The 61,210-nt window shown below is 41.3% G+C and overlaps 1 protein-coding gene across 1 annotated transcript; it reads right to left on the minus strand.

The window, feature by feature from the left end:
• Positions 1 to 4,389: 4,389 nt before the first annotated feature.
• pdgfc (platelet derived growth factor c) lies at positions 4,390 to 52,236 on the minus strand (the record flags this gene model as incomplete). The annotated part of the gene is made up of 6 exons (XM_083890954.1): positions 4,390 to 4,897; positions 5,069 to 5,289; positions 5,372 to 5,579; positions 15,894 to 16,074; positions 21,681 to 21,873; positions 52,125 to 52,236. 6 exons carry the CDS (start codon positions 52,234 to 52,236, stop codon positions 4,784 to 4,786), a joined length of 1,029 nt encoding a protein of 342 aa, XP_083747080.1. The 3' UTR covers positions 4,390 to 4,783.
• Between the last annotated feature and the right edge of the window lie 8,974 nt (positions 52,237 to 61,210).

Below are 61,210 nucleotides of genomic sequence, written 5' to 3' on the forward strand. Positions count from 1 at the left end.
AGTAAAATTGTTGCCGTACTGGTATGCACATATATGTATTCGACTCATGGCAAGATGTTAAATGTAGTGTATTATAGAGTTCAGGGTAAATGTAACGTCCTTTCATCTTCGTGTGGTAAGGTGGAGTGGTTAAATGCTGGAAGTAATGAGGAGACGAGGGCTGAAATGGGAGACATCTGTCAAACGGTTTAACCTATAGCGTATGTAAACGCGGACGCTCTCCTCTGCTGGGCCTGCTTTTGTAAATGATTTCCTGACCTGTGATTAATACTACGTCAAAGTGGGGAAGCGGAACATTCCCATGCAACAACAGCTGGTTTCTTCCAAAACCGCTCCTGCAGGCACCCTATCATTATCGAAACATAACATGCACCCGTAAATTTGGCCTTTCCATCCGTTTGCCGTGAACCAATTAGGGGATGCTGGAGATGTCATCTGGATGCGGCTGCTGTATTCCCCCCCCCCCCACCCCCCATCCGTCAGTGCTTGAAGACCAAGCACAGTTGTGAACGACCTCAAGTTGCAATCAATTCCCCAGGCTGCATTTTCAAAATTTATAGTCAGTCGCCAGTTACAGAGGATGGATGGTTGTAAATGTGGGGACTCTGGAAAGGCTGCGGTGAATCTGTCCTCGTGTAGACGTGTGACTTTTTAAAAACAAAAGCAAGACATGAAACCTTCATTTTGATGTTTGTGTTTCTTGAGATGCTTTATTCCTGAAATGCCTTAGCTTTAGAGAATGAACCCAAAAAAAAAAAAATTTATTATGGAATCAAAATGTCAGTTTTACTTCTGAAGGTAAGTTAGAGAGTAAGAGTGCAGACTATGACGATGTCAGCAGTGATGGGTGAAACCCGATGACTGCTGTTGATGTAGCCATCAGCTTGTGGTTGTGAGCTGTTTTACCTCTTGGGAATAAACTAGTGTGACACGTGTGTGTGCTCATTATTATTTAAAGAAAGAGAAAAAGAAGGTATCAAGTGAGAAAACATCCAAGCTTGAAGTTCCTCCGTTCATTTGTCATCTCCTTGCCAGAGATCAGTAGATATTTCGTTAATTATGCATTATGCTCTGTGATGTAATTGTACTACATTTCTGGTGATTATGTATATATATATATATATTTATATATATATATATATATATATATATATACATCCACACCCCCCTCATCATCTTCAGTTTTGACCTCTGCAGATATGCAAAGGTCACACCAGTAGTTTGTTGGAGGTTGCTCCTGTGATTTCATTAATCCAGTCTCCGAAGGAAGCGATGTCGAGGCTGAGGCGTGCAGGCCTGTCTGCTGTAAAAATGACTGATACTGTTGCTTATTTAGAAAAGGTCTTCAGTCCGAGGAAGGAGTTTCATCCTCCTCCAGCAGCTGCAGCAGCAGTAGAGGGCTTAAGATCCTGTGTTGTAAAATATTGTTTTCAATATTTTTTTTACAAATATTTTTACTTTTTTAGATTTACATATATATTTTTAGAAAAATTAGCACTTTTATTCAGGTGATTGTGATCATTCGCACAAGAGATTCACTTAAATGCCACTTCAAGTTGGAAGAATGACTTTGTCATGAAACTATGAAAATGATGGTACATGATGTACTGCTTTGTGACTTGCAAAAATATTGAAGATACATTTTGGTTAAGATTAATTTCATAATTTGCTATTAAGTGATAATGTTTAATTGCTGTCTACATTGGAGTAGTGGTAACCATGATGACAAGTGGAGCAAAGACTTTTGACATTTTTGTCAGAATGAAAATTTTCCTTTTGAGAAAATGTACCATTTAAGTATAATCTGAATGCATGATAAACACTGATTTTCTTTCAAGAACTAGGTAATAAGAGGTTGTTACTCTCACAACATCTCAGCTGGTTGCTAAGAGTTTGTTTTTTCCCTCAGACAAAATGAATTAAAATATACTTTTATTGTGTTCCAGTATAGAGACATTTTAATTGCTCAATGATGCCGCGGTCTAACCCGACCGAGGCTGCTTTTGGTCTCACAGCAGCAGTGGGTCATGTGGGTGAAGGGTGGAGGCGTCAAGTGCCGGACCGGTCACATCCTCACACACACTCTCGCGTACGCTAATGCACGAAAAAAAACCCAGACCGACTGCCTATGCCTATGTCTCACATCTTGTGCCAGTGCGTTGAGGTTTCCTCTGCACGGTAACACAGCACCGGCTAAGGAAGGCAGTCTGTTTATTCTAAAAAAACCACACTGGGAGCCGGTGTGTTTATACAGTAGCATCTGGCGTCACCACAGATGGCTGCCAGGCCGCACATTAGATCAGAATAATTGGCCAGGACATGCAGCGTGAGATGGACAAATGAAAACCTCCTCCTGGGTGACCTGATGGCTGAGGAGGTAGGAGTGAACAACACTGCACATTGTCTGATAAGGAGCTTGTGGTACAGAAAAAAAAGAGAAGTGCTTACTATTAGGTTTTTAAAATAACGCCGGCACTTTACTGTACATACAGTACGAAGTCCTGAATACACAGCAAGGGATCGACTCTAAAAGACTGTCTTCTGTGCCACTCATGTAACATTAATAGTATGCTGCGTCCTTCATGTGAAAACCCTGAACATAAATATTAATTAATATGCTGCATTTAAAGTGTTCTATCCTATTCATGCAGAGATTATATTTGAACACGCCCCCTTAATTAAATTCACAACCCGTTTTCTGAAGGCTCAATGTTCTGGACGTCGTTTATGCTGTACAATTTGTGTTATAATGATGTTCCACTTGAGTTGATGAGTTTTAAAGTAGTTTAGGTCAGGTCAATGTGTTCAATTGTGGTCAACACTCCAGCTTTACTCTCAAAGGAATATGCTTTTTCCCTAAAGAGAGGCGGTTGATATTTATTTCCACGATTGTGTCCCAATCTTAGAGCTGATTGGCTTCTGCGACCTTGTGTCATGCAAATTATTAAAAGGTTCCATAATATGCAAAATCAACTTTTTAATCATGTAAATCCTTATATTTGGGACTCTGGAGGTCCTATCAGTCGGCAACGTGTGAAAAAAGATGACTCACTCATGTTTTTGTGGTCCTGCTCAGTCTAAGTACAGGAGATAAAACACGCAATGTTGACTTCCACACTTACTGGGACGTCACAATGAGCTAAATTCTTGGAATTGTTGGCTCGTGGAGCTCCGATTTGTCCCTAAAAAATGCAAGAGTACAGACGAGGACAACCATATCCGACAACCGGTAGTCTGCGAAAAGTTATTTTCTTGGCTCCACAGTGCAGCACAGAGTTCTACACAAACTTCCAGCCTCTTCCAGTAGCCTCTGTGGCTGATGTCATTTCCTGTCCCTTAAGTCTCGTTTTGCTTTTTTTAAGGTGGACCTAAAGAGATACTACTAAACAGAGCGTTCTGAACAGGGCTGTTTTGGCAGAGTGATTGAACTGCTGTGGTGCGTCATCCTTATTGTATTTGGACCAAAGCATGTCACAGACATGTTCATTAGGACACCAGGGAACGAGGTTAACTTGGAGAAATAGGGTATAATATGGGACCTTTAAGCGAATGGTGCAACTTTTGCGTGATGTGTGTCGATGAATCTTGAACCATGAATCTTATTGTGCAAAAAAATGTGCTTAAGTTTTTGCTTTTCAGAGCTACATAAACACTATGTGAAATATTTGAAGTTTTGAAAATAAAAACACTTTAGTTGCTGATGTTGCACTGATGTGAACTTCTTATTGGGTTTATTTGCTTTAGAGCCCTGGTATTGTTTTATTGACACGGTCTTCTTTGCTCACTGGTCATAATTACAATACTCTGACTGAAAATGGAAACATTTATTTTTGGTGGTCGGTACAATGAAATGCACAAACAGCGGTTGCAAAAGTAGAGATAAATAACTTACAGAAAATGGCATTAGACAAAGGCATAGTGAAAATGAAAAATATCCATGACACAATGAAAATGTAAAAAGGACTTACAATGAAAATGCAAAATACTACTACACAGTAAAACATGTTGCAAAAAAAAAAAAAATCCCTTTTCAATAGACAAATAAATATTGAATACAACTGACACTAAGTATTCCTGAAGCTATTGCTGAAATGTTTTGAAGGGAGAGCTGTCATGAACAACACCCAGCCAGTTCTGCATGTGCAACTTTTATCTCTCTCTCTCTCTCTCTCTCTCTCCTTGAGCATCTTGGGTTGAAAAGGCGCACAAGTACAGAAAGGAAATGCAAATATTTACACATAAGGCACATATTAGACATCATTTTCTGTAAAACAAGAGAAAGAGCGAAGGGAAACGAGCACCTTTCTCTGCCTGGATGGTGATAATAACGAAGCAGAGGGAATTAGGCAGCTGGAGCTGGTACTTGAACAAAGAAGCTCCCATTTTTTCCATGACACTGTCTGCCCACAGAGACAGAACTTTTAAACAAAAGACCTCAAAAAGAAGAAGAGGCAAAAAATACCTCTGCGCTCTTATCTCTGAGGGGCTGAAGAAAATAGTCTTCAGGGCACAGATGTAAAAGTCCAGATCTGCTCCAGCAACATTTTTTTGTCTCTCTAAAACGCTCTCCATTTGGTATTCCACAGCAGTCAAATCGATTCAGAAGTTTTATTAGGTTCCAGTCTTTTCTGCCCCATCCAATTAGCAAAAGGACAATAGGATAAAAAGGGGAAATCTGCGTAGCTCCCAGCGGAGGAGGACGGGACACAGAATGTCGCAACAGTGGCAGAAGTATGTAAACATCCTGTGTGATTCCAGTGGCAGCTGTTACACATGTCTGAGGTCAGTCCCAGTCATCGTTACACACACAGGCACACTCCTCGTGGTGCTCCAAGGGCACATCAGTCATCGACTTCTGCAGGCCTCTCCCACCGCTTCGATGTTTCAACAACAGGACCTGCCAAAAACAAGGAGGCCGGAATTAACAGCTGGACATCGCAGTACAATTCCACCAAACATCTCAAGAGCTCCTTGATGGAACATCTTCACATTTGGGACACATTTTCTGATCATTTGATAGAAGGGGGGTAGGGGGGGGGGGTTTCAATGTTTTGATATTTTCACATACCTCGTGGTATTTCTTTGTGACTCTGGTGGGAACACACTGACAGTCGTAGCAGCGATGAGAGCAGCAGGCACAGTTTCCCCCACAGCGCTTCACCAGGAGGCAGCTGGGCCAGAAAATGGCATCCGTCCTCTTCAGCTCCTCGCGCAAGGACACAGAGAAGTTCCGCGGAGTGCAGCTGTACAGTCGAACCTCCTCCCTCAACAGGTTGAGATCGGCCCCTCCTTAAGGAGCACAAGAAAAGTCATTAATCACCTCATGTTTGAAAATCACTCAGTCTTTGGCCCCCTTTTAAAAATGTCATACCTCTGGCTTTTTTAGTATGAATGAAAGATTTCCCCAGCACGTGCCATGAAGGTTTGTACAACTCATCCATATCCAGCTGCCATCGCTCCGGCTCCAAGTACTTCATGACCTCCTCCACGGTGCCCAGAGTTGCCACGGTCTCTGACAGATCCTCAATATCCTGCTGGGATGGAGTGACGAGTGCGGGAACATCAGGACCTGATGCACTCTTCAGGAAAACATGAAACACAAAGATCATTCTTCGACACACTCAAATCAAATTATAACACCAGCACTTGTAGCCTTAAAGGTGCATTATGTAATAAATCTAAGGCAACTGGCCATCAAATCCTCCTAATATGTCACAGAGACTCGGGAATAATATTCATATAACAAACTGAACTCACCAACAACAACAGTACAGACAAAATATTTGCATTAAAAAAAATATTTTGCAGACTGCAAATCATGTTTATGTTTTGAAATCATGTTTTGTCATGTGGCGCCACCTACCGCCGTCTACCAATCATTGCAGTCAGTAGAGTCTCAGCTGCCGAGCAACCACGGGTTGCCAGTTACGTCTGAAAACGAAACCTAAAAGACCTCAGTATTTTGAATTTGAATGTAATAACTGTTTTTGGCCACATTCTTACATATGGCACCTTTAAATATCACCATAGCTCTTGTTTACATATTTAATGTATTACATGTTACTGCAAACCTTATGCGACTTAAATGCATGAAAACAGACAAAGATTCTCGAGTAGTATTCCCTTTTCTTTGCCTGTTCGCTTTCGTTTTAGGATTTTAGGATGGGACACAACAGTACGCTCTATAAATAGCCCTGAAATTCAGCTCTAAAAAGGTTCATACTGCAGTGAAATCATAAGGCCATGTAAAGGAATATGGACTTTATACTAAAGTCACTCCAATGTGATTTCATCTTTAAAAGCTGCTTTGCCCACTTTGCATAACAGCATATGTCTCCTTTAGCTCCTGTAGGCAACAGATATTTATTTGTTTTAAGCTCCCGTGTCTCCAGGCTACAGTGAGCAGTCAAAAGTAGACGGATACCTGGGGTGTTTGGTTTCCCACAAGAGAAGAAGGCTAATCTGTTAAACCTTTCAGTCCTGCGATGCTACGTTTGTCCAACATGTCAGCTCTCTGGGTCTCTCTAATCTTTGGTGACTGACAGGTGGAAAGGAGCATTGTGACACTTCGAAAAAAAAACAAAAAAAAAACGTACAGCCTGTGGAACAGTGAAAACGTCAGCTTCTGTCAGCTGGGTTTTAAAGCAGGTTGGGAGGCAGCAGCGTTTGAAAAGAAGGGGGTTAATATGGTTCCAGGAATCCGTACTTTCACTTTGATGACTTATAGTGAAGAATTGGAGAGGAATCTAGAGAGAATTGGGGCTTAGACGAGCAAAAGTTCTCCTTTTATTAGAAGCCAACGCGCTGACATAACAAGGATTTGTGGTAAGATTCCTATTTACAAGTTACTACCTCAGATTTATTACACATGGTGTTATAAAAACATTTGAAATGGCTGCCATGACACTTATGTAATTTTACTTTTTCACAAGAACGCAGAAAGTAAAGCCCATTGCCACACTGACTATGTTCACATGGACACCATTGTAAACAGACATTTCCATTACCCTCACTCTGAAAATGGTCATAGTTTGAAAGAAATATTCCAGTTAAACCCAGTCGTTCTGCTGTTTGACTAGCTCTCTCAGACAGGTCTGATAGTATTGCTTGCAGCATACACATAATGTTTCCCCATTTCTGTTCACAAACACCAAACTGAGGCAGAATAATAACATCAATAACAACAAACATCAAAGTAAAAGTTACCCACTACAGCTTAGAAGTTGAAAATGAAAGGAATATTCTTTTTCGCATCTCAGGTTAACATCATAATCCAAAGACCAATGCCCTCTTTTTAGGTCAATAGTATGATTAATATTGTCCACCTTAGTCAGAGACACCATTACTGAGTCTAAAGTACATGTGGTAGTCACCGAATAATACAGTAGGTGGAACACAAGAAACACCCCTAAGATTTACAGACAGCGTGAATCCATCCAAAATGCTCAGAATCCAAGTCTCATTGGCATAGACGTGAGCTGCCAGTGGTTTGACATGACTCCACCACAGGCTGCAAAAACACAGCTGATGCACAGCTGTGCTCATGCCACCGATTTGACTCATTCTAATGAGGCAGCCCTCATAACCTCTGAGCACATCTTTGGTTTATTTGGCACCTACTGTGATAAACAGACACAAATGTGAAAGAAAAAATTTAATCCAGACAGGACCAGGTCATAAAAACCACCTCCGGAGTGCACGTACGAGCGAAAAATGAAACGGTCCTTTCTCAGAGCAAGAGGCCATTAACAGCTTGTGAATGTTGACGGTGCAGCACTCCCTCAATTAGCAGGGCTCTGCAAGCTCAGCTTCTGATGGGGACGCCAAGCGATTCCTTTGGAGACACATGAAGCTGGTGTAAATAAAACTGCAAGTAGCAGATGAGAGCTTCCATTTAAGAAATGCAGAAACAAACTCGAGTTCCATAATGGACCAGTAACTTTAACCACATTTAAAATGCCGTCCGTGTCAAGCGACTGACACTTACAGACTCACTGTCAAGCATGATTCACGAGGCCTTCGGAGTTTGGTCGCTCCACAAAGGATTCATTTCTCTCGTAGATATTGACGGATTGAGGGCGACAGATTGATGAGGCCAGACGTTGAACAAAGATCACTGGAAAACTGTTTCTCATCATCGTAACTAACTCACACAGAGCCACATCAAAGCGGTAACGCAGGCGTCTGCTAGTTTCACACTGACGCTGTTGTTGTTGTTGGATGCCTGTGCGACTTTTTTTTTTTTTTTCCAGTCGCACAGGCATCCATCTGAAGACGAGGCGTGGTCGAGGGCTATTAATGATGCGTCGCGTTCTTGAAGCGGCAGAAATCCGTCGCCCCCATTTTGACCACCGACATTTAAGCCTGAAGTCGGTGATTATTTTTAAGGGTGCGCTATCAAGATATGCGCCCCCGCATATGTGGCTGCACAATGAGCTGCTTACACGCAGAACATCTAAAGTGAAAGAGCTCTTTCTGACAACTTGAAATATCCACCCTGATAATGGGAATCAACTTGGTGTTTAAAGCAACACTACTGTATATGTACCTTTTTGCTGGACATGCTGTCGCCATAGCAATCTCTCTGTGATGAAAGCAGATTGTTGATAACTTTCATATCTTAACTACAAACTCTCAGGTAAGCGCGACACTGATTCTGAAAGTTTGAGTCACTGACTGCCATTTTTGGTCTAGTGTAATAATAATAAGTGACATCTAATGGAAGATATCAGAAAATGGAGGGCTCCTCCACTCATGCTTTAATAGTTTTTCATACTTGAACAGGTGTTACCACTCTTTCACCACTATTTTATTTGATTTCATAATAAGCTTTTACTTCAAAATGCAAAAACGCGTGTCGTTTCAGGCTGCTGTGGAAACAAAGTGACGCAAACAACATGGCGGCCTCCTCAAAGAACGGCCCTTGCTTAAAGGACATCCTTTCCATTCTTCAGATGACCCAGGTCTGGGTCAACAAGAGATATAATACAGCGTGTCCTGGGTCGGCCCCAAGGGAAGGACATGCTTGAAACACCGCCACAAGGACGCGTCCAGGAGGAGACATCCTAACCAGATGCCCAAACCACCTCAGCATAGCTCCTCTCAATGTAGAGGAGCAGTGGTTCTACTATTAGCTCCTCTCAGATGGATCTCTAAGGCTGAGCCTGACTCTCCTATGGAGGGAACTCATTTCGGCTGACTGTCTTCGCGATCTTGTACAAGTACATGTACAATTCTTATTCTAAGTTGCAGAGTCAGAATGTAAGCATCACTTTTCACCCTTTTACTAGGCACCGACAAAAGCTAATTTTGAAGGTACAATAGGAGACGTGTCTCTGTTTGTTAGTCAAATTCAGTGATCATGAGCCTAATTACATCCCCTTCTGCCTTCTGCAGCAACAATTCTTTTCTAATTTTAAACTGGGTAAAGTTATTTTGCACAAGACCTGAATGCACTTGTGCTGTCTTTGTTTTTCAGACTTTGTGTTCAACCCAAGACAGATCCCAATTTGGAGTTACGAAGAAAATGTCATTACGATATAGAGAAATGGTGAAAACAGTGGGTGTGTTTATCAGGAAATACTTGCATTTTGATTCAAATGCAACAGAGATGTGTCTTGGCATCCTGTGTCTTCAAGTATGAAAACCCAAGGCTCAGTAGCATGTGCAAAGCTGCTTATTGTTTTTAAACCAGAAGCTTAAACATTGGGAAGAGCATGGATTTTTTTTTTTTTTACAGGAGAAAAGAACGTCCTGAATCCAAATGTAAACAAAAGCAACTGTGCGGCCAAAGTGTTGCAAGGTCAGATTTGGCTGAAGAGGATTCCCAACATGAAAACGTGAAATTTAAAATGTATTTTTACATATGATTACAACCTTTAGTTTTCCACATAGTTATTGTGATACGCACAGGCACAATTTAATTCCTCCAAGTGACACCAGAGGAAGCTCGTGTACCGATGTTGGGTACACGTACCACAGTTTGAGAACCATGGGGGTTAGACAATGAAGATCTATTTTATTCTTATGAAACTGTATTTCAACAGAACTGTGTTTTCTTATGGAGGTAAAATTTGACACGTTTTGTTTCTCCAACTTCTTTGAGCCCTCTTTTATAAATTTTTTACAAATAAAAAAAATATGGATCATTGGTGTTTAGAATTTTACGTAGCCCCCGAAGTGAAATGAGAAAAAAAAAAAAAATAGGAATTTTTTTTTTTAAATAGATAGAAAGTTGAGGTATCGACTTTGAAACTCGAGATTTTAAATGTTTTTTTTTTCGTAATTTTATTTTTTTTCTCATGTCACTCCGGGGGCTCCGTAGAATTGACTATAAATGAGAAAAAAAATATTTAACTGCACATCCCATTAGTCTGTGTGATGGAGGGAGACAGAGGTCTAAGCGTGTGCTGTCACAAACAAAACATCAATAAGCAGCCCAGAGTCTTTTAAATAAAAAAAAAAATCATTGCAGCATTCGCTGTTGCAATGTCCCTTTATACACAAGCAACTTGAAAGGTCTACAAATACGCAGCCGGGTTAAAGTGGAAGTATGTTTTGCAGCAGCAGTAGCTCTACCTGATTCGTCCATCTCTTATCACGACTGAACTCTCGGAGCCCCTCTCTGAGAAATAACCTCGTCTTCAAGCCGTGATTACCTTGTTTCCAACTCTCTTTGTTCCTATAAAGCACAACCACATGATCTTATTTCTGGTTCCCTAAAATGACAGGTCCAGCGAAACTATGTTGAGATGACAATTCTGAAATAGCTTCTTGGGAGAGCGCTGGAAAACAATAATATATTCTCTTTCGCATGAAGTTGCAAACCACTTCCCTGCAAAAAAGAAAGCTCTGAGTAAGCAATGGGGCCTGTTGTCTGTGAAAAAAAAAAGTGTTTTTTTTCCTCTCACTATGCACCACACGCTGCAATTGAGGTTGCTATAATAACAGACCCCAGTTTCATCATGCCAGGAGTAAGACTCCTGCATGGCTTTGCCAGTCATTAACATTTGCTTTAACTAGCGTTTCAGTCCGTACTTTCGCCGTCCAAAGAGATTGTTTTGCAGTCAAAACATAACGGCACTGATTTTTACGCCCCTGAGAGTGTGAAAAAACTGTTCTTCAATCAGTTAAAACAAACAGAGCACAGTGGCGTGATCGTCATGCCAACCAGTGCAGTTTAATCACGGACCGAGACCTCACAGAGACAATGATGCATGTCTTGTTTGCTCCTTTAAACCCAGAACGTCCGCCACTCAACACTCCTCACGCTCTGGTCAACAGGCTCCTTCTCTTCTATGTTTTAACAACCTCTCTTTGCCTCAGGCCCTTTTGCCTTTTCCCCCCAAACTCTCTTCCTGTGAATTACAGACCGGTTCTTATTTTTTATTTTTTTTCCCCCCTCTTCCACTCCATGGAAGTGGTGGGGAGGAATTATTGCTTGTTTAAATATAAACTAAAGTGCTGGCCCCTGCGTGGCACAGGGTTTCAGTAGCTGCTGGTTGACCACAGAGGAAACACAGAGCGGCTGCTGTTCTAGCGTGCTCCTCCTCTGTTAGTGGAAGGTTCAAAGGGAAGCCAGACTGAATGTTCAGAGGTCCAAAGCTTCCTCTCCCCCAACACCTCATGGTTTCCGCACCTTTCAGAGTGGGAATGAAACACAAACTCCGCTTCATGTTGTATCACGCAGTCAGGAGCAGGCATAAATACTTGAGTTCCTTGTGTCAAGCAATTACATTAAGCCTGAATTTCCCTGTAAATCTTTCGAGTAAGACTTTCCCCCCAAAAAAAAGGTTAATATATAAAATGTTGAAATCTGGATAACATTATAAAAACTCTCAGTAAGAACAGCCTCACTGGCTGCACGTTATCAGGATTTTCTAATGGTTTATTTACAAACCTTTCTAATCCCAGAGGAAATACTTTATATCAAACACAAAATCCTATATATTTTTTATTAAAGTGATAACAAATACATGTTTGATAGGACTGGATATTTTTTCCAACCAAAATGGTCAAGTATTAAGAGCTGATGCTGGCTTTTCATACTTAAATTTAAATTTTAGAGGTGTGAAAGGAGGAAAAAAGCTAGGTTTGTTTATAATGTGTCCTGCACATATATCAACGTCTAATCTTAAAATGATTACATATAATATTTGCAACTGTTTATTCCTCTATTTTTCTTTTCCTTGATTTGGTTGATTTGGATTGAATGAGGTAGTATATAGTACATGGCTGAATTTTCGGTGTACATTTTGTGTAATTCTTCTTAGATGTCACCCTGACGCGTTGCTCAATCAATATCAATACTATTTATGGTGTTTTAAGGGTGTATGGCATTGGTTCTCAAAGTGCGGCCCGGGGGCCAATGGCGGCCTGCAGAAACATTTCTGGCGGCCCGCAATGAATTACAGTTAGAGTCAGATAGTTTTAATCGAGGAGGTACTAAGCTTGTTAAATGTTTATTGGACATTACTGGATACAGACGAATAAGTGTAAACACAAATACTGGGTATTTTCCTGGTTTCTATATGGTGAATTTTAGTGTATTATTGGGTTATAAACTGGTAATAAGCAGGTAGCTACAGCCTCCAATTACTAGCTATTAACCCAGTAAATATATGGTAACAGAAATGTTTTACTTGGTATTAACCTGTAATTAGAAGGTAAGAACAAAGGCCAAAATACTGGGTAATTACCCAGTAAATTGTAAAGCGTTATTATATTAACTTATATTACTTAAACGGTAAATTGTATAACTGCAATCTGGTCATTAAAATTATTACACATGGGATTTCGTTCTGTTTTTTTTTTCTTTTTTGTCCTTTGGCGGCCCTCAGTCCAATGTTGGGTTCCTAAATTGGCCCTCAGGTATCAAAACTTTGAGAACCCCTGGTGTATGGAGTAGGAACATTGAAGTTTATACTCCTTTTCAAACGTGACGAGAAGGAAATTGTAAATGTTGAACAACAACAAAGATCGACGGATTAAAATAAGAAGAAAAATGCTTCAGATGCGGAGAAAGAAAAAAAAAGAAAGTTAAACACAAATCACTGTCAGTGACCTCAGCTGCCTATTGTGCTTGTCAGATTTCACAGCGCCGCAGGTCCATTAGGGATTAATAAGGAGCAGAACTGTTTCTGTAAAGCAAATGAACAGAACTAAAACATGACAGGTTAAAACATGGCTGTTGTCTCTTGAGTTTATCTCTGGGATTTTGTCAGTGAGGGATGAAGGGATTCCCTTGTGTGTGTGTGTGTGTGTGTCTTAATTTCCAGGTATTTTAACTTTACATCGGGAAGCCGGACTGCTCCGGGGGTAGAGTACAATTTATGAAAAAAAAAAAAAAAAAAAAGTGGAGTTGTAATGCTGCATCCACAACAAAAGCAACACAGATGTTTTGACCGATGAGATTACAGAGAGAGTCAATGCAAGCAAACATGCAAGCAGATGTGGATCCATCATGAGGATGTGAAATTTGCATTGCTAGCTTCAACAAGAAAACAACAAAATTAAAATAGCAACCTAGAAAAGGGAAGATCTATGTCTGGCAGTTCAAACCATGCTCTTCCTGTGTATTTACCATTGGGAAATACACTATTTGGACCTGAAATTATGTCATCAAATACATAATACAAAAGTGGAACCAATCCATATTATACTGGATTTTAATATGGATTGGTTCCACTTTTGCAGCTATAACACATTCCATACTTTCCTCAATATCTAAAAGTATTTCTATAGGAATTTGTTCAGAATGCCCATTCATTCTGCAGAGCATTTATGAGGTCAGTCACTGATGACAACTCAAGTTGTCAAACCGCGTTTTGATAGTCTTTGCTTTGTGCACTGGGGCACAGTGATGTTGGAAGAGAAAAGGGCCTTTCTCAAAATGTTGCCACATAATTATTGTCCAAAATGTCTTGTTATGCTGAAGCGTTAACATCGTCCATCACTGGAAATAAGGGGTCTAGCCCCAATTCAATTATTAACAAATTTGTCCATATAGCGTATGTTTCAGTGCTGTTTGACTCATCATGTAAAGGGCTCTCACTTTTTGTTGGTTACGCTCCGACAAATATTGTGTTGCAATAGTTTCCCAGAAATATGCAAACCTCATGATTACAACTGTTGTGTCTTTTTTTGTTTTTTTTCAGCAGCACACCCGTTTTATTTGATAAACACCTTCCCAAAAAATCTAAGGAGTCAATAGGGGAACAAAGATGGAAAGGAGCGATTAAATTCCCCATTACAGGCGTGGAAGCGTGAAAGGCAGAACTATCAGGAAACTGCAGAAAGGAAGACAAGTTACATTATGTTCCAACACTAAAGACAGTATATAGAGTAATCAGACAGTGGTGTGTCTCTGTGAGGTGCAGAGACGCACAAAGGGAGGGTATTATCGCTAAGCTGCTGTATGTGACAAAAAGAGAATCATGAACAGAAAAACGAATCAGACGGGAAATCAGCTCGACAATTTACCCACACAATGCACTTTTATCTCTTAATTCCTACTTTCATCTCAGAGGGGTCATGAATGAATCCCCCCGGGGGTCAGAGCACATCTATTGTCAACGCGAAGCCATTTATTTTCTCCATTTCGGTCTCAAGCAACGCCGTGAGTGACACCGAGGCACCTTTGTCCGTCAGATTTATCTGACAAGATGTAGAGAGAGAGAGGATGAGTTCAGAGGCCATTATGGTTCTCACATAGAGCTGTAATGGACGGCGTAACAGCTACATATAAGTGGAAACCACGGTTGCCCCGGACTACTACAACTAAAGCTTCAAACCACTTTGAATAAATACACTGAGTCTACAGCATACTGTATAAGGATTACGGGTGTTTTATTTAAGCGTGTGTGAGAGAGATCCTGCTTTATGCTGCTCCTGATATCAGTATAACTAAAATATAAGACCCATACAGTGCCAGATGTTTCACAGCACTCAAGCTTAATACAGTATCTCCCCAGGGACGCTTAGACCATTAGGGGACACTGATGCAGGAATGGACGATTGCAAATTAAAGCGGACCTAGACCGGAAGTTCCAATTAACGCTGTTTTTTGAGTGTGTATCTGCGTCCTTACCTTGTTTATGAAGCCCTGAAGGTTCAAAACAAACGGTTCAGCCATTGCTGAGAACGCTGTGTTTTATTGTAATCTCGGGCTCAGCGAGATCACTGAAAAAACACAGTTACAGCAGATCCCTCTGCTCCGGGCACTAGTCCGGGCACATCCGGTTGCGTACATTGAACCGCAGAAGAAGAATAACGTCCGTTGTGGAGGTGTTTCAGTGTCTTCTGACTCTGGGTCTGACTCCGGGTCAAAGTCATAAAAGGGACTGCGGCGGGGAGTCGTGAAGAAGCTATTTTTAAACACTGTCAAAACAATGTTTTGATAATGAGTAGCAGTGCATCCACCGTTCCAGAGGGGGGAGCTGCGCTTCTGAGAGCGGTTGTGCTGAATATGTCACTTCCGGGTACTGGCCAATCACAAGACAGTTAGGAAGGCTCTACTCTGGCTGGCCAATCACAACACACTCTGTTTTCTGGGGGTGAGAGTTGAGTCTGAAATATCGCGGCTGGGGAACAGCGTCAGAAAAGAGGATTTGTATCGGCTCGTTTACAGCAACTAGGAGGTTTTTGACCATAAAAACAAGTTAATGTATGTAAGTAGACCTCCATAACTAACATATTTGTGCAACAGGACCACTCTATGTGAGCTTTAAGACACCGTGTTACACAACAATTAGAATCGTGCATGGAGTGGAGAGACGTGTGCACTCTGCCTGAGTTCGGGGGCAGAAACAGAGTAGTAGGTATGGCAGCTAAGTGCACATCTGCTCTCAGAGCACATTTTTCATCAATTCCTAGGCCATTGATAGCGTTCTTACCACAGGCAAGAGGGAGAAGCGAATGCAGAATCCCGGCTCGGAGGGAAGGTACTCGTCGGAGACGAAGCGGATCCTGATCTGACTGCCCTTGGACGTCTGACTCGATGGAACCGACTGTGACCCACACCAACGACCCAGGACGGTCTTTTCGGTCAGATCCTCTATCTCTACAAAGTCGTACCTGGAGGGAGGGAGACAACGGAGAGAAAATGCAGAAATAAGTCTTGAGCATTGTTGTTCACTTGTACCGTAACACATGTCCACCAGGGGAGGCACACTACAAACCAGTTGATCACAAATTGAATTCCAAAATATTGTCCAGACTGGTTCTACCTGCAGCATGCACGTGTAATTAAAGGGTGATAAATGTTTGGATGACCTCGTAGAGTTTGCGTGTGCTGTTGCAGACGTGGATGACATTTACATCACGCAAACGAGATTGGACATCTGCAGAAAGTATGAACGGGCCTGAAGACATCCCTTGCTGATTGTGTTTTATTATCATGAAATCGAATTACCGACGTTATATATATCGCAGCTTCCAACTGAGGAAGACGGCCTCTGAGCTTTCATATGAACGACGGCTGATGCTGTTTTAATCATTCCTTCACTTGCTAAAGTCTTAATAATATGTGCTGCGGCTCCGCCTCGCCTAAACTGAAGGTTGATATGATATTCTGCTTGTTGAAAGTGAAGCTGTCCAGGGAAATAAAGGTTTATTGTCCTTAAAATAAAATAAAAAAAATAGAACAAATATAATTAAATGTCTTTGTAATGTCAGCAGGTTAGCGTTTCTCCGTGGCGACAGATGAGGTTTGTCCCCCGTCTTATTTATTGCCTGAATTAAATAAAATCACAAAGAACTGAAGAGCGCCAGCGCACTGAAGACAAATCTCGGCTCGGTTGACAGGACAGCATATGCAGCTGTTCTCGTGGTTAATGTCCGCTGCCACAGTCTTCTGACAGGCCTGTTACACTGACACTGCATGTTGTCAGTGAAATACAGTCTTAATTAATTAAACCCCGAGATTGCGGTACTACTGTGTGTGTGTGTGTGTGTGTGTGTGTGTGTGTGTGTGTGTGGGAAACCTCTGTGTAAATCATTAAAGTTACATGACCACTGTGTGCCGCACGACCTTTTGCCAACCGTGAATCAATGCGGGCTAAAACAATAATACAAATAAAAATGAAATATGAATTGATGCACGGTGGTAGTTTTCAGGACAATTTAAACAATTGCAAACAGTTTAACTTTTATTCGTCAAACTTCAGCGATATTGAGTTTTCAGCATCGTTTCAGCCACTCTTCATTCTCAGCGGGCCTTCCCTTAGTGACCACACAAATAATCCATGTAATTGGTCTGCAAAAGAGTTTCTGGATATCAACATACCGATCGATAAAAGCTATCAGTGGCTGAAAAACAAACATTGTATCTGGAAAAAAAGAAAAGGGAGACATTTATTTTTAAATGAATTCTTTGTTTTGCTCTAATCTAATTTTGAATTGATTTTTACACGCGACAGAATGATTACAAATCTAATTTGGGAGAGAAAAAAAAGAAGAAGAAATGCACCATTTTTTTCTTTTTGCATGTTGTTGAGACAAACTTTATAAACCTGTAATTACTGCACATGACAGTCTCTCTCCATTGGCTGCTCTGCCAACCCAGAACACCAGTAAACATTATGAGGTGCAGAAGCACATGGCCGCACTCCAGACTTCTTTGGTGTGCCAAGGCTAACATTGACCCACCTCAGCACTTAAGACATGCAGTTCAGGAGTTCAGCCTTTATTATTTATACCTGTGTGTGTAAGCAGCGGCTGTGTGGCATTCAATACAGCCTTGTTTCGCCGACTCTTCACAGTCTGGGATTAATCACGTTGCCATTTGCGTCAACAGGCACGCTAACCTCTCATTCAGTGCTGCCAATTTGGATATTTGGATTTCAAGGACATTGTTTACATTTTGCACGAGCTTGACAGATTCAGTTCAAGCTGGTTTCAATAAAACAACATGGAGGGACATGCGCAAGACTAAAAATGGATTTTCTCTGATGTTAAATAAACTGAATGGGAGGGGTGGTGGCGGCGGCGGCGGCGGCGGCGGTGTGGTCGATAGATTTACTGACTTTGCTGCCTTTGATTTGGAAGGTTATACAGGAAGTTTGTAATCTGCACAAACAAACCTATTGGGGGCAAAAGTAAAACTGAAACTGCTATTTTTGCAAAACCATATTGACGTTTTTCGGTGAGCCAATGTAAGATTAGACTGTTCATGAATCCATTCTTGGCTGGTTTTGGAAGATATAAAAATATCAGTTAAGCTTCTTTCGGGCTCTTAGATGGAGGTCAATGAAGAGAGAAAAAAAAAACATCAACTTTCCTTTCTCTTAAAATCAGCCTTCACACACAGCTCCACGGCTTTGACAGATGGCTCATCAATAATGCAGGGCGCCCTGATCATTACACACCGCCATGTGTTCACAATCAGTGGTTTCTCAGATTGACAACTGCACTGACACACATACTGCTGTACGTACAGTGGGTAAACACAATCGCCGTATACAGCAATCTTATATAAGGCATCGTCTTCCTGCACACTGCGAGGACATTTCATTTAATATTCACAAAGTTCCCTGTGTAGGTTTCTACTTGTACATTATTAATAGATACAATATCAGGAATGGAGATGGTGCAGATTAGCAACACAAACACTGTTTTCTAAGTCCTCCCTTCTCTCAGACAGAGAGCATGAAAGCCTGGCTGAGAACAGCCCTATCTTTAAGCCGTCGAGCACGACTCTCTGCTGCCATGCCAACAGCAGCACGACCAATCCCTCTCCAATATTCCTCTCCTCCAGTGGATTTGGTAAGAATGCTTTTCATCATGCCACAGACAAACAGAATAAAAGATGAGCATTTCGACTACAAGGCCCCGCCTCTCATCTTAGCAGAGACTCCTCGCTGTGGGCTTGCTTCCTGAAACACTTCTCCCACTGTTGTTGTGTTTTATCACCAGCCACTGCCACACTGTCACAGGGTTTGAGAGGAGTGTTTCAATGGCATCGTGTCTGCTGTAACAGCCCAGACGTGATAGGGAAATGAGCGATTAAACATTTAAACAGACATGCAATATGAAGAGGACGTGCAGAAGAGGCTAAAAGCCGATTGCCATGTGAAGCCAGGTCCACACGGGATGCATGTGCGGTTTGTGATGGCATCGATGCTGTTCTGCAGGGATTGTGTCTGCTGCAGAGCTGCTGTGGAGCTTCTGCCTTTGAAAATCATAAAAAAAATACTTCTCTGAACTCAACTAAAACAGGGTATCCGCGGTGTCTTAAAAAGTCTTAAATGCAGTAATTCGAATTTAAGGCCTTAAAATGTCTTAAATTCTCCAAAAATCTCATAAAAGGTCTTAAATACAATTTTGAAAGGTCTTAACAAGCTATTAACGATACTTTACGTTACAACACGGAACTAAAGTAGGCCACCTGTGCTGCCCGGTGAGAATTTATCGAGCACCAATAGCTAGTGTGCTCTGCGCGCGCGCCACGGTGTGTTACAGCTTAGCATAGCAGCAAAGAAAACTTGAATGAAACTTGAAAACGAAAGCCCACAGCTAAGCCGAATTGCAAGTTCAACAATTTGTGGTTCCAATTTTCCTTCATGTCTACTTTTTTGCCAGTATGTATTTGAAATGGGTCTTAAATTGTATTCATTAAAAAAAGTCTTAAAAAGTCTTAAATTTGACTTGTTGAAACCTGCAGAGACCCTGTAAAATGACTCTTAAGCATGTACTTTGAAACAGAAAGAGGATGTGTTGTGTTGTCGAGATATAGACATTACAATTGTGGTGATGAAGATAAGAAAAAATATCATTTTCACTGTCTTGCTTGAAAAAAAAAAAAAGCACAGCTCTCGCATGTGAGCATGAGTGAAATATGTGAGAGCTGGGGCTGGTGGACATGGTGATGACTCGCATGACCCTGGAAAAGGATGTTGTTATTATCTCTTGCCCCTCTCTCCCCGAGGATGCCGACTAGTGCGGTCTTGTGAAGGCAGGAACGGCACAAAGGTCGTCAGTCTGCACCCTGCCCCTCTGTGGAACTTTCCCTCTCGGGGGGTTTTGACAGCAAAAGTGACTTCATTCATCAAGAGGAACCCCGGGCCCACCTCTGAGCTGCAGCTCCAGGGTTTCGAATTACCTGCACTCACACACTACTTCACTCCTAACATACTATTTACACACTGCCAACCACCAATAAAGATATTTGCATGGAGTAAAAAACGTGGAATGGATACTGTGGCACATTACAAAGCTGACTGAGTCAGCTGTAATCTTTATCAGAACAGAATCAGAGATGGAATCTCTTTGATCACTGATCAGTGTAATTAAATGCTCAGGAACAGTGGAACAGAGGAACACTGCTTCATGGGCTCATATTTCTTTTCCTGTGCTCAAATGTCTTTTCTTTCCCCCCAAAGATATAATGTCCATCATAAACCTTGCCAGCTCTGTAGAAACTGCTGCTGTTATTTACCCTGCCGTCCATTAGGGGGCTCTCCAGGAATAACATGAGAGGTCACCCTCCCCCAGATCACGGTCTTCCTCTGTGCAAAACAGTCAGTTGTGATATACTGACAGAAGAGCACCGAGCATAAAGCATTGAGGGAAAAATCGATCGCTGGGGGCTTGGAATTCCCATTTATATTGAATGGAAACAGAGGCGACCCCAGGCAGTAATTGAAAGTGAGCTCCTCAGTGAAATACAGGGAACGTCTAGTGTATGCATATAAGCGTGTGTGTGTGCTTGTGTTTATGTGCTGCCAGTCAGAGAATGCAGCAAATCTTTTTTAAGAACAATCACACGAGCAGCAAAAAATATCGACCACATCTATAGTAAAAAATATGCTGGCCCTGTAACTGTATGTCATCACTGTGTCTCGGGAGAAGCAAATCATTCTCACTATCGCTGGGTTTTTTTTTTAATATTCACGAGCTGCCCCGGCACACTAGAGTTCATTTCGCAAGTGGTCACACTGTGAATCTAAATCCTTAAAGGTGAGCTACAACACAGGCGGGACACGTCTTTACCACGGATCGACATGTATCTGGCGTGTTAACTGAGGAAGACCACTTCTGCTGGCCTAGATGTCGTCTAGAGGAAACTACTTCTGACTTTGAGGAGAGCACGTCTTGCAAAAATATAGTGCCATATCAACAATGTTGCATATTATAATAAAATGGAATATAACTACCTATATCACGTGTCAAACTCAAGGCCCGGGGGCCAGACGTGGCCCGCCACGTCATTTTATGTGGCCCGCGAGTGATGAATTGGTCTTAAAAATCTGTGTTAAAATAGGTCTATGCAGCTTTAAGGCGTGCGTTGACCATAAACTACATTTCCCACAATGCATGGCACAGGTGACGGCATCACCATCGCGGACCAGGTTACATCTATAATGCATCATATTTGTAACTTGAATAAGTCATCAATACAGAAAGTTATTTAGCAATATGTTACGGAGTAGTTACCTTTTTTTTTTTTTTTACATTATATTTAGTTACATTTATTGTGTATGACAGTTACATCTGGCCCTTTGAGGGTAACAATTATGCTGATGTGGCCCTCAGTGAAAATGAGTTTGACACCCCTGACCTATATGATCTGTCATCAAGCAGCTGTTTTGTCTTCTCTCCAAACTAAACAATGTCCCATTGTAAACCAAATGTGTTCCTTCATTTAGATCTACACTCACTGTAGTATTTACACATGTCCTTACTTGCATACGCCGTCTTCAGGGTCCTCCAGTCCAAACCTCTCATCAAAGGTCAGCTGGATCCTCATGTTGCTGGGTGCCACGAGTCTCCAGGCCAGCTCAATGTTCCTGGGATACCGACGTGGGAAGTCTGGGCTCTGAACCATCCCCTCTCCGGACACTGTTATGATCTTCTCCTGATCGGAATCTTGCACCCCTGAGAACAGAGGCAAACAACAGCAGATAAATCAAGTAACCTCCGTGAAAGGGAGCTCAGTACACTACCCCATCTCACAAGATTAACATTTATTTGAAGGAAAACACAACCCAAAGCTAATAATTTCTTGCTTATGAAATATCTGCAATAATACAAAGAAACAGTAGCTACTGGCACCTTTTATTACTTTTTGTGGTGGACACAGATGTTTGCGGCATCCACTGTTTAACTCGGTAAAGTAACTCCCAATGTTCACTTCACAGTAGTGGGAACGCACCAAAATGTGGATTTTCTCTTACCAAATTTTCGGAAAATTCAGTTAATGGCCTTTATTTAAAATGTAATTTATTAGCTTGAGTTGTTACCACATCTACTAAATGGTTCGTGTCAAGGTACTGTAACATGGGCCTGAGGGGTTTCAGGTTTCACCACGGGTCTCTCATAATGCCATTAAGAACCTTTGGGACCGGTGACTGCAGGGTTTTAATCACAGTGATGAAGCTTGTCAGTCGGTCCCTCAGGGCTCCCATCATGCCCTGTTGTCTTTAGGAGAATAAATGTTAGGCTATTCTTCCACCTGAGCCTCTTCATCACTACAATGACACCACCCACAAGTCGGATGATTATATTCACTACAATAATGAAGTTAATGTTTACCAGCTCGACCATTTCCATGTACTAAAACCAATATCAATGATATCGATACAGTTTTTTAAATAATTAAATATTTCGCATCCACAATATAGCTCATTATACTCGCTGATGACAGTATCCTATAACTTATTATTATAGTTTATCCTGGAGGAACCTGCTAACCATATTGATCAGTGTGAAACTTGTCCATTCACATGCTGAGACCAGCTGCTTTTTTTCCCAGTGGTTATAAAAGTGTGGGAAAATTAAGAGAAAAGTACGAGAAAAACGTCTGTAAGTGAGGAAATAGCTTCAAGATGTAACGACACAATACAATGTCTGTGGTTTTCCGTTTTTCATTTGGAATGCACATGCAGCGTTTAAAGACGACATTAAATAAATAATTGATTTTGTCCAGTTTAAATCCTGTGTCCTGTTATATTATTTTATATTCCAAACACATGTCATAACATCACATTACCCCCTGTAGACATTCTCTACCTCTAAAAACCCCCATTGTTTATATTGTAGCTATTGTTTTTCTTCCTGTAAAATAGTTTAAAACCTTTTTTGGTGGCACATGCATCATACTTTCTCAAACTTTTTAACTCCCCTTTTCCGTGATTATAAACCGCGTGAGATGGAAACTGACGTGCGAGGAACGGACACGATCGGGTTCGCTGGGTAAATATGAATTCACATATGTACAGTAGCTGGAAGTCCTCGGAAACAGACAGCAGCCTGTTGAATGACTCTCCATCAGTGGCGGCTTGTCAGTGGGGGTGCTTTCTTTGGCCGCCGACTCTCGTTATTAAGTTTTCATGCGCGGTTTCGCTCCTCTCAATACAAGAGATGGGAGCTCGCACCTGTGCCCCCCCCCCCCCCCCCAAAAAAACGTTCATGTTTTCAGTTGCGAGAATCGGATGAGCCTTGCGCAGAGAGATAGAGAGGGAGGACAAGAGTTAGCAAGCACATTCCAAAAACCGCTTTCCCTTTAAGACAGCTTTCAGCTCGGGGGGGTGAAATGCTTGGAACCGATCGTAGACTTACCCTGTCGGTAAACTATGTAGCAAACCTCAAATTGATATAAGGTTGATCTTCTCATATCGTGGTTTTGAATGAAACGATTGGGGCTCCCTGTGCGCAGCAGCCCCCTTTGACGTGTTTGAACAGGGGAAACCGCAGGTGTTATTGCTCCTTTTAATGAAGCCTCGGCTCGCTTCATTGAAATCGCGTAACGCCGCGCCAGCCAAAACAGAACTCAACCCTCATTAATGTGATTATTTACACCACTGATTTTCAGACTATGACCTGTCAAAAAAAAATCTGCTGTGCAAAGGACCCATGATAGAGGCCAACAATGTGATGACAATGCACAATTATACGTTGAAATTACACATCTAGCTCATGTCAACACTCCCATACAGTTTCCCATAATAAAAATTGTTACCGCTGCATGTTTTTTCCCCTCACAGTTTACACTAGAATTAATACTAAGTCCTCAGTCTGCTCTCAATTTTCTTTGAGTTTTATTTATTTCCATACCACTGATGATCCCCGAGTATAAAACATGTTTTCACTGTCTTTGGAGCCAGCAGCACGGGTATAATATACCCAGGAGAAGTGTGCTAGTGGAAGTCTAAACAAACACGTAACCATTTCCCCAGAGCAACTTATATTGACTTATTTTTATTCACAGCACAGTTTGAGTTAGTTTGCCGTTAATTCGATTTCGAGGATGATTCACATCCAGGCGGCGTGATTCATTCTGAGGTGATTTGCTTGCAACAGAAACACAAACACACGCTCGGGTTAGGTTTGTGCCATTCGCTCACTCACTCTCTCGCTGTGGGATAGCATGATTCTCTTAAGAAACGTCCAAAGACAACAACATCTGTCCAAAATAAGGCTTCAGACCGGTCTGTTTGTCACTAAATACACAGTGAGAAATGAGAAAAGTGACACTTCATCCCTAACTTTGCATGTCACACGTGGAACAACAACGGTGAGACAATGTGTCGTTGATTTCAGGTGAAAGAAGACAAAAAAAACTGGGTTCAATGACTCTGAAAGACTTCTGCGGTATAGTGTATGTACTGCAAGCTAACTTCAGGTGAAATAAAAGGTAAATACAAACAGGCAGGAAAGGCTAGGATTGGCACCAGCGCCCCCTGTGACCCTCATGTGCAGGATAAAGCAGTAGAAAATGAATAAATTAATGAATGAATGAATGGCCATTGAAAGATGGCAGTTGTTTGCATTTAAAAGGCTTTTTTCTAAAGCTATAGAAACCAGATGCTTTTGCATTCTAAAGTGCTTATACAATAAAACATGCTTATGTGTAGACTAGGATAAATCTTTTCCATTTACTGGATATGGAGTTTGTCTTGTATTTACTGTAAATATTTACTGTATTGTTAACATTTCCAGAAAGGTACGGTCAGGACAAAATGTGGTTTTGTTGAAGGAAGGGAAACTGCATTCCAAGAGCTGTCACAGCAGCCATACTTTTACATTTAAAGTATATTTAAACACATGATGCCCTCCCCTCTCTGCATGTTGAATATTTTTCTATCCAGAGCCAAATCCACAGTCCAAAACCTGGAAAAGCCTTTTGTGCCTGGCAGTGATTACAACCTTCTTACAAGACAATCACTGTTTGGAAAAGGGTTTCGGCAAATTATGAACTATGAGATAAATTCATATAAAAACATTTTAAAGGTATGTCATATACTCAGAGTGCAATAATTACAGCAATACTTTTGATGTTACCCGGAATGTGACCAACATCTTCTCCAGTAAAAAAAACAAAAAAAAAAAACCTCCTTGCATTTTTGTCGACATGTTACTTGATGTCATGTGGACTGTCTGCGGTGGTGTCCTGACTGATGCTGCCTGTCAACAGATTGAGTAGATACAACATCACTGACACTTTTTTTTTTTTTCTCTTCCCTCCTAGATTAAGACTTCAGTTTGCAGATTCACTTTGAAGTTTTCATTTCAGTTTGGTGCTGAGCCAGGTGGGAACAGCCTGAATGACAGTGTGCCAGATGCAAAGCAAAACAAGGCCCAGGCATGACTTCTCAATGAAGAGGCTCTTTCATAACTGTGAGGAGATTGACCCCAGGGAAGAACTATATCAGACCCTGGCAAACCACCGTGGTTTGCAAAATCATACCTGCATTCCTTGTGGACGAAAAATTATATATCAAACATTGTATTAAAAACATAAAAAAAGAAACACCTTCTAGTGATATTTTATAGTCAGTATTACAACTTTTATTACAGCATAATACTATTCAAATAAATCTTTCTAACTTGTCTTTCTTCCTTCTGGAGTCAACATGTATTTGATGTTATTGTAAGTATTATAAAGGAAAACAGCTGATTGCTCTTTTAATCTGAGGTGCAAAGAACTGCAACGCACTCGGTTTGATTGACTGTCTTTACACCCATTTGCTGGCTCAGGAGGAAACAAGCCGATAGCTTTCAAGCTATTAGAGCTTGGCCTTCCATCACAATGACATGTTTTTAATTACATCCCCATTAGTGTGTGCTCAAACGTACAGGATTATAAAACACTTATTTAATTATGTGGGGGGGGGGGGGGGGGGAATGTGAATCTTCAATATGTGACTCAATATTCTACTGTATTGTATGTGTGACTGTGGGCTAATCGATGTCTGCTTTTCAGGGCACAGTCTGCACATAATTCCTTGGGAAAATCTGATAAATATTGACTAAAGTTCCCCTTTGTTATGACTGTAATTAAACACGTAGGATGTAACCGGAATATGCGATGTTGCAGATAAAGGAGGGAAAGTAGAAAAAAGATGCCTGAATGAAAAGACCTGATGAAAAGGTCAGGTAGAAGTATGCATGGGCAAAATCATACTTAATCCCAAAATAAAAAGTCTGCAAATATCCTGCTAAATCCTTAAATACATAACACAAGTAACTTCACTAGGTGCGGGGGACATTGTGTTTGCATTCCTGTTTTATTCAGGTCTTATTCAGCAGCGCATCGAGCCCAAGAATGACTTATCCAGGTGATTCTTCAGCGGGATCTTGTGTTCACTTGCATCAAAGCAGATCAGCCAAAAGCAATATTTGATTAAAGAAGAATCCACCAGGTTAAAACACAACACTTTGTCTTTTCTCCTCGCACCGTTCCCATTAACTTCCTCTGGGTTTACCGTCCAAAAAATCCCCCCAAAAAAAAAGCCCAGACACCCCGCCAGTCAGTTTGTGGGTGTAACTTTGACTCGAGTATGACCTCACTGCCGGGGTTAACCAGTGTCATCTAATGATCAGAGAGGCAGTTCCCCTGGAGTGAATTACCTCAAACATGACTTTTCCTTGACCTACTTTTTTTTCCCCCTCTGTGAGGAATAGAGCCGACTATTAAGGGAGGAAGTGACTCTGAATAAATAGGAGCCTATACAGTGCAGCCATTGTGCTTTGTTCACACATTAGCTGCCGAACCATTCATGCTGTTAAATATTAACCTTTCCCCTGCCAGAGCTAAACTCCGCGTGTAGGTATAGGGAACCTTGCACACGTGCACGCCATTACATCAGTATACGCAAGCACTAAATGGCCGTATTAAAGCTACTGCTACTGCTCGTGATAATACTAACAACAATTATATCAGTGTAATATAAATATTAACATTGATGGAATGCACACACACACACACACACTCACATACATTAAGGTGCATGATGAATGCGATATGCCTTCAAGCAAAGATTAACTAATGAGACATGGCCCTGTCGTCCAGACAAGCTGCATGTTTCTCATATAAAAGCAAAAAAGGGAAGAATGAAAACTATTCACTCTGGCTTTCGTTAGGCTCACCAAATTCATCTTTCCTAGCATGATATCACTCCAGTAACTCACTACATGTGTCTCGCTCCTCTGAGTTTGACCGGTGGCCACGCTGCGTGATAGAGGAGACCTCACTTTGGCTTTGTCTTCAGATGAGAGAGAGAGAGAAGCATGTTTAGGCCACGGCAATTATAGTAATGTTCAATTAGTTCTCTAGACAAAATAGATAAAACAACAACAAAGTAGTTATATTTGCTCAGAAATGGTTATTCTCACACATCATGTGCCAAGAAGTTCACCGCACATGTTTAGCCGCTCACGACAGCTATTTCCTGCGGGTTTAATCCACAACCGGGTCACATTGACACTCAATCCAAATTTTTTTTAATTTCAGTCCCGTTATCTGCCGATCGAAATGAATACAAATCCCACAGTAACAAAGACAAAGCAGTTTTTGGTGATGAAACTGTACCTAACAAAGAACTCCCTTTTTTTTTTTCAGTGCACAAGTTTTAGGTTCAATGCAATCACTGCAACATCTGTGTCTTATTAAGAAAATGCAGTGGTTACTACAGGTGCAGTAAATTCCAAAACCCTGCTTAGGATATTTATTACTTTGGGGTTTACAGTCCGTCGGGTAAAAAAGAGGGCTAAAGCACACCATGGGAATCTTTCATACCATTAAAACATAATTTGGCTGCGTGGGATCTTTCTGTTGCAATTTAATCTGCCAGACATTATGCTCCTGTATGTCGGACTGAGGAGGAAAGATTTACGGGGCTTGACACCCAAAGTCCCAGCAGACGCGGTTGAATAAAGGTAAGACATGATAGCGGGCATTTGATTATATACTGTATATGAATTACACCAACTTAATGACAGCTGAATTTATAGTGAAGTACATAAAGTATAGGCTATAAATTGAGAATATCAATTACTGTGGAGTGTTTAAGCTCTTTGAAGGATCATTTACTCAGGTGCCAGTATACTTTGTGTGATCCAGCTGCCTTTAATAACATCTTTGCATTGTACGGGAAAAGTATTCACACTCGCACTCGTCTATGTTATTCCCTGATATTTCAAGTTCCACTGTGAGTTGAGTGACAGCGCGAGTAAAGCTGCAAAGCCTTTGCTTATCTCCACACACGACAGGCCCAGAGATTAGATTAGGCACCGGTTTATGGCAGAAATGTCACAGATAATATTGATCCCTAAACGACTGTCAATACAGTGTGACGTGCTGCAGAGGCCCAACAGCGCTTTTACTTATGCACTTACTTATTTCAAGTATTTTATACTTATTTCAAGTCCCAGCCTACATACAAATGAAAGAGATGGTGATGTATAATTAATAATATTGATAGGCAAGGGCATTATTTGACGTTACCTATTATGTATTATGGGTTTACGTGTATGCTGGAAGAACTATACAGTGTACACCGAATATTACAAGAGCACATTGTCATTTTTTAGTATCATTACAGACAGGTTTTTCTTCTTTTGGGGGCAGCAGTAGCTCTAACGGTTGAAGGACACATCTGTAGAGCTGTAGCTCAGAGTAAGGACTTTTTTTAGGATTAGGATTAGATTTATTTGTCATTGCACAATACAACGGAATTCAAAGCAATTCACGTACTGGACTCGTTAAAGAAGCATAATAAATACATAGATTTAAAAAAAAAAAATACATTCGCATCCTCTCATTCACTCACACATTCATGTCGTCATTCACTATACTATGTTAAAAACAGCAGTGCAACATATATACTGTGGAGCATTGCACAGCAATGTGCAGTATGTTTAAATATATATATTAATATTATTAATTATTTATATTTATATCGAGCTGTAATCGCAAACTGACAGTCACCAGTAACAAAGCTAGGCATAAAACAAGGGCATATGCAGTTGAGCCCAAGTCCTCTAGGGGGCTCAAAAGTACTTAGTGTACTGACACTGTAGTGTCACCTTTTGTTTCATCGTAATGCTTTTACACCGAGGAGAACAGCTATGCGTACGACCCCCTTCACAGACCTTTAACACCTAAACTCCCCTGTTATCAACACGTGGACAGTTATAACCCGTGAAAGCCTTTTAAATGTAGAGGTCAAAGGACGCAAGGAATGTAATCAGTCTCGCCGCTAAAAGCGCTGAACACCGTGGCTTTTTTTTTGAGTGTCACAACATAATAACGTGAGAGTGTATTGATCCCACGCAATGAAATGCTTCATTTTCATGCAGCTCCATCTTCCGGGGAGGCCACAGTGAGTGACCCCCCCCCCCAGGAGAGGGGTGAGTAAGAACAACCTGGTCGTATCGCTTCAGGAGAGGGGAAACTGCATGTGGAGATCATGTGACTGAAGGACACTCTTTCTGCTGTTGAGGTCAACCTGGTCATGTAAGTCAGCGCGACATCTGTTGACACCTGCTGCAGTGGCAAAACTAAACATCTGCAGATCATATCCGATGTCCCAACCTGATACCACTAGTGTGTGTAGGTGTGTGCGTGTGTGTGTGTGCTTTCCCACAAAAGGTTCACAGTGGGATTCTGCTAAAACTGGCCATTTGGCAAATGTGAAATTATTGTACAGATGTTCACACTCTTATCTGCAGGTTGTGTGGACCAGTGTGTCTGTAGCTCCATATGATAGAAACCTGGGATAGTAAGGGTTTTATTGGTTGAGTCCTCAAAATTGGGTTAGGGTTAGGGTTAGGCAATAGGCTCTAGGAAATGTCAACAGTCTTCCTTGGTGTAGTCAATCTGGAAGTAAGAACATATTCAATAACCACCAGGGGGCGACTGCAAAAATAACTTCAAGTCTATGGGAAAACTAGCTTAATTTTCACTTGATTCATAAAGTCAGTCATCATTGGCCTGCTGAGTAAATGGTCTAGATTGCTTCTTCAATAGTACATGATTTCCTGTTTAGAGGACAATAGACAATAAAGTAAGGCACATGTGATTGGGCACCAGTGTGATTGACAGCTGCTATTGTCCATTTGACCCCTGGTTGCAGGTGACATAACTGTTGTATTGTTATGAACTTCCTTTTGCAAAACACCAATCTTGAGGCTTCAAAATGGTAATTTAGATTGGTCACATGAATGAGATGCAGGATTGTAGTAGGATTACAAACATTGTAATTTGGACCTAAGTGAAGAAAGGAAAAACGTTCAGAAAACAAAAGGCAGTCATACGCAAAAAAATAATCCAAAACAAAGAGCAAAAGAACAAGGCAAAAAAAACATGAGAAAACCTGAGGAACAAACAAAGACATTCTGTCAGAATATAAAGTGAACAGGTGTAACTAATACAGCACAAGTGAATGTAATCAACAAACAAGAAACAGCAGGAAGTGACACAGAAGCGAGATGCAAGCTCTGAAACAAACTGACAAAAACAAAACATAATGAAAGTCCAAAGTACTCAAAACAAATCCAGGGTTAAGGTCCAGGGAGCAATGTGCAAGAGGGAAGATGCATTTACTAGCATGGAAATCGAAACAAATTCAATTTAAATGTAAATATAAGTAATGTGAAAATAGCCAATACATAATACGGTTTTGTAAAACCACAGTTGCAGGTTGTTAATGACAGAACATCCACAATGATGTACAAGCAAATGTCACGTTGTGGAAAAAAGCAAAGACACCAAAGCTCAACAAAATCTTTCAACCCCTCAGGGTTAGGCTCCATCCAGAGTGAAACTCATCACCTCACAACAGCCTCTCCTCAAGTTACAATAGCTCCCCGCCCCTGAATGATTTCTTAGAGCCTCTAATTAGTGCCCACACTTGTGTTCGGCATCCAGAAAAAGAAAGATTGAGTGTCAGTCTTTTCACTAGAGCCGTCCATTCGTGTTGACCCTCTGGAATTCTATGTCTGAGCCCCTAAGCCCCGGATTTAGACATGATATCAGCACCAAAATCTGTCATAAAGCGGAATACAAACCCACGCAGTCTCAGTTTTATGCATTCATGACATAAACTGCACTAGCATTACATGCAAGTGAAATGTAGTGTAAATCTCTTTTATAAGCCAGGTTTAGGTTAGTCAGTCTGGTACCACAAAATGAACACGCGGTGGTGGGCGGTGAGGGAAAAAAAGAGGGCGACTGCACATCTTATTACCACTGTCCATTCCTGACAAAATGACATTTGGGACAACAATATCTCACTTTAACAACCGAGTTATTGACACCAGATCAGTTATCAGTTCCAAGAACCTTGCATGAACAAATCTATTTTACTTTTATTTAACTGTTCATCCACAGAACAAGTTATAACTGTGTACAACCATCAGTCAATCTCTTCAAATTAGATGTACATTTATGAATGGCGAGTGCCCTAAATCAACCTCAATTTCCTTGTCCGCGATTCGTCCCGGAATCACTATCAAAGTTCATTCTTGTAAAGTGGATGGACAGATAGTCCAGCACAAGAAAAGAGGAAGTAAAAAAGGTTGTGAAACATTTCCCACAAACATTGGGCGACAGGATGAACCTCCCCTTCTGGCTGGAAACCAGGCGTTGACAGATGAACCCACGTCTTATTTAAACTTCTTTCCACAGCTGTGGATGGCAGCTACAGCTCCGGGCTGCTTTGTAGTCACATCTGTGGGCCGGACAGCTGGATGTTTGGAGAAAATTACAGTTTGATCTGTGGCGAGCCAGATAGGTCACCGGGTTTCCCTTTAAAGATCCGTACACTGCGATTACACGTGATCAGAGATCCCTTGTAATCGTTGCTGAGAGAGAGAATTGATAGCTGATCACGACCAACCATGTAATTCTCTAGCTGCAAGACAGAAGCACTCAAATCAAGCAATGGACATCTTGGAAGAGGTCAATAATGTTTTCTACTAATGATTTCTAAATGGATACAAGGCTTTTTATAGCTCATAGGTTGCAACTTGGACAGCAGCCAAATTTAGACATCCAGGGAATTTGTCTTCACACATCATTTTGCCTTTGTCCTAGGACAGGATGTAGGATCTAACTTATCTCAAAATCATGGAAATCCAAGTGTCCACCTAAACACAGAGGCTGTCTGGAATAATTTGTTTTCACAGGTTAGATCCATGTTTTGAATCAAGCAACAAACTCATTCTATATCTAACTCATGTGAAAGTGTAAGGAAATACAAAATAAATCCAAATCCAAAACAATTTATTCTTAAAAATAACAGCCATAGGAGTTGTCCCAACAATGTCCACCGGGGTAAGGCGGCCGTATACCGTAGAAGGTGGCCAGTCCTAACACATATGGTCAATAGCATTGGCAAAATGCAATGAGTTGCAAAAGAAGAGACAAGGTTGATTCTTGAGTCTCCTCCCAACAGAGCAGTGCACACTCACAGATGCATGTGATTCATGCATGACAGAAGACCATTTCCCTATGCCCGGAAACAAAGCCTCAGAGAATTTTTAGACGCCTAGTTCTTGCTCAGATAACTTGATCAGTAATGTCAAAAATATGTTGCCTACTCCCAGTTTACAAAAAGTAATAGAGGTATTTATTTATCAGGGTTGTCCTGGAAGTGGTGATCTGTCCAAGGTTTACCTTCCTTTCACCCTATTTCAGCTGGGATTGGCTCCAACTTCCGCTGCGACCTTCATGTGGAGGATTTTTCTGCTATACCCCAACAAGTCTTCATGAACACGGTATATTTGACTTCACCCAGCTGTCTTTAGAAGAAGTAGGTGCAGTTCAGAACCCAGGGTAAAGACAGTATCTTCCTTTCAAACCTCTATTTACTGAAGGAGTGTTTGCTAAGCACAACTGCTCTTTTTCCTGTCTCTTTTTCCTGTGACGTCCCACACAGACAGGCCTGTTACTACCTACCAGCAGCCGTGCGCACTTTCTTGCTTAGGTCAAAATCACTGCTCCAGCAGTTGTTGGTCTGTGCTGAGACTCTCAAAGGATTCAACCTGACGCCCCACAGAAAAAAAAGCTCACCAACTACCACCAAGCCTGTCTTCTGCTAACTACTATCAAAGCTAAATCAAGTGGATGTCTTCAAAGTCACAGGTAACAATATCTGTGCATATACCCTACATATCTATCCCCTACATTGCATTTTGCCACAGGGCTGCGTTCCCTTAACTGAGCGGGTTTGTACCTGGATCACAGCGTTGACATGAGTAGCAATTTGAGGATTAGAAAATGGGAAAATTGATGTTTCTGAGGGGGGAAACGTCGGAGGGCCAGGGCAGTGACTTTGTGTCTGCAGGTTAATTCCCCTAAGAGGGGAATATGATAATTGTATAATTGCAATGTTGCTCAAAGATGAGCTCTCTATGGATCCATTCATCGAAGGGTTTCCAAAAGGATTTGTATTTCGATCATTATGGCAGCACTGTTTCAGAAAACACAAAGGGCTGTAGTGTTCGCAGTCTTGGAAATCAAACGTACAACAACCAATACTCTGTAAGACAAAATCTTTTGAACAACTGCCACATCCGTCCCATTGACAAATGTGAACAATAAGAGGTCATAAAGGTGTCATTAATATTGTTTTCAAATAATTTGTGGAGTGTCTGACCAATCACAGCTTGGAATTATGAAGTAGTGTATGTTTTATTAACCATTAAACAACCACATTACAAGGTCAATGCAAAGATACTCAGTACTGGACTGACAGGACTCTCTTTTGCAGAAGAGAATGGGTGAATACTCATATTTGTAGGTTTTGCTCACACGAATAACACAACTGACCCTGTGGTCTAACTTCTGTGACCAACGCGCCAAGAGAATTTGCCTCTCGCTTGGTGTGAACGCACCATCTCCCATTTCGATATGAAACCGGCCAAGTGAAACAAAATGTCAGCTGCGATAATGCAATTTTAATGTGACATTACGTGTTAACATCATCTGGTGATTGATGTTAAAGTGACACCAGATGCAGCTGTGGAATTCGTACGTCACCACGGCTGGACCTATGATCCGGTATTTGCCTTGTTTTTTTTTTTTTTTTCAGTTTTATGATACGTATGAAAGCAAACTAAACTGTGTCTTATATGTAACAGACTAGTTCCATATAAACAAACCGAGTCATTAAATTAAAAATTCAGCTGATGTAATTGCAAGAATAATGCAATTATGGCTTATTAGCATTCAGAAAACTCAGCGGCATGTTATTTTATCACTTGCTCTGTTGGTTTTCTGTAATTGCAGCTTATAATACGTCTCCTGTTGCTTTCGGGGAAGCTTTATTGAGTTCATACACGTCTAGTAACCGTTGCTTCTTTAGCTCCCTGTGCATCAAATCAAACGTACACCTCTGAACACTTCGGTGATGTAACCTCCCTAAGTGGGTGCCCTTTTTATGTGTTTGTTTGAGTGCTGTTTATAGCAATGACACATAAAGGGAGGTATAAAGCTTAGAGCACCCACTTGTCCTTTTTAATTGTTGTCACAGGTCATTAAGCCTCTGACCGTCCACCATTTGACTAAATTCCCTGACGGAAACTCCTCCCTAACTGCCCACGCTTTTCAATCATCTGAGTCCATTTGCGTCCAAATATAACCCCACACTTAAGTCCAACCTTTATCACGGAAACATTAACAAGAAAATTAAGTACACGGCCAGACACTAAAAGCCTTATTTCATCTTCAGAAACAATGAAGTACCATGAAGCTGAAGTTCAGAAACAATAGCTATGTAATTACATGCCAAGACAAATGGCTAGAAAGCAGATGCTTTCTGCCATGAATAGAAAGTAGATTTCCTCTATAAATTGTTCCTGAATCTAACACTCACTATTTCAGCTATTAAGAGCAACATGTACTTATCATGTATGTGTGGATATAAACAGTTGGTGTTACTTACCATTAATCAATCAATGATTGAATTATCAGGATAACTAATTCATGTCTATTTTTAACTAGCATCTAAATGAATCATTATCAGCACCGTACCTGGTCCCACCCAGCATTATCAAGTTGTTTATAACCAATTAGTTTTGCATCAAAACACATTCCCCTCAAAATAAGCTCTAACTGATTCAACAGAATGTGCCACACCAGTCAATTAGCCACTAAAAAGCCAGACATTTCCCTTGTGAGGTGATGACAAGTGACACACAACAACAACATGACTCAAAATCAATGATGATATTGCTCTGTATGTATAAAATGAACAAACCATAATACATTACAAAAAGGCAATAATATGTTGATGTTTTTTCATTGTCACAAAAACATCCCAACACAAACAAACTGTGCCTTGCTTTAGCTCAGGGTGCATCCAGCCAACCAACAGCCAGTGTTGGTTTAATCCCTTATACTTGGTTTGGGAGCTGGAGGGTTTGTGAAATATCACTGTGAGGACAAGTTGTCTGGGGAGCTGCATGAAGTCACTGGGGCAAAGCCTACATTCTCTCTCTTAATGGTCAGTAAATATACTGTACACGTGTAGACCAGCTGCCTGTTAAACCAAAACAGGCAGTCGGGTTATTTTTTTCCCCCCTTTCTTTTTAATACATGTGTAAAATACATAACATGTGAAAATACAGAATACGTAAGTGTCTGTGTGGCAGTTTTGGAGTTGTTGAAAAGCCATAATAACTTCAAAGCACTCCAGTTACAGATGTAGCTGATGTTGGAAGGACGCTTTAGTTAATGGATTTTAAGAACAACCAAACTTAGACTGTATATTAGTCACCGGCAACCAGGCTCCTATTGGCCGATACAAGCTGTCATTCACAAGGTGTCCATATAGTGTGATTTATTGTCCATTTTTCAATAAATGGGTAAATAGAGTTTACAAAACTGCCACCATGTTCTTTTGAGGAACTTCTAAAAACTAGCCATTGAGTTCATTAACTCTTCAGTAAAGTGTTTACTGATGTTATAAATCAAGTGAGAAGTAGACTAATTTCCCATAGACTTCCATTCAAACAGAGTTCTTTTTGCAACCACTTGTAGCACCCCCCTGTGGCTCTTTGGTTGCATCATCTCATCGAATAACTATTTGGGCTTTTTGCAATCAGTGAATTAAAGGTGCAGCCCGAGGAAGGTCCACAGCACAGTAGAACACAGACTAAATGAGCCCCTTTTGCTTGTCACTTCCTTTCACATGTTATTTTAGTCTGAGCCATGACGGGGAGATTGATAACGTCATATTTTCCTAATCTACAACCTCACACCAACCAATCGAATGGCCATATTTGGAAGTGAATGTGAACAAGCCTTGTTCTTATGTAATATAAAGAATAATGTAATCGTCTCCTGCACCAATTACCTGACGCCTGAGAATGTCATCATTATGATTCAAATGCTTCCCCACGTCTCTTTAAAGATGTAATGGCATGAGACAAGAATAACAACGACAACTTGTCAGATTTCTGTGGCCCTGTTCTTCTCTATATCTGGAAATAACAGCAGTGCACGCAACAGTGTCTCGCAGAAATACTGGCAGCAATACTGTGGTGAAAAACATCCACAGCATGCATGCAAACGTGTCAGCAATGTGCCTGTGAAATCCATCACCACGAGCTTCCAATGCTGCAAACGACATCAAAAAACAAGCCAACTCACTGACCCACTTAGAATCTCAGCTAAATCCTGTCAACAGGTGAGAAGGGGAAACAAAGTGTTGAACAAACTCGCCTGTCGTGGCAGAAAAATGAAAGACAAACATGGTTGTGCATGTGAGATCCACCTTGTCAAAGGCGTCTCATTAGTTGGCTTGGTTCCGGGCCATTACAAGGCTGTCGTCTGTGAAAGGCCTAATTAGAGGCTGCTGAGCAAATGTAAAATGTGGAGGAAAAAAGGCAAAAGAAGACGATGGGTTTAACACCTTCTTCCACCAACTGACTGGTAACCCGTCATCCTTCTCTCACACAGTCTCTCTTTCTCACAGCATTATCTATGCATAAGGTGTCCTTCGAGCTGTTATCACTCAATCTTCTGAAGTAGGAGCAGGAGTTGAAGAAAAAAAGACAGGAATATGACTTGTGACAGCAAAATGCTTAGAATTCTGGTCGGTCCATTTCTCAAGAGGTATTAAGTAAAGGGCTGACGTGTTATTTATCAGTCATTGCATCCGATTACACCATGCATTGAAAGTCAATCACTGTCAATGGTGCCGCCATGACATTTTTCTTCTGCTTCAGTATCAGTAACTGAAGTGCTGTTGTTTTCTGCAAGTACAATTTTGGATGTGGATATTTTAAGAATAAAATGTGTCTTGACAATGAGGCCCAGGAGAAAACCTGATCACAACAAGAATGTGGAGACTCCCTTTTCCCAACTCCCAAGAAACCACAAGCAACACGTATTAAAAAAACATTTTAAAGGTTGACTAAGAACAAGCACACAAAGTCTGCTGGCAGTCTGGCTGCAAATGATTCAAGGGAAGTCCGCTGCAGCTGCAATGACCAGGCCTCTTATACTGGAACCTCCTGTGTAGGACCAATCAGCTCCCAGGATCCACTCACACACATGTGATTCAATCAAGCATGCACACCTGCAACTCATCTCACACTCACATGCTGACACATACACACAAGGAAAAAGAAGGAAAAGCAACCCTGGGGTAGAGCATTTCTCCCCTAAAGTCATGTTTGATACGGAACAAACAAAATGCTGAAGTTGCATATCCTTCTTATGTTTTAACTTCCAAGCAAGCTAGAGAATATCTAAGATCCGAATTTGATTCAATGTCAGTGGGATGTCAAGGGATTTCCATTATTTCCACTTTGTCTCCATGCTCTAACATTATTAAAGGTCACATAGAGTGGTCCTGTTGCACATATATGTTAGTTATGGAGGTCTACGTACATACATTAAGTTGTTTTTATGGTCAAACACCTCCTAGTTGCTGTAAACAAGCCGATAGAAATCCTCTTTTCTGACGGTGTTTCCCAGCCGCGAGATTTGAGACTCAACTCTCTCACCCAGAAGACAGAGTCTTGTGATTGGCCAGTACCCGGAAGTGACATATCAGCACACCCGCTCTCAGAAGCGCAGCTCCCCCCTCTGGAACGGTGGATGCATTGCTACTCATTATCAAAACATTGTTTTAACAGTGTTTAAAAATAGCTTCTTCACGACTCCCCGCCACATGTCCCTTTTATGACTTTGACCCGGAGTCAGACCCAGAGTCAGAAGACACTGTAGCTCGTGAAACACCTCCACAACGGACGTTATTCTTCTTCTGCGGTTCAATGTACGCAACCGGATGTGCCCGGACTAGTGTCGCAGGACGATCTGCTGTTCAGGAGAACCGGTGTTTACGTAACCAGATCTCGCTGAGCCCGAGATTACAATAAAACACAGCGTTCTCAGCAGTGGCTGAACTGTTTGTTTAGAACCTTCAAGCCTTCTTAAACAAGGTAAGGATGCAGATACACACTAAAAAACAGCGTTAATTGGAACTTCCGGTGTAGGTCCGCTTTAATCTAACCTATTTGTCTTCAGTTTAAAAAAATCAGAAGGCATTAACAGTTAGCCACTAGGGGGCAACACTGCTAGTTGCTAAAAAAGAAAACCTTTGTTTGAATGAAAGTCTATGGGAAAATGAGCCTGTGATTGTAAAGATCGGTGAACATTTTCCTCAGAAATGAATGGTCTCAATTGCTCTTTTAGCACGTCTCCTTCAAAAACATAATAATGTCAGTTTTGTAAATTATATTCCCATTTAAAGGAAATTAAAGGATAACGAGTATACACCATGTGATTGACAGCTAGCTCTGATAAGAGCCACGTTGCAGGTGATGTCTGAGAATATTCAGTTTCAAAAATATGACGCTGGTGAAAGTGCAAATCTCGGGGGTTAAAAATGGGAATTTGTTTTCTGCACTGTCTTTGATAACCAGCCTATGGGCTAACATACAGATACGAACAACCATTTATAGTCTCATTAACACCTACGCTTAATTTAAAGTCTCTTGTTAACCTAAAATTACCCCTCACCCTCACCCCCAGTCCTGCGTGTCTCTGGACTGTGGGAGGAAACCAGAGTACCCAGAGGAAACCAAAGCAAACATGGGAACAAACATGCAAAACTCTGCACAGAACGGCCACAGCCAGACCCGGGTTTCTAAAAGAGAACCTTCTTGCTGTGAGGCACGACTGCTAACCACAGCCCCAGTGGTCTGACTAATGACACAAATAAAAGCTGCTTTGCATGTGCATCTGTGCCATTTCAAATACACTTCTGACATTCTGGCCTCCTGGCACAACACACGGGCACGCCTAAATGGAGACGAGCTGTGATTAATGTTATTAGTTACACCTGTGCTTTTCCTGCTACGACAAGTCAAAAAACGGCGGCTGAAAGAGATGTCTATCAGCCGGCCAAACCCTCCAGGATTAAAACTCTCCTTTTACCATTATTTATTGAAGAACAAATGTGAACCTAACTATAATACAGTTATGTACAGTATATTTCGGTATTTCCTATTACTAAATATGTCCCTGAGCTTCCGTCGTGCTTTGGCGCGGCTATGAAGGAAACAATCGACCAATTGAAAGATATCACATTACTTCCACTCCTAAGCTTGTTTGACATCCTCTGATTACACCGTCAAGTCCCTGTGTGTAATTCCAGATCCTCTGTAAACTTGCCCGTGTTTTCAGCACTTGAATGAATTTGTCATATGGTGCACGCCTCAAGTGGTTCTGAACCATGCAAAACATCTGGGCACTAAGTCCTTTTCTCTCCACACCTCCTACACCAAATGACCTGACCGACCACATCCACCAGCCAGATTCTCTTTTAATCATCATGTGAATTGCTCAGAGAACATTTTGCATGGCAATGTGACTACCACTGGATGTCCAAGTAACAAGAGAACCAAGTGAGAGAAAAACTACTGGGCATCTGTAACCAAACTTGCTGGAAGAGTCTGTGTTTTAACACAGGCCTGTTGAATGAATACAGCGCACTTTTCTGGTAAATCATCAGGTCAATGCTGCCAGGTAGTTTTTATTACACCATACAGGACAAGGACAGCTCCTCCAAACAAAGTCACAGCGTTCCAGTTTGCAAATTCTGTCGTATTCAGCACAACAGTCTCAATATTGATCAGTAGTGGAAAAGCCAAGCCAAGTGTCAAGATATTATGTTTTCCAAGGCTAATCTCAAAACAATATAACGCTATTAAATATTGCAAAAAAGATAAACACATACTGAAGTATGAGGTGTTAATGTCCATCTGCTTTGGGTTAACCCTAACTGAGGCAAAAACTGTGAGTAGCCTGTAGACACTGAAAAATAACATGCCATTATTTCCATTCTCACATGGGTTTTATTGGAAAACAAAAGCATCTGAATAAATATGCAACTCTTATTGTTTGACCGAGTCTCCAAGAAGTTGCGGTATGAGAGTGTTGCAGTGGGAGGGTGGGATTTAAAGCTCCAGTCTGTAACTTCTGTAACCAAAACAAGGCATTATGCACTACAGCTTTAAGTAAAGTGTCCAAAGGCTTTCTATCCATATGATACATCCTTGGCCAAATAAACCTAGCACAAGAGACAATCTATATTAATCACTTTGCGTAGCTTGTAGCTAATATTTTGCAAAATGTATATTGCATTAAGTAATCAAACGTCCTCTGTCATTTTCCAGTGAGTGTTACATTAGCGTAAGATTCTAGGTCTCTGACACAGTGACAGTGCACATGCTTGTACATCCAAGATAAAACATCGTCCAGTGCTGCAGAACAATCCTGTATCACAAAGGGCTAACTCACTCTGATTTAATTAAATGGAGATTGTACTAAATGTGCAGGTTTATAGGGGTAACCCTAACCCAGTGCAAGCGGCTACGCACACACACACACACAGTTGGCAAAATCATTCCAGTCAGTCATAAGACCTAATAGCTAATGTGCATTTTCATTCCATTTGAGCCGTAGAAATGGATACCCCCACCCATGGGAATCGAAGAGAGAGTGTGCCGTGGCACAGCGTATACCCAGTCTGCACTGAAAACCTATTTGTGCTTTGGGAGAAGCCATACATTCTCAAAATAGTATGTGTGATTGGGTTACCGTCTCTGTATGCCACTCGCATAGCGTCGTATATCACATCTCACCATGTGTTAGGTGACATAATCCAGGCAGCATGGGACGGCGCTACAGTGATGATTACTTGGGCAGGTGGGGGTTTTTTTATCCCCCACCCCTGCGCTCTAAATGCTTTAGAGCTGGGACATTTCACATCTCCATTTAATAGCTTCTGGTTCTCACTCCCCAACTCTTCAACGGTACATAAATAAGACACAGTGGTAGTTTGATTTCCAGGGGCATGCGTGACTTACTGTGTAGCATTGTAACTGTTTTATGTAATGGGAATTGAAAGTATAAGGAAAATCTCTGCATATTATAAATGTTGGAGGGACGAATGTTTGAGTGATTTCGCACCTCCGTTCAGTGCCGCCTGAGCAATACATGAAGACAGAAGGCAATCTTGGACAGATGTCCATCAGTTCAGCTAGGCATAAATGAGCTCCAGGAAGCCTAATGTTCCACTGGTATCTCTGATTATGAACCACATGAGGTGATATTGCATAAAATAAAACCGTACTCTACTGTAAGTATGAACACACATTGTTCTTGATCTCCCCATTTTCCCCAAACCCAATGTGTAAGTACAGCACCCAACTTAAATAATTAAATAATTACTCAAATAATACCTAGAAGTCATTTATCGTTTGCAACTATCAAAACAACTATATTTCATTGATTTCTCAATGGATACACTATGGGATTCACATACCTTTTGTACTGAGACGTCCACTTTGTATTCTAAACTGTATAGAGATTGTTCACACATTTCTGACTCCCATTGCTGCTTCCTGAAATTTGCATACCTAATGATGCTGCTTGATAAGCAGGGAATGTCTCTGCAGTGTTGGATGAATTAAGCAGCTCAGTTTCTCATATGAGGAAGCCTTCATATCATCGCGAAAAAGGAAGTGAAACCGCTGTAGTTTGCTTTTGCCAAGGTTGTGTTGTGTTTGCACATTATGAGCTCAAGCAATGTGGCAACATTGTATACAAGGTTCCTGTGGAAATGCTCAGTCAAACTTATCAGAGCAGTTGCAAAAAAAAAAGTTGCAGTGTTTGTACAAAATGATCAAAACCCTCAGTCCCTCAAGGGAAGCAGAACATCCTGGAGAAACTGACTACTATCATCGCAACACTTTTGCAACAAATGTAATCAATCATTGTATTTTATCTTTGCAAAAACACTGATCTGCAAGTGTGTACATCACGGTCTCGGTGTTGCTTGCGGTTGTTGTTGCATCATCCCACGTTTACCAAAAAAAATAAATCCTGCTACTGTTCTGTTGAACGCGAGTGCAAACATGTCAAACAAGTCAGGAATTAACCGACTCTCAGCAACTCTCATTTTATTAATCAATCAGAGCAATAAATTTCAAGCATTTAATGTGGACAGCTAACTGCGTCAACTACCGCATTGTGAGGTGCTGCCAAGACACAATACTGATAAAACTGATAAAAGACACAGCTGTAGGATTATCCACCATTTTTGTAGGTCGAGCTCCCTGTCAGTCAAACGGCGAGGAGTAAAGTCATTACAGGACACTTTTGAAATACCTCTCTGATAGGAGGTGATGACATCTGCCAAGGTATGTGGACATGCCCTCCAGAGATGGGAACCAAGGTCAACTCATCTCACTGCCAAGATCCTCTGTTGGGAGTGGAATTCCACTTGCTACAAAACGCACAGGACAACTGAGGTCCGTGTGCGAATATGGTGCCATTCTGGCAACATTTCAAAACCATAATGAGCCAAATGTTTTATGAATGGAGGTCTCTGCTCCAGAGGGAATCGCCTCCATTACAGCAAGAATGGTAATCAGTCCTGCCAGTGTTCCCAATAGATCATATAATCTTTCAAGGTTTCCCTTTTTTCTTTCCCCATATTGTCACAATACGTAGCTGCTGCTGCCTGCCTTGACATGCTTACTTTTCATCGCAAACACGTTTCTCAATTTATATCGCACCCCTTAAATGTTGTTTTGAAGTTTAAAATGGTCTACAGCTGTAAATGAGTGCAGAGTGGGTCGTTGTCCAACTGGAATTGTCAGGGTTTGATCACAGGCCCTGCTAGTATCGTGGTAAGACAGTTAACAGCAGGTTGCTCCTGGTGGCTGTGTCGGTCAACGTGTGAATTTTTATAAAGGTTCCACCTGGAACCCTTTTGGAGGGTTCCACCAAGAACCCTTTTAAAACCCTTTATCCAGGAAAGGGATTTCTGGATCAAAATGGTTCTTCGGGAAAGGGTTTGTCAGAAGCGAATGGTTCCAGGTAGAACCTCAGCTCTTGTAGAAGAACCCCTTTGGACCCATTTTAAGAGTGTATGAATGCCTGAGTGAATGGGTGTGACTGGGTTAATGGCACACTTGTCGTGTAAAGTGCTTTGAGTGGTCATCAAGAGTGCAAGAGCATTACATGACTGCCGTTTTACGTTATGGACGCAGCCATCTTGTGCCGCCATGTTTCTGCAGTTGCCGGAATGGACAAACCAGCCAGAGCAAGAAAGCAGAAAGAGAACTTTCTGGTATGCAAGGGCCATCAAGTGAGTGAAGGTGTTACAATATTTTAAAATTTCACTTGAGTTCACATGATTTACTGTGTTTTATGTACGTTTTACCTTGCAAAACACTTTTCGTAAACCGTGGTTGTTTTTAAAATGTACTCTAGAAATGAATTTGCCTTGAGTGGACTTGACAATGTGAAGACTCACTCATTAGATGTCACTGATTCTTAGACACTGGGCTTTTAAACAATACATTATTTAAGTAACTGCAACAGTGCAAATGCATTTGGTGGCCATATTTTGACCCCTGGCATCAATGTGGCATCAATATGTCAGAGCCTACAGGACACAGGACCAAAAATCAGTCAAGCAGAAAACAAAGGGAGGTAAGGAAGTAATGCTGCCTCAGTGAATGACAGGTATTTGCTCGAACAAGTAATCTTGACTTAAGGCAGATTTACTCCACCCTTCATGTTTAGACTGGAGCAGGCAGACTCTTTTCCTCCGCCTGCCAGAATCAATGTTAGTGTTGGAAACATTTACACTACCTTGTTTAGAGGTCTAAATTTATAAACTGCCTTTTGCTGCTCTGGGAGTCTCAGGGGTGTTAAGTTTTACTCACAAATGCTGCATCTTCAATTCACTTTGTTTTATTCAGGTGGCTTCGTGTGGAGCGGCTTTGCCATGCGCCAGCTGGTCAGACTGGAGCTAACTGAGTCATTTTGCTTCGAAGCAGCTGATAATATTAACCGTGTTTTTTCTGCCAAGGAAACTAAATTGCTTTCTGATTTGAGTAATTTAGATAAGGGTAAAAAAAAGAGATATAAATGGTATCTGTATTTATTTTTCCTGTGTGGAAAAGTGGTAAAATACAACTGCTAATGAAATGACTGCTTTCACAACACAAGCACTTGCAATGAAAACACCGACAGAGCCAAAGATATGAAATGATGTTGCCCAGCCGATGGAGTAAGCCTTATCTGCAAACTGTTAATATGACTGCAAGTGTTGCTTCTTTTTGGAAGGAGGCAGACGGAGCCAGGACAATGACACCACTACACATACGGAACTGATAAGAAACTGAAAGAAGAAAGGCACACAGCCACATCAAAGATATGATTTGAATCTGATATTTATCCAACAGTGTTTGCTGAGCATGACTGTGTTTCCTCACCAACACCCAGGTTTCTATTCAGACAGTTTCAGACACACCTGGGAGCTGTGTTGCACCCACTGAACCTCTGATACTGGCCACTCAGAATCTATAGAGTTTAGTATCTTGCTTCAGGCACTTTTCTTTTTTGATTTCTTTGGACATTTTTTTTTAACTCCCACACTCTGTTCTTGCAAGCTTACTTCATAATATAATCCTCTTACTTTTCTGCTGCTTGTATAGCAACCACTACTGCGGCGGAATTTCAACTGGCTGATACATTTTCCACCCGTTTGCCAGCCTGACATTTTTAATCTACTTCTCAAAACTAACTCTGTTGGAGTTGTCTGCAGTGCTCATTTGCCACAGCTGCTTTTAATTTCTGAGTCCAGATTTCATGCTATCGTTTTTCTTCTACCAAGTTAGCCATAATAGTAGCTGTCTGCGGCTAATATGCAGCCATTACAATTATGTAAATGTTGGCAACCTGTTGATTTTGTGGGGTTTAGTATCTGGGAATGCACACATCTGATAACCCATCTATTTTGCAAAATCAGTTTTCTTGTCACGTTTCAGGGGTTCATTTGTTTTTACCCTTGTTTAATGTCATTTTACACAAGGCATTACAATATAAGTATGATAGAACATTTTAACAGAGCTGGAAAATATGGATTTAATCTAGGGAAATCTACTGCCTACTGATCATTTGGAAGGTTTACAAACAGAAATGCAATAATACAAGAGTGGTTGGAATTAATTGGACATACACTCCCAAACAACTTTGTCAGGTACAGCTGTTCAACTGCTTGTTAATGCAAATGTCCAATCAGTCCATCTGATGGCAGCAACCCAGTTTTATTTAGGCATGCACAAATGATCAAGGCAACCTGCTTCAGTTCAAACAGCATCGGAATGGGTGATGAATGTGGCCAGAGTGGCTCCTCTGAGTATTTCAGGAACTGCTGATCTACTGGTATTTTACAGAGAATTGTCGGAAAAAGAGAGAATATATTATGAGCCGTATAGTTCATGCCTTATTGATGTCAGTGGTCAGAAGAGAATGGCCAGACTGCTTCAAGACGATAGAAAGGCAACATTAACATTATGTAAAAGACCATCTCTGACTGTTCAGCATGTCAAACCTGGCAGCAGACGGGCTATAGCAGCGCCACACTGGATACTTTACTAAGTACACATCGAGTTGGCCAATGAGTGTACACACTACAGCCATTATGGAAAGTAAAAATGAGGATTATGCTGCACAAATAGTTACTAGCGCATGTCATGATAAGGTTTTGCAGACATCTATTGTAGCAGAAACCACCACAGGACTGGTTTTGAGTATTTTGGCTGCTGCTAAAAAATGTCTGTGGACAGATTCTAACACTGTAATAGCATCACAAATGTACAAAATATGTGGACTTAAGCAAACTGGTGGAAGTGGAAACGATGGATTTGCCTTCACAGGTTCACCAGATGCTTGCCATTGTTGTTTGGAGTGCTTATTGCGCTTGCAGCAAGTGGCCAAACAAATCTGTTATTGCAGATGTAATGCATCATGCTCATGCCCTTTTTTTTTTTTTTGAAGGCTATGATATTAATCTTCTTTTGACTTTATTAGTCCATCACTATCCAAAGCCTTGTCTGTAAGTGTACTTGTCTGATTCAAACAGACAGGTCTAAATTGAGAACATTTCTTCTTCAGCAAAAAGCTTAAAAACCGTGACCCACATCTCTTGAAAAGTCACTGCTTGAGGTGATGGAGGAGACAGTGCTCTTGCTGCCCAAAATGACAAACAGCAGTCAGGTAGTGTCATGCTTTGCTTGCCAAATACAGCACTCCATGTTCAAATAGTGCTGACAGGGAAAATATAGACACTGTTATCCAGGGTTACCCATGCTGGAGTGAGATATTGAGGGGGAAAAAAATCTCCTCCCATCAGAACACATAGAACTGCCTGGTGGAGAGGTATCGTGGAAAAAAGTACAGATGTTTTTCTTTATATATACTTAATGTTTACATGGTGACTTTTGTGTTTTGTGGCTTTCAGGATGGACAAAGTCAGAAAACATCAAAACCCTTTGTTCACATAACGGTCGACATCAACTTCTCAAAGAAAATAAGAAATCATCTTCACGAGCCTGCCAAACCTCTCTTTATATATATGTGGTTTTCATCTGACAGTATTGATATATCCAGTGTAATTGTGGCCCTCTACGCTTCCGACGGAGTCCATTGAACATTTTGAGCCGTCCATTTCCTTTGATGGTTTTAATTCAACCGAGCATACCAGCTGCTGTTGTGCTGCCCACTACAATGATTAAATGCACAGCGCTGCATTCACTCATTCAAGCATATCGATCAAACCATGGCTCCTTAGTGGAAACAAGCTTTCCCAGGGAGGCAGGCTCAGGAAACATCTGACCTGTATTAAACAGGGAACGGAGATTCCAAGACCCGCTAGTTTTGTTTCATCGGTTTAGGAGCCATATCAAAATTTCAAATTAAAACACACTTTGGAAACCTCTTAAAATAACATACCGGAAACTTGAAGGCCAGCTGGCAAGCGTATAAAAAAGGACTGATCTTATATAAACCACTGTATTTGTTCTAGCCAGGGACAGATTTGGTGAAAATTGAATAAGGAGGAGGAAAAAGGAGGCTTCTCAACTTTATAAAAATTTATAATTTAAGACAGCATGAGTTTGCTTAATCTTGAATGGAAGACAATGTTTTCTTCAAACACTTTAGAGCTAAAAATGTCAAACATGGGAGTCTCACAAGTCGAATTTAATAAAACAACATGTCACTTCTTTCAATTTTGCTTCTGCTCTTGATATTGCATTTTTTCAAGACCTTTGGTTGCATTTTATTAGCCAAAGAAGAAAAATGAGAATATGATGTCACTGAAGAAATGCCCCATAGTTGCTGAAGGGAACAAAAATGCAACTAAAATGTGAAATGTGATATGTTCAGGTTTCTACATGCACTAGGTCATTTAGCTTTAACTCACTCATTTTTTGATCATATCAGAATAATGGGTTCTTTAGTAGAAGAAGATATTTTCTAATCGCTAATTGTCAGGTTGCTGATATTCAACCATACATAAGATGTCGACAATCTAGAGGTCACCCAAAAAAGGGACCAAGTAAAAAGTTTTTGCGGAATTTCTCAGTATGATCAAAATACCTCCTCAGTCCCTCTGACTGTGCCACTAACAGTTGTTTTAGTCACCCATGATGAATGAATGGGTGATCTTCACCTTCATTACACCTGAAGCAGGCATGCTTCCTAACAAGGCCACCCAGTCTCTTTCCTGTTTGCAAATCCCTGCTCTAAACTGCTTATTTGTCTGCATCATAATCGAATGAATGCACAATGCAACTCTGTATCGTCAAACCCTCTATGAACGTATGCGTGGAAACCTGCAAAAGTTCCCCCCTTTGGGCCTACGGCCCTTCTAACCCCAGTTCCCCACCTAATCTTGTAATCTTTAGCGGAACAGCAGCGTCTGTGATCATTGGCAGGTCTAACCCGGTGCATACCTTCCTGCAGTGGCGCTCAGTGGGAGATATGTGAGGAATATCTGTAGGGAATCTGCATCCCCTACAAATATCTGCAGCCGGATTTTACCCATAAGATCTGGCACTGGGTTTATGGGTGGGCGAGGACTGGTTGATAACATGTTCAGGAGTTAGCTGTAGGCTAATATTCTAGCATGAACAAAACAAGATTATTTAGGCTGTAAGGAGCCTGAAGACATGTTTAATTGTTAAGTTTTACTTTCTTTAAATCCTGTTTAATGACAACAAGATATACTATTTACACATATGGACACTATTTTGCTTTTCCAGTTGTCTGAGTCAGATATATAATGCCGCCTGGGTTATATTTACTGGCATCACTGGTTCCAGACAAGCATGGATAGATTTACAAGAGTCGGGACACATTGTATGTTTGTGGTCCATGTCCTGCACCACACCATGGACTTTTTAAACTCACACCAAACACAGTGAAGTATGTATTATCTTTTCATATGTATGTTGGATTGATAAATGTATTGTTTTGTGTGTACATACAGATGTTTTGGACTTTTACCAGTGATACTAAGAAAATGAGTTGAAATGTAAATACAATCCTTGCTCACAAGGGTGAGAGACTGATTTTTCTGACAAGAGATCAACTGGAAGAAGCAACCGGAGGTTGTGGTGGTCATGGTGGTTGGAGGGAATGTGTTGTTTTTATTTCTTCCCCCCCTCCAACCCTATTTCACTCCTGAAAATGGTACAAAGCATTCCTGTAGCACAACTGCAGATGTCATTTATGCTATGTTTTTCCTTAATAACCCACAAAACCTTATGGCCATGTGGCGAACACATGAAAATAACGTGCAGTACATGTTATTGTTACCAAAACCTCAATGGTGGAGGAAGGAAATGTTCACATTATTTATGACCCCACTGCTCAAAATGTACATTTCAGATTTCATACTCATTTTGTGTTTTTGGAGATGAGAGGGACAAAGTCATTAGTTGTGACAGATAGGTGCTCTGAACTGAGAACCTCCCACTGTGATATCTTATGGAGTCATCAGCAATCGCTCGCTAAGTTTAATACCACCGGAGACTATAAAGCCCAATTTATACTCCTGCGTAAAGTACTCTGCGTAGCGACGCAGAGTCCTCTGCGTCGACGCAGAACCTGTCGAAGAGCCTCTGCGTCGTCTCCGGGTGCACGAAATATTTTTTAAGTGTCCGTCACTCCGTCAAGGGACTACGGAGACGGCAAGAGCTGCGATTGGTCCTCGGGACAGGCTGAGCTAAGCTGCTCTGTGCCGGCTCTTAGTGCGCTCCGGGCGTCCTGACAGAGGCGGAGCTGATCCCCGCCGATAACGCCGCTGCCGAACTATAAATACGTCATATCTATACACACACAGCACATGTTTAGACCCTAAATGGCCAATTTCTCGCCTCAAATTATCTTAAAACTGCGTTCCGTCACACAGAAAAGTGAGAAACGGCCACTGTTTCAACAACAACAGTCTTTCGCTCTCTTTCTTTCTCGGACGCCATTGCTCACTGTAGCCTGAAGCAGAACAACCTTGCGCAGCGACCCCTACTGATCGGGCGGGAAATTGCAGCGAGTGTCCGTCACCACGACGCAGAAGTATAAATGCTCGGGGCGTCTCCGTGGTGACGCAGACGGATAACGCATACGCAGTCGGAGAAGTATAATGTGGCCTTAACTCTTCAGGCAACGACCACTAAATATGCCAGACAGGTCGGGCTCGCTCACTTTCCCTTTAGATCGATATCAGATTGTCTCGCAGAGCATCAGTAATCAAAGTGTGCCAGAACAGTGAGCACTCAGACGTTCCAGTCAAAGGTTACAGACAGCACGGCCAGCTTCCCCGCTCAGCCAATGTGTGACCGCTGCTTTAAAGAGTTCTTTGACAGTTTAACATCCCACCCCACACACTACCCCCCCCCCCCCAACTACACCTCATTCATTCCTCTCCCTCCCTGTTGTTTTCCTTTCTCAGCCGTACTGATTAAACTTGGAGAGCCCGTCGGGAGGCTCTAATTTCCCGGCCCGGACGGTTACTGTAGTGAAGTCAGCCCTGCATGTCCTCACACAAGGCCAGTCAAACCCAGCGGCTGCAGAAGGCTGCATAATGAATGAGGGTCTGACCAGTGCAACATCTGCAGGGTACGGGATTGTTGGTACTTTGAACTGTTCCCTGTGCGGTCCTGCTTTCTCTGTATCTTGTTTTGGTGAAAACCCGAAGTCTGTCAGTGCAAGCTATTTTTGCACAAGTTAAAAGTACAGTTTGTAATTTCTGCCACCAGGGCTCTCTCAGCCAAAACAATAACAAAAAGACCTAGTTTGATGACGGTGGTAAGCAGCGTGGGATCGTGGGAATTGTCTTGTTTGGTTCCCGAGTGTGTTCTAGCTTTAGCTGCAGCAGCAGAAAGGCGCAGCAAACGGCAAAGAGTAGCCGTGATCATCAATGACAAATACATATAATATATTGAAAGAAGGCTAACTAGTACAACCAAATCTTTTAAGAATGTGCCTCGGAAGTTACGCAGCAGATACGGGTATCGCTGATGGCATCTTTAAAAGGCGACCGATATGAAAAATAACTTCTGTAAGTACACTAAGTGACATGATATGACATTAGTCTCATTGTTTTAAGATATTTAAATGTATAAAAATCATATAAATATATCTTTAATTCAAACCCACAGCTTCACAATGATTATACAGTTAGCTGAAGCTATGCCATTACATTCACAGGACGTCAAATGCCAATAAATGATTACTTATTTAACCAAAAATGCACCTATTGCAGTCCCAGGAAGTCCTGGCTCAGTACCAAATGGCATAATGTAGACTATAAAATGTTGATATTCAGGAAAGATAATGTCTAAAAAGTGTTGAATGAGAGTGAAAGTTAGAGAAATCACCGCATACAAAAGTCTGGAGGAAATATGAACCCCCCACTTCACACACACACACACACACACTCCCTGCAACCACACAAAACTTGATTGCCAAAGAGCTGTAATGGCAGGAATTCACTGGAGGCTGTACTCATTCAACTCAAGGGTAGAAACAGACAGTGACAGTCACCTTCAGCTAAACCATAATGTGTCATTAAACATTAACCAAACTATATTTTGTAAATTTGATAGTGCAGCTCAGTGCAGTTCATGGTAACCAAATTACATCAGCCTGGAAGGACTGCTGCATGAATGGAGCCCCTTTTTTTATGATCACAGGGAAAACGTCTCCCTGGGGGACCTGAAATTTCAGAGGGTTTCCCCAGTTAAACATACAGGAAAACACTGTGAAGGTAAAAAGGGGAAAAAAAAGTAACTCTGCACTTCCTACCCTGGATAATGCTGTTTGAACAGAAAGAGACACATTCATTCATTGGAAACTCAAGCAAAAATGTTTCCTTCTTTTTCAAACAGTGGCTTTAAGCTTAGTAAAGAAACATAAACAAATCAAAAATAGAAATAAAACAAGCACCTTGTGATATGTGTGCAACAAAGTCTCAAGTTCATGTTCAAAAAAGTAACTTCACTCCCTGAAGAAAAACAAAACTCACCGTTTTGCTCCTTTACACTTGGAAGGTGGAATTTGGTGACATGACTTGATTCAGCTTCCGAGCCATATTTTTGGAGAAGCGATGCAAGAAGGAATAATAATGGAAGGATCATTTGGATGAGTGGTGGCTGGCGATCACAAAGCGCTGTAGACGGGATGGTTTATATCACCACACGCACGCGTCGTTTACAGGACACCAGTGCTGCTTTGGGCACATTTGGAGATGATAAAAGCAGAGTAGAATCCACATAATCTTAACCATCAGTCCTGGAGAAAAGTGAAGTTTTAAATTAAGACTAACCCTCTTCCAGAGCTGCCAGACCTGACGCTGCTGCTGCGCAATGCCAGTGCGCACCTGTTGGTTCTGTGAAAAGTTGGACACCGGGCTGGACAAAGTTTGTTTTTTTAAGTAATGATAATCCAGGGATTAGTTGCGTAAGCTTCCTCACGACGGCATATCATCTATAACACGAGAGCATTAGAAACGCTGAGACGCATTTTGGCTGGGACCATGCGTTCTCGGTGCGCTCTCGCCTCCGTCTGAGCAAATCCCCACAGCTCTTTACGCATTACAGAAAAACCTCACACGCAGACACAGCGAGGGAGTCCAGCAACATGATACAGTCTGAAACCATTCGCAACCCACGAGACGAGTTCTGTTGTCTGGCGGAGCTCTCGAGTCATAACTTGGTGGAGACTGAGTGGGATGAAATATCGCTGCGCGTCTTGGGGTTGGGTTTTTTGGAGACTGCCAACTGACGGCACAACAGGTGCTGTACATAAAGTACAACTTCGCAGCCGAGGAAACTCCCCGGGATGTTAACTATTCCGTTGCTGCCTTGTGTCCAATGAGGCATTTCACACACTGAGTTGGCAAATCTCCACTTGCTTGCAAACTGTTTCCAGGAGAAGCATCAGCATCTCCAGACAGACAGACAGACAGGGATTAGAGCAGCTCAGTACACTCTGTTATAAGAGAGATAGTTTAAGTAGAAGGCAATTTTTTATTTCCTCCACAATAATAAAATACATAGAAAATAAAGGAACATGCATATCAATGTACCTATTTGCTTCTGAATGAAACATGCAATGTGCTTGATTCTAGTTGAACATATGTATCTCCCTCATGTTTTACACACATGCACATACTTATACATGAGTTTAAAATACATAAAATATATATTCTAAATAATTTGTGTCATTTCTTTTGCTAGTTATTGTGGATTTCACAGAAATGGCTAATGAAAAAAGCACTTAAAAACAACATAAATCAGTCATGTACATACACTCGTTTCTCCCGTTGTTCTTCATAAATACCTTTTTTGTATCTGACTCATTCTATTAGGCCAGAACGTTGTGGCCATTGTGGCCCACTTACTCTTTTTTTTTTTTTTTTTTACCCAGTGCATCACGGTCCATTAAAGTCATACATGGTTAAACAATGGAATCCAGACACACTGGGACCTTCGTGATTCAAGAGGAAAGTTTCCTTAAGAAAATATGCCTAAGTAAGCTCCTTTTAGCCATGGAGAGATTGTGTAAACCCTCGATTCATTCTTCCAAAGGAAAGTTGAAAGATTAATGCGTTCCCACGCAAAACTTTTCAACACGTTGTTGTGCATTCGGCCTAAACGTTTCTGTGGAAGGGAAATGTTTAAAGGCATCTCAATTTGTCATATCAAAGCAGAGACACTACTTGGAACAATACTCCCTCCTGTTCCCAATTTCCTCTTCTCCCCGGCACACTGTTGTACCTCATCAGCCGCTTTTCATGTGGTCCCGCCCATCCTATTGTCGGCGAAATCCACCAGTGTATTCCCCCAGTCGTATTGGTGAGTCTGCTGCAGCACAGACACAACAATCAAAGGGGAGCTGGAGACATATTGAAGCCATTGAGCCAGACACATGATGCAATGCTGCAGCAATTTACCCCCAGTCTCACATAGCTGGGAAACCACCACCTCAAAGAAAGTGCCGAGCAGCGCATGGTGCTAGCATCAAGGTATGAAGGGAGGTTTTTGTGGTTTTAATCAAAGCTAATGGTTGAGAAAGGAAGGCATGAGGCATTGATACAGTCATTTCATACGACCGCTGCCCCTGTGGAGAAGGGCATATAGAGGTCTTCTTGTGCCTGCTGCTAGGGCCAAGGCCCTTTGTGTAAAGGAGAGTATCACATTCCAGCCCTGCAAGGGCCTGCAGCAGATGTCAGCACTTCACTTTGTGGAATCCCTCTCCCTTTTGCGCACACACTCACACTCACACACACACACACACACATTCAGCCCTTGAGGTTTTGTCTGTAAAAGCTGCATGGGTATTTTGTCTCGTTGTCCAAATTTGATTGCCGCTTCCATGGTGGTCCTGTGAAACGCGGATGCTTTGATACCAAGAAATATAATAAACAGAGGAAATTAGAAACAAGGCAGACCTTTTGGGTCACGGCTAACATACGGAGACATGCCAGCCAGCGGGACTCTGTGTCCACCGAGCAGACTGGAGATGGAAATGTATACAAGAGTGAGTTCACAAGATTGTTGGCTCACTAGCAAAGTCCCGTTGGACTTGCTTGGATTTTTTGGACAGAGATAGCGTTAAACAAACAAATACCCTCTCTCCCAAACTGTCTGAATTACATGTCTGGTGTCTCCAGTTTTGGTCCAGGAGAAAGGAATAGACAGACACAAATCACCGTATTTTCATTTTATTTTCATTCGTACAGTATATCCAAAGGCTTCTCATCACCGTGTCTCGGGCACTGCATATCAGTGCTGTACTGTGGGGTGTTAAAGGTTTATGCTTGACTGTAAGATCTGTGTGACACCGCAGTGCTGAATTGCCCCGAGATGCACTTGGCTTTGAAACCAGAGCCCCCTGGTGGTGCCCCTCAGGGCTACAGTCTGACTCCTGCCCCCCCCAGAACACTTGTGGATGCAAGTGCAAATGGTGGAGCTTTGATTGCAGCGGGGAGTAAAACAAACATGCAGTATTTCATCATGTGACTCAAATAGAATCCATTTACTGTCTTCTTATGGCAACGTCCATCCAACCAAACACTTTCTAATGTGTTTTTTTATTTGATTTTCTCCACCGTGCATAATCACAGTGTAGAGAAGTGAACCATTATTTTTTTGTTTTAGTCCCCTGTTTGTTCAGACTGAATAGTTTGCATATTACTCAGAAAACCATGCTGTTTCTTGGACCAGGGTTATGTTATAATATAATATAACAGTTTAGCATGTAGAGGTAAACTTTAATTGTCATTGAGTTGTGAGTTGTTGTTATTAAATCTGGAGAATTATATAAGCAGTTTATATATCATTCATTCAATCATTGTCATCACTGCTTTATCCTCCACATGAGGGTCAGCCACTCCCAGCTGACGTGGGGCGAAAGGTGGGGTACACTCTGGAAAAACATCCAGCCAAGGATGGAGGCCATGGAGGGATTATTATTTTGAAAATTGAGTCACTGCAAATACTAAACAACCCTGTATTAATCCGTTTACACATGTACACTTTATGTACTTTATTTGTGAAGGCATATGCAGACATGCCCTATAGTTCTGTGACATCCAAAGATTGTGTGGTTTTTTTTGTCAGCTCAGGGACTGAATGACAGCTTGATGTCGTGCTGTTAATGTTTTGATTCAGCGCTGTGGGGAGCGATGACATCACAAGGTAAATAAGGGCGTTTGGCTCATTTCAAGAGTCTGAGGAGAGACTGACACATAATAGTGTCATACTGTGGCCATAAAAAAAACCCACAGATTTATTCATTGCATTGTTTCCGGAGCGTAATTCAACAGAAATGCACCTGTTACAGTATATTTGTTTTGCTGACAGACTCCTGCTTGTTGTTGCCGCTCAGTAAATGAGACATGAGGCTGTTTGCAGTGTGGTAGTAAACGCTGGATTGAACCTTGTTTGAACTTAAGAGTTTCATTCTGGTATATAGAAATGAAATATTTACAGTATTTGGAGAGGAAAAACTAATCTCAAGTTGTTTTGAGAAAAACACTGTACTAGGATGATACATTCCAACAAAAACCTGTCATATCAATCAGTGTATACTTAAAGATTGGTTGGACTTGTCACATTGGAAATAATCTTTTCGTTCCTTGAGGATTTCCCTCCTTGAGTAGAGAGAAGTCCAAAAAATACTGACGAGAATCTCTCCCGCCGTACAGTTTTCTGGCTCAGTGCCTTTGTCATAATCCTGGTTAGTGCTGCACATGGGGATGGGGGAAGACTCAGTTTCAATTATGACAAACTGTCCAGTAATCCAAAAGGTTGAATCGACATTGCCAGACGTCATCAGTATAAGATTACAGTAGAACCTGGCACTGTTTAACAACGGATTATATGACATCGTGAACATCTGCAATTCCGCTACTCCGAAATTTACAGTGTGTGGGTTTACGTGTGGTGAAAATGTACAACAAATGTAGTCAACGTTGGCTTTTGAGGCGTAAATTGAGGCGCTTACAGGTCAAATACAGGACATGACAATGGGATAAAGGGTGAGCCCTGCAACCTGAGGGCTGTCACCATCCTGTAAAACTGCCTGTGTGTTTACTGTGCTGCTTAACTATGAGTAAAACTACGGGAAAATAACTTGTTCTGTCATTCTAAAATAACTAATCATATCCAAGAGCAAAAATAATAAGAACAAAATTGTCCTGTGAGGGTTAGTCATTAAATATCCCAGAATCACAGCAAGAACTAGGAGTGAAAACAGGAGTGAAAACACTACATAATCAATAGAAAAATCTAAATAAATAGTATAGTAACCGTTGTATTGATTTTCATATTGTATCATATTTCTTAAAAGGCGCCATATGTAAGAATGTGGCCAAAAACGGTTACTACACTCACATTCAAACTACTTTGGTCTTTTAGGTTTCGTTTTCTCCGCCATTGTAGCTCAGACGTAACTGGCAACCCGTGGTTGCTCGGCAGCTGAGACTCTACTGACTGCAATGATTGGTAGACGGCGGTAGGTGGCGCCACATGCCAAAACATGATTTCAAAACATAAACACAATTTGCGGTCTGCAAAACTATATTTTTTTGAATGCAAATATTTTGGCTGTACTGTTGTTGTTGGTGAGTTCAGTTTGTTATATGAACATTATTCCTGAGTCTCTGTGACATATTAGGAGGATTTTACACCCAGTTGCTTCAGATTTATTACATAATGCACCTTTAAAGTGGGAACCTCTGCAATGCCGCATTTTGGTGTAAAATAATGACCCAGTTTCAGTGTTGTAAGCGTTTGTTTTGAATATCTTAAAAGCAATACATTTGATGTAATACCATTAATATGCGCCCCCAAAAAATCCAGAATCAATTTCATTTTACACATGTACAGTTTAACATTATATCAAATGCAGCGCATTTACACTTGTGTTTGCCATACCACAGCAGTCTGTCTGCCCTCTGTTTGATCTCCACCCTCCGTTGATTTACACCAAAGTGTCAATCAACCTAACAACTCCCATGTGCTTCTCCCTCTTCCATAGCAATTTATCTTGTCACTTATCTTAAATTGCGTCTAAATCTTCTCTGGACTCAGTCAAAGAAACAGCCTGACTCTTCTGAGCTGGAAAGAAATGTGTTTCTTAGCAAAAAAAAAAAAAAAAAAAAAAAAATGTTTTGTATCAAAACTTGTGCAAGACCTCTGTCAAAAACTTTATTTTCGTTTGAATAAGAATGTGACAACACACAACTCTTCTTGGCTTCAGCGGTAGCAGGAATTTGGTTTGCATGCCAGGTATAATACCACAATAGATTGGTTCAATCCAGCCTGACATATTTCTGGAATGGCACATAGATGTCCATCACACACTGCTCGAAGCCAGCCGGCGAACATTTTTCTAGACAACACAAAAGGATCCTTGTGCTCAATTGCTTCCCTCTTGATTGTAACACCAGCACCATAGCCTGTGACATAAATCATTAATCTTTGTACATGTGGTGCCGATTAATTTGTGTATGGAAATGGCATGCTGTGTCAGTCAAAATTATACTACAGGGATCAGTGTGTAAAGGCCTCCCAAGTTGTTTGACATAAAGTGATGAATGAGATATAACTCATAATTGTGTGCGGGAGGAAGAAAAAAAAAAAAATCTGCTTACTCGCTTCTGCAATGGATTTTATTCTACGTTCTGTATGTCGAAAAAAGCTATGACCACATCCAAATCCATGCACATGTTGTCGGTTATGGAAAATGAAAGCAGAATCTCTGCAGGAGCGACTCGACATACATTCTAACATCGCTCGCATAATCAGATCTGGACTCCAACACAGGACATTGGAACAAAGGCAGGATATGTTTTAAGGCATTTATAGAGTGTATATATAACACAGTAAAAGGGATGAACTGGTCCGAACGACTTGGCCCAGCCGACTGAGTCCTGGAGAATGTTCCGCGTAATGGTTCAGACAGTTCTTTTGTCTCGTTCCAGCCCTGATGAGAAGAACAGGCAGGCATACAAATATTTTAGGTTCAAATCCAAGTGAGGCTGCCTGAATGTGGCAGATATGGCAGAAGATCCTCAGCGCGCACACACACACTGTGCATTTGGCAAAGCAGGAGGAGGCAGAGAAGAAGCACAGTGTTTCTGTTATGTAAGTACAGGATGTGTAGTGGGGATAGACATGCCATCTTTTTTTTCTCTCCCTTTATGGTCGAAAAGAACACACGATTTTGACAACATGCCCGAACCTGAAAAAAAAAAATTGACGCGCACCTTTTTTTTTACCCAGTGGCTCTCGATCCTTTTGTCAGGTGAAATTCTGACACTGCCAGCTCAGTTCTGCGGATACTGTAATTTAGAGGTACATTAATCATGTGCCACACGTCTTAAGAATGCTGTGTAAAATATCTTTATTCAGCATATGCTAAAATGAGCACATAAAAAGACATTATAACTAAGTGTGGCTTAGTGAGTTTGTACACGCCTGGTCTAGAGTGCAAAATTAGTTTGATTACAATACAGTTTCTTACTCAACATACTTTGATTATTTGTCAGATACTGTCTTTAAAAATAATAAATATCATAAATATAGACAAAATATCTTAATGTAAGGAAATAAAGGAATCTAAATCCCAGAAGAAAGCAACAAACCGCACATACTGTGGTGCCAGGGCTGCAGGATCCAGATCCAGCTACAAAGCTATCTTTATTATTAGTATTGTCATCATTAATGTTGTTACTACTTATTTTAATAACATTATAATACCATAAACAAACCAATTTAAACTGCCTTTAGAACTATACTCTGACAGTATACAATACAACCTTCATATACTGTATATTCTGTACATCTGCTCCTGGTCTCAACCCTCTGTTTCCGTTCCGCTTCCCCTTTTTTGTCCCCCACCTCTCCTCTGTCCCCCATTTATTTTTTCCTTTCAATCCAAGCATCTGAGCCAAATCTATATACAGCTTATGTTCTTATTTGTATTATCATTCTTTCCATATATTGTGTTTTCCCTTAGAGAGGGGTCAATAAAAGTACAACCTTATATTTTTGAACATACATGTCATCATGTCATTTCCAGTAGGGATATATTGTATATTTGTAAATATGGTGCTAAAATAACTAATAATTCATGTTGAAAGTACTGACTGTTTCTTTTATTTTTCCAACAATCTACATAGTTATTTGTGTAAATTGACAAAATCTTATGTCCAAATGATGTTCTGTGTATTTGTTGAGTGAAGTGCTTTCATACAGCAGCTCCTCTGAGCTGTGATCCATCCATTATATCCTCAGCCTCTGGTTTATGGTCTTTTACGACACAGCTCTCACTGTTCACGTCAATCTGCAGTTAAATACCACACAGACATTTCCATAAATACTGAGGCGTTTTTCTCCCGTCATGTGAAAGGGGTTGGGTGGGGGGGGAGCGCTTCTTTTCACCGCCGCCACGTCACGACTCATTCAGCGTTTGTAGCGGCTGGCGGGCGGGCGGGCGGAGGCGGAGGCGGGAGAGGAGGAGGAGGCGGAGGCGGCTGTCCGTGGTGCTGATGCGAGGACTGATGCGCTCAGGCTGCGAGCAGCCGCTACTGCGCATGTTGCATGACAGGTACACGCAAAAGCCTCCATCTTGGGCATCCCGAGCTGAGGCGAAAGGGCAGCAGCCGTAGACTCACTGACACAACAACAAAAGAGAAATAACAACAAAGCTGGGCGACGAAAGAAAAAACAAAAATTGGCAATTTGCCGAGATGTAACTTTTTTTCTCTTTCTTATTGTGATTTACGCGTCGCTTCGGAGAAGAAAGCGGAGCTCAGGATGGAAAAGAAACATAGCGACTGGTCTGGAAGGCTCTCTTAACCACTATTTGCACAGTCGGCTGCACTGGCTCGAGTTTTCTTCAAGAACTGACAGGTGACACAGTCGAACGGTAAGTGGCGCCGTGTGGCTTGATTCCAAATCGACGACTTTCGTGTTATTTTTGCTCCTAATGTGCGCTCACATGATGCGCGTTCATACGTGCCATCCTCCTCATCCTCATCCTCCTCCTCCTCCTTCTGCATCCCCCTCCTCTTTCTCCGTCATGGTGGTCGTTGTTTTTTCTGTGTTCTTCTCTCCAAGAGAGCCGTCTGTTTGCTGCTCCTGTGACGGCTCACTTACACTTACTTTGCTCTTGTTCGATAAACAGCCAATGCGTCGTGCAGCCACAGGTTGTGAGAGCTCTATCTGTCTCTGTGTGGGTGTGTGTGTGTCCGTCTTTCTGTCTCTGCGTGGTTGTTTTTGAAATGAGCTGCATCCCAGTGTTTTGATGAGCACAGAACACACAGGCCTGGTCTTTTCCTCGTTGGTTCATTTATTAAAAACAGACACAGTCCAATGAATTGCATTACATAACGTGTGATGTAACAATTGATATGAATATGAAATATTCTTTACACCTTCAAAAACTCTGCAGTTTTAGTTGAATATAACTTCTCATTTTACTTGCATATTATTGATTAATCCAATACTTTTTTTTATAAATGCCCAGTTGAATGTATGTAACTTGTTTATAAACCAGAAAGTCCCAGCCTGAAGTAGTTATGTGCAGTGCAGAGTTGCT

The sequence above is a fragment of the Microchirus variegatus genome (genome assembly GCF_963457635.1).
Source record: "Microchirus variegatus genome assembly, chromosome: 6".
NCBI classification, from domain to species: Eukaryota; Metazoa; Chordata; class Actinopteri; order Pleuronectiformes; family Soleidae; genus Microchirus; species Microchirus variegatus.